This window comes from Danio rerio, chromosome 23 (assembly GCF_049306965.1).
Source record: "Danio rerio strain Tuebingen ecotype United States chromosome 23, GRCz12tu, whole genome shotgun sequence".
NCBI classification, from domain to species: Eukaryota; Metazoa; Chordata; class Actinopteri; order Cypriniformes; family Danionidae; genus Danio; species Danio rerio.
This window is the reverse complement of record NC_133198.1, coordinates 48,333,690-48,404,394: the sequence shown is the minus strand read 5'-3', so window position 1 is coordinate 48,404,394 and position 70,705 is coordinate 48,333,690. Positions and strand designations below refer to the sequence as shown.

The 70,705-nt window shown below is 42.5% G+C and overlaps 6 protein-coding genes across 10 annotated transcripts; 4 read left to right on the top strand and 2 right to left on the bottom strand.

Moving 5' to 3' along the window:
- Positions 1-3,184: 3,184 nt before the first annotated feature.
- On the top strand, positions 3,185-5,657 carry si:ch73-160p18.3. The gene is made up of 4 exons (XM_068216814.2): positions 3,185-3,282; positions 3,361-3,429; positions 3,520-3,606; positions 3,672-5,657. Exons 1-4 carry the CDS (start codon positions 3,225-3,227, stop codon positions 5,600-5,602), a joined length of 2,145 nt encoding a protein of 714 aa, XP_068072915.2. The 5' UTR covers positions 3,185-3,224; the 3' UTR covers positions 5,603-5,657.
- A 1,679-nt stretch (positions 5,658-7,336) lies between these two features.
- LOC108179134 (uncharacterized) lies at positions 7,337-14,288 on the top strand. Its single transcript, XM_073939459.1, has 4 exons — positions 7,337-7,434; positions 7,513-7,581; positions 7,666-7,752; positions 7,818-14,288. Exons 1-4 carry the CDS (start codon positions 7,377-7,379, stop codon positions 14,231-14,233), a joined length of 6,630 nt encoding a protein of 2,209 aa, XP_073795560.1. The 5' UTR covers positions 7,337-7,376; the 3' UTR covers positions 14,234-14,288.
- A 1,406-nt stretch (positions 14,289-15,694) lies between these two features.
- Positions 15,695-32,226, top strand: LOC137489063 (uncharacterized). 2 transcript variants are annotated; one of them, XM_073939458.1, is made up of 5 exons: positions 15,695-15,786; positions 15,867-15,935; positions 16,022-16,114; positions 16,186-19,382; positions 19,470-32,226. In XM_073939458.1, the coding sequence occupies exons 1-5, from the start codon at positions 15,729-15,731 to the stop codon at positions 32,190-32,192; spliced, it is 16,140 nt and encodes a 5,379-aa protein (XP_073795559.1). In that variant the 5' UTR covers positions 15,695-15,728; the 3' UTR covers positions 32,193-32,226. The 2 variants fall into 2 exon arrangements, with proteins under 2 accessions (XP_073795559.1, XP_073795558.1); XM_073939457.1 differs by having other exon boundaries at positions 16,186-32,226.
- Positions 32,227-35,345: 3,119 nt separating this feature from the next.
- Positions 35,346-42,648, bottom strand: trappc1 (trafficking protein particle complex subunit 1; the record flags this gene model as incomplete). Of its 2 annotated transcripts, none has more annotated exon segments than NM_001430947.1 (5): positions 35,346-35,607; positions 40,465-40,603; positions 40,683-40,753; positions 42,287-42,385; positions 42,606-42,648. In NM_001430947.1, coding segments are annotated over 4 exon segments (438 nt in total). In that variant the 3' UTR covers positions 35,346-35,478.
- A 246-nt stretch (positions 42,649-42,894) lies between these two features.
- psmb6 (proteasome 20S subunit beta 6) lies at positions 42,895-52,943 on the top strand. The gene is given in 6 exon segments (NM_131152.1): positions 42,895-42,963; positions 47,243-47,310; positions 47,398-47,529; positions 47,646-47,775; positions 49,176-49,320; positions 52,816-52,943. Coding segments are annotated over 6 exon segments (672 nt in total).
- Positions 52,944-55,279: 2,336 nt separating this feature from the next.
- gp1ba (glycoprotein Ib platelet subunit alpha) lies at positions 55,280-66,549 on the bottom strand. Of its 3 annotated transcripts, XM_073939443.1 has the most exons (5): positions 66,428-66,549; positions 64,006-64,173; positions 60,769-61,056; positions 57,567-59,182; positions 55,282-55,765 (listed from the first exon to the last, which is right to left on the bottom strand). In XM_073939443.1, the coding sequence occupies exons 3-5, from the start codon at positions 61,034-61,036 to the stop codon at positions 55,454-55,456; spliced, it is 2,196 nt and encodes a 731-aa protein (XP_073795544.1). In that variant the 5' UTR covers positions 61,037-61,056; positions 64,006-64,173; positions 66,428-66,549; the 3' UTR covers positions 55,282-55,453. The 3 variants fall into 3 exon arrangements, with proteins under 3 accessions (XP_073795545.1, XP_073795544.1, XP_009295421.2); XM_073939444.1 differs by lacking the exon at positions 66,428-66,549 and having other exon boundaries at positions 55,280-55,765; positions 60,769-61,053; positions 64,006-64,126; XM_009297146.5 differs by lacking the exons at positions 64,006-64,173; positions 66,428-66,549 and having other exon boundaries at positions 55,289-55,765; positions 60,769-61,087.
- Positions 66,550-70,705: the final 4,156 nt, after the last annotated feature.

Below are 70,705 nucleotides of genomic sequence, written 5' to 3'. Positions count from 1 at the left end.
CTCTCTGTTTTAATAAATGCTGTCACAGACAATTTAACGCCAACACACACACACACACACACACACACACACACACACACACACACACACACACACACACACACACACACACACACACACACACACACACACACACACACACACACACACACACACACACACACACACACACATAGCTGTGCTGACCTGTTTTGACATGCTGAGGAATTCTCAGAAGAATGCAGGTTTTGTGCTTCAGCTTTGCTGGTGTGGACAGCGCCACCCTCTGATGAGATGCACAAACTGACATCAGAGTCAGGCTGAGCACTTTTGAGGACACTTTGACTAATTTCTCTCAAATTCCTTCTCGAAACCCTCGAGCACTTTTTTGACATGTAAACAGACGTGTGTGTGTTGAGCATCAGTTAAGATAATGTTAGCTCCTGTCAGCTTTTTTTTTTGTCATGGAATTTTTATTCTTGCAAATAGCATTTTACATTTTATAACGATCCACAAAACACCCCCCCCCCCCCCAAAAAAAAAACAACATCTACAAATGAATAAATAAATAAAATAAACAAAGTAATAATAAATAAAATAAAATACAAATACAGAAAAAAATATAATAACAAACCATATACATACATACACATGTACCATCACTCAATCCACATCTAAGTGAATAAAGAATGCAATAAATTGTTGCCATTTTTCAAAAAAATGTTATTATGGAACAAAATCAATGCCAAAAGTCTTGAATTAAAAAGCTTGTTGAATAGCACAAACTGAAAAAATAATACATCGTATTAACAAGTTCTTGCATTTTAATGACTTGAATTCCAGGGTTTGTATTTTTAGATTAAATTGAATATGAATTATTGAATTTTTAAGTATGAAAACATGTTTGAAATATTTTTTCATTTAAATATTCACAGCTTAAATAAACGGCTATGTTAAATTTCAGGACCTAAAAATACAAACCCTGGATTTCAAGTCATTAAAATGCAAGAACTTGTTAATACGATGTATTATCTTTTCAGTTTGTGCTATTCAACAAGCTTTTTAATTCGAGACTTTTGGCATTGATTTTGTTCCATATGTTCTCCCCTACCTCTGATATTGTATTTAATTTTCTCAAGTTTTAAAAAGAAGAGCAAATCTTTGAGCCATAATGAAACAGAGGGGGGTTGTGGGGAGGTCCAAGACAAAAGTATTCTGCACCTAGCGAGAAGAGATGCAAAAGCCACAATGTCAGCGTGTCTGCGGTTTAAAGGTTGACACTAAGAGGGAACACCAAAGATCACAATTAAAGGGCAAACAGCTAACTTGAGCTCCTGTCAGCTTTAATTGTAGGGGAAACTGGATAATTTCGCAAAACTGCAAGTGCAAAGATGACGCATCGGTTTCTCATTATTATTCATATTGGAGGTTTCTTATCCTATAAGAAGAGCCGGCTTCTTAATTATTCATGACTGCATGTGCTTTCCAAAGGCTAGACAGACCTGCCAGTGCCAAGCTGTGAGACACGGACCCACGCCACGCAGTATTTAGCTGTTCATGAAGGGTCGTGTGTGTTTGTTTCCATGATCCACAGGGTTTGTTGCATGTTTTTCCCCACGATGCTGTCAGGGCCGATACAGCATAGCTGTTTGTGTCGTCTTTTATCAGGAGTTCGTTCACATTTAGACACATCGCCGTGCTGCTGTGTTCACCTAAATCCTCCAGATTACCAGCAGGGCTAATGGTTAAAACAGACAGGGCAAGAGACCTGCTGCACTGAGTCTGCATTCAGACCCGGGGATTGAGGGAGACGTCCTCATTTATAGTGTTTATATGAACTCGATTGTCTTTATAATGATATAGATTGTTGTTATCTGTGTATGAAATTATGAATAACAAATATAGCAGGGCATTAAATTACTGATTATTTCTTTGCATTTTAACTTTGTAAACTATAAACTCATGCGTCTCACGGTTTGAGTCTCATTTTGTGAGGCGACTGACACAGTTGTTCGCTCCCCTCATTCTCCCATGCTCTGCTGGCCACGCCCACTCCTGCCCTCTGCTCGTGGAGCTCCGCCCATTATGATGCATCTTTTGAAAAAATTCAGAGGTAGACCTGAACCGAAAGAGGGGGTGTCACGACCCTTTAAAGCAAACAAATTATGCCACTTTTGACTAGATGCCAAATGTGTCTCTTATGTGTCTTGAGTGTGTTGAGTTTCAGCTCAAAATAGCCCGTGGTGGAGGTAACGAATTACAACTACTCACATTACTGTAATTAAGTGCATTTTTGGGGGATTTCTAATTCATTTATTCATTCATTTTCTTTTTGGCTTAGTACCTTTTTTAACCTGGGATTGCCACAGCGGAATGACCCACCAACTTATCCAGCATATGAGTAATTCATAACTACGGCCCCTTTATGTCCTTTGATCCTATATTAAAAGAAAAATATGTATAATTTTGTTCAAGTTCCTTTTTTTCTGACGAACTAACAATAAAAATCTACTTTAAAAAATGTACTACCTTTCTATTATTTATTTTTCATACTATTCACCCTCCTTTTAGGTATTCTAAAGGTATATTTTAGGTAGTCTCCTTTTAAATATTTTTTATAAATGTGTGTGGTGATGGAAAGGACAGTGGTGAGATGACATTTCTACAGTTTATTGTAAAGAAATTAAAGATAGCTTCAGCGATTAGCTTTGACTTGATATTAGCCTTTCCTGTATACAAGACACTCTTATTTACCTTCATTCTGTTTGGTTTTTAAAAAAATCTTTGAAGGTACAACATGTTTGAAAATGCCTGGACCTCAGAAATAAAGGCTATATGTCATATAATGAATATTATTATATATGACGTGTTCATATATAAATCATTTTTGATAAATTTTGAAATATTTGTAGCATGTACATATTACATATTTGATTCCTCCGCGCACCACCAGAAGGAAGCTCGCGTACCACTAGTGGTACATGTACTGCAGTTTGAGAACCACTGGACTAGAGGAAAAGGAATGAGTCTCTGATCTATAACCCACAGTAGATGGCGGTAATGCTCTATTTAAGAATGTGAACCGCCAATAACACAACAGGAAGAAGAAGAGAGTTGACAAGCAGGTCACCTGACACCTTAACAAAAAACCCAGGTGGTGGAAATCTGTGTTATTTTAAAACCTTTGGTTAGCTGTCTGATCAGAGAGCAGGACTAGATTGACTGTTGCTCAAGCTGCAGTCAAGATGGGGATTTGTAAATGTTTGGTTGCAGTGTTGTTATGGTGTCAGTTGATGTTCAATGGTAAAGTTGCTTTTGCCTTTTCTACCGTTTATAGTGCATATCATTTTTTACCTGTTTAACCTGACACATTGTCTTTAGGATTCACTTCTCCAATTGGCTGTCCATTTAACCACGATGGTGTTAAACGATGTGACTCTAAGAGTGAAGGTTTGTGTGTGTATATGTATATGTGTGTGTATGTATTTCTGTGTGTGTGTATGTATATATTTATTTTTCTTTCCTCTATCCCTCCCTCAGGTGGTCAAACACATTCAATTATGGCAAAATCTAACTTAGCTCTTCTACTTGCTTTAAAGAATGCATCTGGACTAATTATCCAAAGAGGTAACTTGCGTGCTGACACTAAAACCTGAGAAATTGTTGCTGAAACTAACCAGATGTGTTAATAGGTATTAAGGGGTTGCCTCAAACCATCCCGTTCTCTGCTGAGGTGTCCCGTCCCCACATTACCAAGGAGTCTAGTGCTGCACTTGCTGAATTAACTAGAAAGTTGAGGCCATCAGGGTGTCTATCTGAGGAAATTGACCTGTCAACTAAGAATGAGAAGCAGAGTGGGTCTGGATCCCTTACGTTGGTGTCTAGTCCCCAGCCAACTGAGAAGCTCACTGAATCTGGTTCCCTCACTGTGGTGCTCACACCCCAGCCAACAGAGAAAGTCAAAGAATCTGGTTCCCTTACTGTGGTGCTTGGACCCCAGCCAACTGAGAAGCCAACAGAATCTGGTTCCCTCACTGTGTTATCCAGCCCCCAGCCAACTGAGAAGCTGATTAAATCTGGTTCCCTCACTGTTGTATCCAACCCCCAGCCAACTGAAAAGCTCACTAAATCTGGTTCCCTTACTGTGGTGCTCACACCCCAGCCAACTGAGAAAGTGAAAGAATCTGGTTCCCTCACTGTTGTGTCCAACCGCCAGCCAACTGAGAAGCTAACAGAATCTGAATCACTTACTGTGGTGCTCGGACCTCAGCCAACTGGGAAACTGACTGAATCTGGTTCCCTCACCATGGTGTCAAACTCTATGTCAGCTGCTTGTCCTCTCTCTGTGGTGTCCAGCCCTCTCCCTATAGATAAATTGACACAGTCTGGTTCCCTCACAGTTGTATCCAGCCCCCAGCCAACTAAGAAGCTGACTGAATCTGGTTCCCTCACTGTGGTCCTCAGCCCACAGCAAACTGAGAAGCTGACTGAATCTGGTTCCCTTACTGTGGTGCTCGGACCCCAGCCAACTGGGAAACTGACTGAATCTGGTTCCCTCACAGTGTTATCCAGCCCCCAGCCAACTGGGAAGCTGACTGAATCTGGTTCTCTATTTGTGGTGTCCAGCCCACTGTCTACTGGGAAGCTTGCGGAGTCTGGGTCGCTTGTGCTGTCTGGCCCTCTACCAACTGACAAGTCAACTGAAACTGCTTCCTCCTCTGTAGTGTCTAACCCACCTGCTACTGGGAAGCTGACTGAATCTGGTTCCTTTGTATTGTCTGGGCCTCTTCCAACTGAAAAGCTGACTGAATCTGGTTCTCTCTATGTGGTGTCTAGCCCACCTTCTACGGGGAACCTGACTGATTCTGGTTACTTTAAATTGTCTGGCTCTCTCCCTACTGATAAGCTTACCGAATCTGGTTCCCACTATATGGTGTCCAACCCCCTTGCTACTGGAAACCAGAATGAATCTAGTTCTCTCTCTGCGGTGTCAAGCCAACCTGCTACTGGCAAGTTGAAAGAATCTGGTTCCCTCGATGTTGTGTCCAGCCCACTTACTACTGGGAATCTCACAGAGTCTGGTTCCATTGTTTTGTCTGGCTCTCTCCCTTTTAGGAAGTTAACTGAATCTGGTTCCCTCTATGTAGTGTCCAGCCCACATACTACTGGAAAGCTGACAGAATCTGGCTCTTTTTCTGTGGTCTCCAGCCCAGTCACTACTGGGAATCTCACAGAGTCTGGTTCCATTGTTTTCTCTGGCTCTCTTCCTATTAAGAAATTAACTGAATCTGGTTCCCTCTCTGTGGTGTCCAGTCCACATACCACTGGTAAGCTGACCAAATCTGGTTCTTTCTATGTGGTGTCCAACCCACTCACCTCTGGGAAGTTGAATGAATCTGATTCCTTTGAGTTTTCCGGCCCTCTGCCTACTGAGGAGTCTGGTTTGCCTTCTGTGGTGTCTAGTCATCTCCCTATAGAGTCTGTTCCCCAGTCCAGCCATCATCTTTCCCATGCTTTTTGGAAGAAGATCAAGTCTCGTCTTCACACTAATGACAAGTCTGCTCGTCATTTAATTGCTTGCTTGCAAAAAAAAGGGTGTACTCTTAGGCATGTGCATTTCTAATTTTTTTTTACATTTTTTTTAAATTAATTGTTTTAATAAACGGCTACTTTCTGGAGTTGTTGTGTTTTGAGTTTTCTTCCCCTATTGACTTTGCTTCATGCTCTGCTAAACTAAATTTGTTGGCATGGTCTGGGTGTAAATTAAATCTGTTACTTAAGGGTCACCACTGAAATATCAAATTAAGACCAGGGAAAGTAGTACACCAACATTCATGTGAGTCAGGATAGGGATTACAGATGACAAACCTACTTTTGCATGGGCTCAAGGAAGTTAAGCTGTTGCACTAACAGTGCTAAATAAAAATACATTTACATAGTTACGTATTGGCATTAAAGATTTTTGATATAAATGATTTCACTGTTAATTAAACCGCTGATTTCTTAAAAGTATCAATAGTTTGAGCCTTAAACTAAAGGCTCTTTTCTCTCACTGAAAGTCCTGATTATATTGATGGATTTTTCACAACTTGTATTTCTGCAGATTATGTACGGTTTTATCTTCAGGGTGTGGTCACAATGTGTTGCAGTTTGAAAGATGAAGTTTAAGTATTGGTGAGACTTGCAGTGCAGTTTGGCATTTCTGTGACTATCTGTAGACCCTACTTCATGCAGTGCAATTCTGACTCATTTAATAGTAATTAAAAAATAACTTGTGTACTTCCAGTGCTGATCGACCCCTAAGCATTGTAGTAAATAATGGTGGTGGTGTTCTGCATTCAGACCCCTCTCTTCGGTCCTGTCACCACTAAAAAGATAAAAGAAACTGGCTCTGTATCTGTGGGATCCAGTCCTGTCCCCACTGAGAAGATAACAGAGTAGTTTTATATCTGTGACATGAAAGCTAATAACACATAAGAGAGATTAATTTAATGTGTGCTTTTTCTTTAATCATTCCATATTTAAATGCTGGAACTGTTGAAAGGAATAAAGCATAGGGGGGATAACTGAGAATAGAACACAACCAGGAATTATGGTTCTAACTGCAGCTCTAGAGGTGTAGTTGCAAGTGTACAAGTTTGTGAATGTTCATTAAAAAGATGGATTTGGGAGACATCAAATTAGCTGTTTGTAATGATGGAAACTACAACCTTAGATGACTAACGATGGTTTTTGGAAACGCACTGTACATGTGGTCAGATGCTTTCAAATAGTTTTTTGTATACTTATAATAATAGCCTATACTTTCACCACCCAAAGTCAATATTTACATAATAAAGTACATGTATTTTGAAATTTAAATGAATATGAGTGAACATAGCAAATGACCAACATCTGTATATTTAGCTTATTTCTGAACTACAATAAAAATGTTTTTCAAACAAGACCCACAAATCTTTTAAAGTATTGTCTGTAAAACAATTAAGACTCAATTATGTAATTAGTACAGTTTCTAATATTCCACAGACTTGTTTAAAAGTGTATTTGTTGTATTACAAGTAGCTCATTTGTGAGTAGCCCAATTTAGTATTATTGTCTATTTCCCAGTACTTTGTAAATAATAATCTAGGCAGTAAAATATAGTTGTGTAGCCTCCCAAACACTTGTCTTAATCATATTGGTAAATAATGTGGAATTTACTGGCCCCATGATCAATGTTACTGTGCTATGAGTATTTAACCAATGGTTCCATTGGAGAGTTGACAAGTAGGTCACCTGACATTAATCACCTTAACAAGAAACCCAGGTGGTGGAAATCTGTGTTATTTTAAAACCTCTGGTTAGCTGTCTGATCAGAGAGCAGGACTAGATTGACTGTTGCTCAAGCTGCAGTCAAGATGGTGATTTGTAAATGTTTGGTTGCAGTGTTGTTATGGTGTCAGTTGATGTTCAATGGTAAAGTTGCTTTTGCCTTTTCTACCGTTTATAGTGCATATCAGTTTTTACCTGTTTAACCTGACACATTGTCTTTAGGATTCACTTCTCCAATTGGCTGTCCATTTAACCACGATGGTGTTAAACGATGTGACTCTAAGAGTGAAGGTTTGTGTGTGTGTATATGTGTGTGTATGTATTTCTGTGTGTGTGTGTATATATTTATTTTTCTTTCCTCTATCCCTCCCTCAGGTGGTCAAACACATTCAATTATGGCAAAATCTAACTTGGCTCTTCTACTTGCTTTAAAGAATGCATCTGGACTAATTATCCAAAGAGGTAACTTGCGTGCTGGCACTAAAACCTGAGAAATTGTTGCTGAAACTAACCAGATGTGTTAATAGGTATTAAGGGGTTGCCTCAAACCATCCCGTTCTCTGCTGAGGTGTCCCGTCCCCACATTACCAAGGAGTCTAGTGCTGCACTTGCTGAATTAACTAGAAAGTTGAGGCCATCAGGGTGTCTATCTGAGGAAATTGACCTGTCAACTAAGAATGAGAAGCAGAGTGGGTCTGGATCCCTTACGTTGGTGTCTAGTCCCCAGCCAACTGAGAAGCTGACTGCATCTGGTTCCCTCACTGTTGTATCCAACCCCCAGCCAACTGAGAAGCTCACTGAATCTGGTTCCCTTACTGTGGTATCAAGCCCCCGGCCAACAGAGAAGCTGACTGAATCTGGTTCCCTTACTGTGGTGCTTGGACCCCAGCCAACTGAGAAGCTGACTGAATCTGGTTCCCTCACTGTGGCGCTTGGCCCCCGGCCAACTGAGAAGCTGACTGAATCTGGTTCCCTCACTGTGGCGCTTGGCCCCCGGCCAACTGAGAAGCTGACTGAATCTGGTTCCCTTACTGTGGTTTCCAACCCCCAGCCAACTGAGAAGCTGACTGAATCTGGTTCCCTCACTGTGGTATCCAGCCCCCGGCCAACTGAGAAGCTGACTGAATCTGGTTCCCTCACAGTTGTATCCAACCCCCAGCCAACTGAGAAGCTGACTGAATCTGGTCCCCTTACTGTGGTGCTTGGACCCCAGCCAACAGAGAAAGTGAAAGAATCTGGTTCCCTTACTGTGGTGCTCGGACCCCAGCCAACTGAGAAGCTAACAGAATCTGGTTCCCTCACTGTGGTATCCAGCCCCCGGCCAACTGAGAAGCTGACTGAATCTGGTTCCCTCACTGTGGCGCTTGGCCCCCGGCCAACTGAGAAGCTGACTGAATCTGGTTCCCTTACTGTGGTTTCCAACCCCCAGCCAACTGAGAAGCTGACTGAATCAGGTTCCCTCACTGTGGTATCCAGCCCCCGGCCAACTGAGAAGCTGACTGAATCTGGTTCCCTTACTGTGGTGCTCGGACCCCAGCCAACTGAGAAGCTAACAGAATCTGGTTCCCTCACTGTGGTATCCAGCCCCCGGCCAACTGAGAAGCTGACTGAATCTGGTTCCCTCACAGTTGTATCCAACCCCCAGCCAACTGAGAAGCTGACTGAATCTGGTTCCCTTACTGTGGTGCTTGGACCCCAGCCAACAGAGAAAGTGAAAGAATCTGGTTCCCTTACTGTGGTGCTCGGACCCCAGCCAACTGAGAAGCTAACAGAATCTGGTTCCCTCACTGTGGTATCCAGCCCCCGGCCAACTGAGAAGCTGACTGAATCTGGTTCCCTCACAGTTGTATCCAACCCCCAGCCAACTGAGAAGCTCACTGAATCTGGTTCTCTCACTGTGGTGCTTGGACCACAGCCAACTGAGAAGCTAACAGAATCTGGTTCCCTCACAGTTGTATCCAGCCCCCGGCCAACTGAGAAGCTGACTGAATCTGGTTCCCTCACAGTTGTATCCAACCCCCAGCCAACTGAGAAGCTCACTGAATCCGGTTCCCTTACTGTGGTGCTTGGACCCCAGCCAACAGAGAAAGTGACAGAATCTGGTTCCCTTACTGTGGTGCTTGGACCCCAGCCAACTGAGAAGCTAACAGAATCTGGTTCCCTCACTGTGGTATCAAGCCCCCGGCCAACTGAGAAGCTGACTGAATCTGGTTCCCTTACTGTGGTTTCCAACCCCCAGCCAACTGAGAAGCTAACAGAATCTGGTTCCCTCACTGTGGTATCCAGCCCCCGGCCAACTGAGAAGCTGACTGAATCTGGTTCCCTGACTGTGGTGCTCGGACCCCAGCCAACAGAGAAAGTGAAAGAATCTGGTTCCCTTACTGTGGTGCTTGGACCCCAGCCAACTGAGAAGCTGACTGAATCTGGTTCCCTCACAGTTGTATCCAACCCCCAGCCAACCGAGAAGCTGACTGAATCTGGTTCCCCCACTGTGGTGCTTGAACCCCAGCCAACTGAGAAGCTAACAGAATCTGGTTCCCTCACTGTGGTATCCAGCCCCCGGCCAACTGAGAAGCTGACTGAATCTGGTTCCCTCACAGTTGTATCCAACCCCCAGCCAACTGAGAAGCTGACTGAATCTGGTTCCCTTACTGTGGTGCTTGGACCCCAGCCAACAGAGAAAGTGAAAGAATCTGGTTCCCTTACTGTGGTGCTCGGACCCCAGCCAACTGAGAAGCTAACAGAATCTGGTTCCCTCACTGTGGTATCCAGCCCCCGGCCAACTGAGAAGCTGACTGAATCTGGTTCCCTCACAGTTGTATCCAACCCCCAGCCAACTGAGAAGCTCACTGAATCTGGTTCTCTCACTGTGGTGCTTGGACCACAGCCAACTGAGAAGCTAACAGAATCTGGTTCCCTCACAGTTGTATCCAGCCCCCGGCCAACTGAGAAGCTGACTGAATCTGGTTCCCTCACAGTTGTATCCAACCCCCAGCCAACTGAGAAGCTCACTGAATCCGGTTCCCTTACTGTGGTGCTTGGACCCCAGCCAACAGAGAAAGTGACAGAATCTGGTTCCCTTACTGTGGTGCTTGGACCCCAGCCAACTGAGAAGCTAACAGAATCTGGTTCCCTCACTGTGGAATCAAGCCCCCGGCCAACTGAGAAGCTGACTGAATCTGGTTCCCTCACTGTGGCGCTTGGGCCTCAGCCAACTGAGAAGCTGGCTGAATCTGGTTCCCTCACTGTGGTATCCAGCCCCCGGCCAACTGAGAAGCTGACTGAATCTGGTTCCCTCACAGTTGTATCCAACCCCCAGCCAACTGAGAAGCTCACTGAATCTGGTTCTCTCACTGTGGTGCTTGGACCACAGCCAACTGAGAAGCTAACAGAATCTGGTTCCCTCACAGTTGTATCCAGCCCCCGGCCAACTGAGAAGCTGACTGAATCTGGTTCCCTCACAGTTGTATCCAACCCCCAGCCAACTGAGAAGCTCACTGAATCCGGTTCCCTTACTGTGGTGCTTGGACCCCAGCCAACAGAGAAAGTGACAGAATCTGGTTCCCTTACTGTGGTGCTTGGACCCCAGCCAACTGAGAAGCTAACAGAATCTGGTTCCCTCACTGTGGAATCAAGCCCCCGGCCAACTGAGAAGCTGACTGAATCTGGTTCCCTTACTGTGGTTTCCAACCCCCAGCCAACTGAGAAGCTAACAGAATCTGGTTCCCTCACTGTGGTATCCAGCCCCCGGCCAACTGAGAAGCTGACTGAATCTGGTTCCCTGACTGTGGTGCTCGGACCCCAGCCAACAGAGAAAGTGAAAGAATCTGGTTCCCTTACTGTGGTGCTTGGACCCCAGCCAACTGAGAAGCTGACTGAATCTGGTTCCCTCACAGTTGTATCCAACCCCCAGCCAACCGAGAAGCTGACTGAATCTGGTTCCCCCACTGTGGTGCTTGAACCCCAGCCAACTGAGAAGCTAACAGAATCTGGTTCCCTCACTGTGGTATCAAGCCCCAGGCCAACTGAGAAGCTGACTGAATCTGGTTCCCTTACTGTGGTGCTTGGACCCCAACCAACTGAGAAGCTGACTGAATCTGGTTCCCTCACAGTTGTATCCAACCCCCAACCAACTGAGAAGCTGACTGAATCTGGTTCCCTCACTGTGGTGCTTGAACCCCAGCCAACTGAGAAGCTAACAGAATCTGGTTCCCTCACTGTGGTATCAAGCCCCCGGCCAACTGAGAAGCTGACTGAATCTGGTTCCCTTACTGTGGTGCTTGGACCCCAACCAACTGAGAAGCTGACTGAATCTGGTTCCCTCACAGTTGTATCCAACCCCCAACCAACTGAGAAGCTGACTGAATCTGGTTCCCTCACTGTGGTGCTTGAACCCCAGCCAACTGAGAAGCTGACAGAATCTGGTTCCCTCACTGTGGTATCAAGCCCCCGGCCAACTGAGAAGCTGACTGAATCTGGTTCCCTTACTGTGGTGCTTGGACCCCAACCAACTGAGAAGCTGACTGAATCTGGTTCCCTCACAGTTGTATCCAACCCCCAACCAACTGAGAAGCTGACTGAATCTGGTTCCCTTACTGTGAAGTCGAGCGCACTGTCTGCTGCTTGTCCTGTCTCTGTGGCATCCAGCCCTCTCCCTACAGAAAAACTGAACCACTCTGTTTCTCTCACTTTGTCTAGCCCCCAGCCAACTGAGAAGCTGACTGAATCCGGGTCCCTCACTGTGGTGCTTCAACCCCAGCAAACTGAGAAGCTGACTGAATCTGGTTCGCTCACTGTGGTGCTCGGACCCCAGCAAACTGAGAAGCTGACAGAATCTGGTTCCCTCACTGTGGTGCTCGGACCCCAGCCAACTGAGAAGCTGGCTGAATCTGGTACCCTCACTATGGCGGTTGGGCCCCAGCCAACTGAGAAGCTGACTGAATCTGGTTCCCTCACTGTGGCGCTTGGGCCTCAGCCAACTGAGAAGCTGGCTGAATCTGGTTCCCTCACTGTGGTGCTTGGCCCCCAGCCAACTGAGAAGCTGGCTGAATCTGGTTCCCTCACTGTGGTGCTTGGGCCTCAGCCAACTGAGAAGCTGGCTGAATCTGGTTCCCTCACTGTGGCGCTTGGCCCCCAGCCAACTGAGAAGCTGGCTGAATCTGGTTCCCTCACTGTGGCGCTTGGCCCCCAGCCAACTGAGAAGCTGGCTGAATCTGGTTCCCTCACTGTGGCGCTTGAACCCCAGCCAACTGAGAAGCTAACAGAATCTGGTTCCCTCACTGTGGTATCAAGCCCCCGGCCAACTGAGAAGCTGGCTGAATCTGGTTCCCTCACGGTGGCGCTTGGCCCCCAGCCAACTGAGAAGCTGGCTGAATCAGGTTCCCTCACTGTGGTGCTTGGGCCTCAGCCAACTGAGAAGCTGGCTGAATCAGGTTCCCTCACTGTGGCGCTTGGGCCTCAGCCAACTGAGAAGCTGGCTGAATCTGGTTCCCTCACGGTGGCGCTTGGGCCTCAGCCAACTGAGAAGCTGGCTGAATCAGGTTCCCTGACTGTGGCTCTTGGCCCCCAGCCAACTGAGAAGCTGACTGAATCTGGTTCCCCCACTGTGGCGCTTGGCCCCCAGCCAACTGAGAAGCTGACTGAATCTGGTTCCCCCACTGTGGCGCTTGGCCCCCAGCCAACTGAGAAGCTGGCTGAATCTGGTTCCCTCACTGTGGCGCTTGGCCCCCAGCCAACTGAGAAGCTGACTGAATCTGGTTCCCTCACTGTGGCGCTTGGGCCTCAGCCAACTGAGAAGCTGACTGAATCTGGTTCCCTCACTGTGGCGCTTGGGCCCCAGCCAACTGACAAGCTGACTGAATCTGGTTCCCTCACTGTGGCGCTTAGCCCCCAGCCAACTGAGAAGCTGGCTGAATCTGGTTCCCTCACTGTGGCGCTTGGCCCTCAGCCAACTGAGAAGCTGACTGAATCTGGTTCCCTCACTGTGGCGCTTGGCCCTCAGCCAACTGGGAAGCTGACTGAATCTGGTACCCTCACTGTTGTGCTTGGCCCCCAGCCAACTGAGAAGCTGGCTGAATCTGGTTCCCTCACTGTGGCGCTTGGCCCCCAGCCAACTGAGAAGCTGACTGAATCTGGTTCCCTCACTGTGGCGCTTGGCCCTCAGCCAACTGGGAAGCTGACTGAATCTGGTACCCTCACTGTTGTGCTTGGCCCCCAGCCAACTGAGAAGCTGGCTGAATCTGGTTCCCTCACTGTGGCGCTTGGCCCCCAGCCAACTGAGAAGCTGACTGAATCTGGTTCCCTCACTGTGGCGCTTGGCCCTCAGCCAACTGAGAAGCTGACTGAATCTGGTTCCTTGTTTGTGGTGTCCAGCCCACTGTCTACTGGGAAGCTTGCGGAGTCTGGGTCACTTGTGCTGTCTGGCCCTCTACCAACTGACAAGTCAACTGAAACTGCTTCCTCGGTGTCTAGCCCACCTGCTACTGGGAAGCTGACTGAATCTGGTTCTCTTTCTGTGGTGTCTAGTCCACTTGCTACTGGAAAGCTGACTGAATCTGGTTCCTTCTATGTGGTTTCTAGCCCACTCACTACTGGGAAGCTCACAGAGTCTAGTTCCTTTGTATTGTCTGGCTCTCTCCCTGCTGAGAAACTAACTGAATCTGGGTCTTTCTCTGTGGTGTCCAGCCCACCTACTACCGGAGAACTGACTGAATCTGGCTCTCTGTATTTGGTATCCAACCCACTCACTACTGGAAAGATGACTGAATCTGGTTCATTTGAAATTTCTGGCCATTTTCCTGTCAAGTCCAAGTCTGGCTCTCACCATCCTCATGCATTTTGGAAGAAGGTAAAGTCTAGATTTCACCCCAATGACAAGTCAGCTCAGCGTTTAATTGCTTGCTTGAAGAAAAAAGGGTGTGCTTTTAAACGTGTGCATTTCTAAATTTTGTTTCTCTAAATGTATATTTTTAATAAACTTGGCTACTTGCTGGAACTGAGTTTGGTTGTGTTTTGTTTTATTTTTTCTCTTCTCTCTCCCCTCAATCCTTTGACTTGTTCCTCATGCTTTGCAAAGCACATTTAAGATATGATCTGTGTAAGTTTCAGTTTGCTTCTAAAGTGTCACCTAATAAATATCAAATTAAGAAAGGAACTTAGTATGCTAACAGTTGTGTAAATCAGTATACAAATTACAGTTGACAAGCCTACCTTTTTGGTTGGGCTGTAAGTAAAGCAGTCGAACTTGCAGTGTTAAATAAAATTATATATATTTTTTTTATTATTAAAAGAAATTCTAATTAAGGTTTTATACAAACCTCAAAGTAAAGTTTCTAGTCTCACTAAATGTCTTTTTTTTTTCTTTTTTTTTTTTCAAAATGTATTTCTGTAGATTGACTAACTACACCAATGTGTTGTATGAAAGATAAAGTTAGTAAGACTTATGAATTAAATTGTGATATATTGTTTGACATTATCTGACTTACATAAAGACTTTTCCATGTACAAAAGTGACTTATTTAATAGTTATTGAATTGTGTACCTTAAGTGCTGAAAGTGTCTGAACTATTCTATTAAGTAAATGTGGTATTTTTAATAAGTTTTCCAGAAATGGGTTAAATATGTCTGTCTCTTAAAAATAACCAGTTATTGATATTTCCTTCTGTCTAAGAACTGTCTATACTAAATAACTATAATAATGTCTTGGACCAGGGGTCACCAATCCAGTTCCTGGAGGGCTGGTGCCATGCAAGGTTTAGCTCCAATTTGAATCAACAAAACTTCTTGGGTGTTTCAAGTATACTTAGTAAGACCTTGATTAGCTTTAGTTTAATTAGAGTTGGAGCTAGAATTTGCAGACTGGCTCTCTAGGAATAAATTTGGTGACCCCTGGTTTAGACTATGGCTCACCAAACTTTTTCCTGGAGTACTAGTGTCCCAGCAGAGTTTAGCTCCAACTTGCCTCAACAAACCTTCTTGGAAGTTTCAAAAAAAGAACTTGATTAGTTTGTTCAGTTATGTTTGATTTGGGCTGGAGCTAAACTTACCAGAAACACGTTAGCAAATAACATGCAGAGAAGCTACTGATTTTTCTTGAAACTAGAAATATAATGAAGTTGCTTATAAGTTCAAAGATTCTTATTATTTTAGGTAGAAAAAAAATTGTGTGGCCTCCCAAACACTGGTCTTCAAATTGAAAAATAAGCTTGACTTCTCTGGCCCTATGAATAGGCATGTTTCTTGCATTGGAGATCAATTATACTGTGCTTTAAAGAGTTTTTATCCAACCAATGGGTTCATTAGAGAGTTAACAAGTAGGTCACCTGACATTAATTTCACCTTAACAAGAAACCCAGGTGGTGGAAATTTGGAATATTTTAAATCCCTTGGTTAGCTGTCTGAAAGCAGGACTGGGTTGACTTGTTCAATCTGCAGTCAAGATGGTGATTTGTAAATATGTGGTTGGGGCGATTCTTTGGTACACGTTAGTGCTTAATGGTAAAATTGCTTATACTTTTTCATTTATCAAAATGCGTACACATGCAGTATTCCTGTTTAACCTGACACTTTGTCTTCAGGATGTACTTCTCCAATCGGTTGTCCTTTCCACCGAAGTGGTGTTAAACAAGTTGACTTGGAGGGCAAAGGTTTGCAACTATGATAATGATGGTATTGCACACAATATGTAGTTACCTTGATGAGAAATTAACTTTTTTGTTTTTCCCTACTACAGACTCTGAAAATCCATCACAGCCAGTGGTAGGAAAGTGTAACTTGGCGGTTTTGCTTTCTTTAAAGAATACGACTGGGATAGTTATCCAAAGAGGTAAATTATTACACTTAATACTAGACCATGGGGGAAAAAAATTGCAACTTATTTAAGTCTCTTTGTTCTAGGCGTTGTTGGGAAGTTAAATGGCTCTATCCCTTACCCACTTGAAGTTTCTAGCCCCCATATCACCAAGGAGTCTAGTCCTGTGCTGGCTAAGGCTGATACAAAGTTGAGATTGTCCAGTTGTCTCTCTGCTCAGGAGACTGTTCTCCCAATTTCTAAGATTGAGAAACAGACTGAGTCTATCCCCACTTTTGTAAAGTCCAACTCTTTGTCTGCTGCATCTAGTCCTATCCCTGTGGTGTCCAGCCCTCTACCTGCTCCATCTAAGAATCTGACTGAATCCAGTCCCCCTTTTGATGAGTCCACCTCCCTGCCTGCTGCATCTAGTCCCCCTTCTATGGCATCCAGCACTCTTCGTACTGAGAAGCTGATTGATTCTAGACCCCTTTTTGTGGAGACTGGTTCCATAATTGTAGCATCCAGTCCTATACCCACTGAGAAGCACACGGAGACTGGTTCTCTATCTGTGGAGATTGGTCCTGTACCCACTGCGAAGCTTAGTGAGACTGGTTCTGTATCTGTGGAGATTGGTCCTGTACCTACTGAGAAGCTAACTGAGACTATATCTGTGGAGATTGGTCCTGTCCCTGCTCAGAAGGTGACTGAAACTGGTTCTGTGGAGATTGGTCCTTTCCCCACTGAGAAGATGACTGAAACTGGTTCTATATCTATTGCATCCAGTCCTGTACCCACTCAGAAGATAACAGAGACTGGTTCTGTATCTGTGGAGATTGGTCCTCTCCCCACTCAGAAGCTGACTGAGACTGGTTCTGTATCTGTGGAGATTGGTCCTCTCCCCACTCAGAAGCTGACTGAGACTGGTTCTGTATCTGTGGAGATTGTTCCTGTACCCACTCAGAAGCTGACTGAGACTGGTTCTTTATCTGTGGAGATTGGTCCTTTCCCCACTCAGAAGGTGACTGAAACTGGTTCTATATCTGTGGAGATTGGTCCTGCACCCACTCAGAAGCTGACTGAGACTGGTTCTGTATCTGTGGAGGTTGGTCCTGTACCCACTCAGAAGATAACCGAGACTGGTTCTGTATCTGTGGAGATTGGTCCTTTCCCCACTCAGAAGGTGACTGAAACTGGTTCTATATCTGTGGAGATTGTTCCTGCACCCACTCAGAAGCTGACTGAGACTGGTTCTGTATCTGTGGAGGTTGTTCCTGTAACCACTCAGAAGCTGACTGAAACTGGTTCTATATCTATTGCATCCAGTCCTGTCCCCACAGAGAGGATAACCGAGACTGGTTCTGGATCTGTGGAGGTTGGTCCTGTACCCACTCAGAAGATGACAGAAACTGGTTCCTTATCTGTGGAGGTTGTTCCTGTACCCACTCAGAAGATAACCGAGACTGGTTCTGGATCTGTGGAGGTTGGTCCTGTACCCACTCAGAAGATAACAAACACTGGTTCTGTATTAGTGGAGATTGGTTCTCTCCCCACTCAGAAGGTGACTGAAACTGGTTCTGTATCTGTGGAGGTTGTTCCTGTACCCACTCAGAAGGTGACTGAAACTGGTTCCTTATCTGTGGAGATTGGTCCTGTCCCCACTCAGAAGCTGACTGAGACTGGTTCTGTATCTGTGGAGGTTGGTTCTTTCCCCACGCAGAAGGTGACTGGTTCTGTATCTGTGGAGGTTGGTCCTATCCCCACTCAGAAGCTGACTGGTTCTGTATCTGTAGAGGTTGGTCCTTTCCCCACTCAGAATGTGACAGAAACTGGTTCCTTATCTGTGGAGGTTGGTCCTGTCCCCACAGAGAAGATGACTGAAACTGGTTCTGTATCTGTGGAGGTTGGTCCTGTCCCCACAGAGAAGATGACTGAAACTGGTTCTGTATCTGTGGAGGTTGGTCCTGTCCCCACAGAGAAGATGACTGAAACTGGTTCTGTATCTGTGGAGGTTGTTCCTGTACCCACTCAGAAGATAACCGAGACTGGTTCTGTATCTGTGGAGATTGGTCCTTTCCCCACTCAGAAGGTGACTGAAACTGGTTCTCTATCTGTGGAGATTGTTCCTGCACCCACTCAGAAGCTGACTGAGACTGGTTCTGTATCTGTGGAGGTTGGTCCTGTACCCACTCAGAAGGTGACTGAAACTGGTTCTATATCTGTGGAGATTGGTCCTGCACCCACTCAGAAGCTGACTGAAACTGGTTCTATATCTGTGGAGATTGGTCCTGCACCCACTCAGAAGCTGACTGAGACTGGTTCTGTATCTGTGGAGGTTGGTCCTGTACCCACTCAGAAGATAACCGAGACTGGTTCTGTATCTGTGGAGATTGGTCCTTTCCCCACTCAGAAGGTGACTGAAACTGGTTCTATATCTGTGGAGATTGTTCCTGCACCCACTCAGAAGCTGACTGAGACTGGTTCTGTATCTGTGGAGGTTGTTCCTGTACCCACTCAGAAGGTGACTGAAACTGGTTCTGTATCTGTGGAGGTTGTTCCTGTACCCACTCAGAAGGTGACTGAAACTGGTTCCTTATCTGTGGAGGTTGGTCCTGTCCCCACTCAGAAGATGACTGAAACTGGTTCTGTATCTGTGGAGGTTGGTCCTGTACCCACTCAGAAGATAACAGACACTGGTTCTGTATCTGTAGAGGTTGGTCCTTTCCCGACTCAGAAGGTGACAGAAACTGGCTCCTTATCTGTGGAGATTGGTCCTGTCCCCACTCAGAAGCTGACTGAGACTGGTTCTGTATCTGTGGAGGTTGGTCCTGTACCAACTCAGAAGATAACAGACACTGGTTCTGTATCTGTGGAGATTGGTCCTGTACCCACTCAGAAGATAACCGAGACTGGTTCTGTATCTGTGGAGGTTGTTCCTGTACCCACTCAGAAGATAACCGAGACTGGTTCTGTATCTGTGGAGGTTGTTCCTGTACCCACTCAGAAGATAACAGACACTGGTTCTGTATCTGTGGAGGTTGGTCCTTTCCCCACTCAGAAGCTGACTGAGACTGGTTCTGTATCTGTGGAGGTTGGTCCTTTCCCCACTCAGCTGACTGAGACTGGTTCTGTATCTGTGGAGGTTGGTTCTTTCCCCACGCAGAAGGTGACAGAAACTGGTTCCTTATCTGTGGAGATTGGTCCTGTCCCCACTCAGAAGCTGACTGAGACTGGTTCTGTATCTGTGGAGGTTGGTTCTTTCCCCACGCAGAAGGTGACTGAAACTGGTTCTGTATCTGTGGAGGTTCTTCCTGTACCCACTCAGAAGATAACCGAGACTGGTCCTGTACCCACTCAGAAGCTGACTGAGACTGGTTCTGTATCTGTGGAGGTTGGTTCTTTCCCCACTCAGAAGGTGACTAAAACTGGTTCTGTATCTGTGGAGGTTGTTCCTGTACCCACTCAGAAGCTGACTGAAACTGGTTCTATATCTATTGCATCCAGTCCTGTCCCCACAGAGAGGATAACCGAGACTGGTTCTGGATCTGTGGAGGTTGGTCCTGTACCCACTCAGAAGATGACAGAAACTGGTTCCTTATCTGTGGAGGTTGGTCCTGTACCCACTCAGAAGATAACCGAGACTGGTTCTGTATCTGTGGAGGTTGGTTCTTTCCCCACGCAGAAGGTGACTGAAACTGGTTCTGTATCTGTGGAGGTTGTTCCTGCACCCACTCAGAAGATAACCGAGACTGGTTCTGTATCTGTGGAGGTTGGTTCTTTCCCCACGCAGAAGGTGACTGAAACTGGTTCTGTATCTGTGGAGGTTGTTCCTTTACCCACTCAGAAGCTGACTGAAACTGGTTCTATATCTATTGCATCCAGTCCTGTCCCCACAGAGAAGATGACTGAAACTGGTTCTGTATCTGTGGAGGTTGTTCCTGTACCCACTCAGAAGATAACCGAGACTGGTTCTGTATCTGTGGAGATTGGTCCTGTACCCACTCAGAAGATAACCGAGACTGGTTCTGTATCTGTGGAGGTTGTTCCTGTACCCACTCAGAAGATAACCGAGACTGGTTCTGTATCTGTGGAGGTTGTTCCTGTACCCACTCAGAAGATAACAGACACTGGTTCTGTATCTGTGGAGGTTGGTCCTTTCCCCACTCAGAAGCTGACTGAGACTGGTTCTGTATCTGTGGAGGTTGGTCCTTTCCCCACTCAGAAGCTGACTGAGACTGGTTCTGAATCTGTGGAGGTTGGTTCTTTCCCCACGCAGAAGGTGACTGAAACTGGTTCTGTATCTGTGGAGGTTGTTCCTGTACCCACTCAAAAGATAACCGAGACTGGTTCTGTATCTGTGGAGGTTGGTCCTTTCCCGACTCAGAAGGTGACAGAAACTGGTTCCTTATCTGTGGAGGTTGTTCCTGTACCCACTCAGAAGCTGACTGAAACTGGTTCTATATCTATTGCATCCAGTCCTGTCCCCACAGAGAGGATAACCGAGACTGGTTCTGTATCTGTGGAGGTTGGTCCTGTACCCACTCAGAAGATAACCGAGACTGGTTCTGTATCTGTGGAGGTTGGTCCTTTCCCCACTACGAAGATAACAGAGACTGGTTCTGGATCTGTGGAGGTTGGTCCTGTACCCACTCAGAAGATAACCGAGACTGGTTCTGTATCTGTGGAGGTTGGTTCTTTCCCCACGCAGAAGGTGACTGAAACTGGTTCTGTATCTGTGGAAGTTGTTCCTGCACCCACTCAGAAGATAACCGAGACTGGTTCTGTATCTGTGGAGGTTGGTCCTTTCTCCACTCAGAAGGTGACTGAAACTGGTTCTATATCTGTGGAGATTGTTCCTGCACCCACTCAGAAGCTGACTGAGACTGGTTCTGTATCTGTGGAGGTTGTTCCTGTAACCACTCAGAAGCTGACTGAAACTGGTTCTATATCTATTGCATCCAGTCCTGTCCCCACAGAGAGGATAACCGAGACTGGTTCTGGATCTGTGGAGGTTGGTCCTGTACCCACTCAGAAGATGACAGAAACTGGTTCCTTATCTGTGGAGGTTGTTCCTGTACCCACTCAGAAGATAACCGAGACTGGTTCTGGATCTGTGGAGGTTGGTCCTGTACCCACTCAGAAGATAACAAACACTGGTTCTGTATTAGTGGAGATTGGTTCTCTCCCCACTCAGAAGGTGACTGAAACTGGTTCTGTATCTGTGGAGGTTGTTCCTGTACCCACTCAGAAGGTGACTGAAACTGGTTCCTTATCTGTGGAGATTGGTCCTGTCCCCACTCAGAAGCTGACTGAGACTGGTTCTGTATCTGTGGAGGTTGGTTCTTTCCCCACGCAGAAGGTGACTGAAACTGGTTCTGTATCTGTGGAGGTTGGTCCTATCCCCACTCAGAAGCTGACTGGTTCTGTATCTGTAGAGGTTGGTCCTTTCCCCACTCAGAATGTGACAGAAACTGGTTCCTTATCTGTGGAGGTTGGTCCTGTCCCCACAGAGAAGATGACTGAAACTGGTTCTGTATCTGTGGAGGTTGGTCCTGTCCCCACAGAGAAGATGACTGAAACTGGTTCTGTATCTGTGGAGGTTGGTCCTGTCCCCACAGAGAAGATGACTGAAACTGGTTCTGTATCTGTGGAGGTTGGTCCTGTCCCCACAGAGAAGATGACTGAAACTGGTTCTGTATCTGTGGAGGTTGGTCCTGTCCCCACAGAGAAGATGACTGAAACTGGTTCTGTATCTGTGGAGGTTGGTCCTGTCCCCACAGAGAAGATGACTGAAACTGGTTCTGTATCTGTGGAGGTTGTTCCTGTACCCACTCAGAAGATAACCGAGACTGGTTCTGTATCTGTGGAGATTGGTCCTTTCCCCACTCAGAAGGTGACTGAAACTGGTTCTCTATCTGTGGAGATTGTTCCTGCACCCACTCAGAAGCTGACTGAGACTGGTTCTGTATCTGTGGAGGTTGGTCCTGTACCCACTCAGAAGGTGACTGAAACTGGTTCTATATCTGTGGAGATTGGTCCTGCACCCACTCAGAAGCTGACTGAAACTGGTTCTATATCTGTGGAGATTGGTCCTGCACCCACTCAGAAGCTGACTGAGACTGGTTCTGTATCTGTGGAGGTTGGTCCTGTACCCACTCAGAAGATAACCGAGACTGGTTCTGTATCTGTGGAGATTGGTCCTTTCCCCACTCAGAAGGTGACTGAAACTGGTTCTATATCTGTGGAGATTGTTCCTGCACCCACTCAGAAGCTGACTGAGACTGGTTCTGTATCTGTGGAGGTTGTTCCTGTACCCACTCAGAAAGTGACTGAAACTGGTTCTGTATCTGTGGAGTTTGTTCCTGTACCCACTCAGAAGGTGACTGAAACTGGTTCCTTATCTGTGGAGGTTGGTCCTGTCCCCACTCAGAAGATGACTGAAACTGGTTCTGTATCTGTGGAGGTTGGTCCTGTACCCACTCAGAAGATAACAGACACTGGTTCTGTATCTGTAGAGGTTGGTCCTTTCCCGACTCAGAAGGTGACAGAAACTGGCTCCTTATCTGTGGAGATTGGTCCTGTCCCCACTCAGAAGCTGACTGAGACTGGTTCTGTATCTGTGGAGGTTGTTCCTGTACCCACTCAGAAGATAACCGAGACTGGTTCTGTATCTGTGGAGGTTGGTCCTGTACCCACTCAGAAGATAACAGACACTGGTTCTGTATCTGTAGAGGTTGGTCCTTTCCCGACTCAGAAGGTGACAGAAACTGGTTCCTTATCTGTGGAGATTGGTCCTTTCCCCACTCAGAAGCTGACCGAGACTGGTTCTGTATCTGTGGAGATTGGTCCTTTCCCCACTCAGAAGGTGACTGAAACTGGTTCTCTATCTGTGGAGATTGTTCCTGCACCCACTCAGAAGCTGACTGAGACTGGTTCTGTATCTGTGGAGGTTGGTCCTGTACCCACTCAGAAGGTGACTGAAACTGGTTCTATATCTGTGGAGATTGGTCCTGCACCCACTCAGAAGCTGACTGAAACTGGTTCTATATCTGTGGAGATTGGTCCTGCACCCACTCAGAAGCTGACTGAGACTGGTTCTGTATCTGTGGAGATTGGTCCTTTCCCCACTCAGAAGGTGACTGAAACTGGTTCTATATCTGTGGAGATTGTTCCTGCACCCACTCAGAAGCTGACTGAGACTGGTTCTGTATCTGTGGAGGTTGTTCCTGTACCCACTCAGAAGGTGACTGAAACTGGTTCCTTATCTGTGGAGGTTGGTCCTGTCCCCACTCAGAAGATGACTGAAACTGGTTCTGTATCTGTGGAGGTTGGTCCTGTACCCACTCAGAAGATAACAGACACTGGTTCTGTATCTGTAGAGGTTGGTCCTTTCCCGACTCAGAAGGTGACAGAAACTGGCTCCTTATCTGTGGAGATTGGTCCTGTCCCCACTCAGAAGCTGACTGAGACTGGTTCTGTATCTGTGGAGGTTGTTCCTGTACCCACTCAGAAGATAACCGAGACTGGTTCTGTATCTGTGGAGGTTGGTTCTTTCCCCACGCAGAAGGTGACTGAAACTGGTTCTGTATCTGTGGAGGTTGTTCCTGTACCCACTCAGAAGATAACCGAGACTGGTCCTGTACCCACTCAGAAGCTGACTGAGACTGGTTCTGTATCTGTGGAGGTTGGTTCTTTCCCCACTCAGAAGGTGACTGAAACTGGTTCTGTATCTGTGGAGGTTGTTCCTGTACCCACTCAGAAGATAACAGACACTGATTCTGTATCTGTGGAGGTTGGTCCTTTCCCCACTCAGAAGCTGACTGAGACTGGTTCTGTATCTGTGGAGGTTGTTCCTGTACCCACTCAGAAGCTGACTGAAACTGGTTCTATATCTATTGCATCCAGTCCTGTCCCCACAGAGAGGATAACCGAGACTGGTTCTGGATCTGTGGAGGTTGGTCCTGTACCCACTCAGAAGATGACAGAAACTGGTTCCTTCTCTGTGGGGACAGGACCAACCTCCACAGATAAGCTGACTGAAACTGGTTCTGTATCTGTGGAGATTGGTCCTGTACCCACTCAGAAGATAACCGAGACTGGTTCTGTATCTGTGGAGGTTGGTTCTTTCCCCACGCAGAAGGTGACTGAAACTGGTTCTGTATCTGTGGAGGTTGTTCCTGCACCCACTCAGAAGATAACCGAGACTGGTTCTGGATCTGTGGAGGTTGTTCCTGTACCCACTCAGAAGATAACCGAGACTGGTTCTGTATCTGTAGAGGTTGGTCCTTTCCCGACTCAGAAGGTGACAGAAACTGGTTCCTTATCTGTGGAGGTTGGTCCTGTCCCCACTCAGAAGGTGACTGAAACTGGTTCTGTATCTGTGGAGGTTGGTCCTGTACCCACTCAGAAGATAACCGAGACTGGTTCTGTATCTGTAGAGGTTGGTCCTTTCCCGACTCAGAAGGTGACAGAAACTGGTTCTGTATCTGTGGAGGTTGTTCCTGTACCCACTCAGAAGCTGACTGAAACTGGTTCTATATCTATTGCATCCAGTCCTGTCCCCACAGAGAGGATAACCGAGACTGGTTCTGTATCTGTGGAGGTTGGTCCTGTACCCACTCAGAAGATAACCGAGACTGGTTCTGTATCTGTGGAGGTTGGTCCTTTCCCCACTACGAAGATAACCGAGACTGGTTCTGGATCTGTGGAGGTTGGTCCTGTACCCACTCAGAAGATAACCGAGACTGGTTCTGTATCTGTGGAGGTTGGTTCTTTCCCCACGCAGAAGGTGACTGAAACTGGTTCTGTATCTGTGGAAGTTGTTCCTGCACCCACTCAGAAGATAACCGAGACTGGTTCTGTATCTGTGGAGGTGGGTTCTTTCCCCACGCAGAAGGTGACTGAAACTGGTTTCTTATCTGTGGAGGTTGGTCCTGTCCCCACAGAGAAGATGACTGAAACTGGTTCTGTATCTGTGGAGGTTGGTCCTGTCCCCACAGAGATGACTGAAACTGGTTCTGTATCTGTGGAGATTGGTCCTGTACCCACTCAGAAGCTGACTGAAACTGGTTCTATATCTATTGCATCCAGTCCTCTCCCCACAGAGAAGATGACTGAAACTGGTTCTGTATCTGTGGAGGTTGGTCCTGTCCCCACTCAGAAGCTGACTGAAACTGGTTCTATATCTTTTGCATCCAGTCCTCTCCCCACAGAGAAGATGACTGAAACTGGTTCTGTATCTGAGGTTGTTCCTGTACCCACTCAGAAGATAACAGACACTGGTTCTGTATCTGTGGAGGTTGGTCTTTTCCCCACTCAGAAGGTGACCGAGACTGGTTCTGTGTCTGTGGAGGTTGGTCTTGTACCCACTCAGAAGATAACCGAGACTGGTTCTGTATCTGTGGAGATTGGTCCTGTACCCACTCAGAAGCTGACTGAAACTGGTTCTATATCTATTGCATCCAGTCCTGTCCCCACAGAGAGGATAACCGAGACTGGTTCTGGATCTGTGGAGGTTGGTCTTGTACCCACAGAGAAGATGACTGAAACTGGTTCCTTATCTGTGGAGGTTGGTCCTGTCCCCACAGAGAAGATGACTGAAACTGGTTCTGTATCTGTGGAGGTTGGTCCTGTCCCCACAGAGAAGATGACTGAAACTGGTTCTGTATCTGTGGAGGTTGTTCCTGTACCCACTCAGAAGATAACCGAGACTGGTTCTGTATCTATGGAGATTGGTCCTTTCCCCACTCAGAAGGTGACTGAAACTGGTTCTGTATCTGTGGAGGTTGTTCCTGTACCCACTCAGAAGATAACCGAGACTGGTTCTGTATCTGTGGAGGTTGGTCCTTTCCCCACTACGAAGATAACCGAGACTGGTTCTGGATCTGTGGAGGTTGGTCCTGTACCCACTACGAAGATAACCGAGACTGGTTCTGTATCTGTAGAGGTTGGTTCTTTCCCCACTCAGAAGGTGACTGAAACTGGTTCTGTATCTGTGGAGATTGTTCCTGCACCCACTCAGAAGGTGACTGAAACTGGTTCCTTATCTGTGGAGGTTGGTCCTGTCCCCACTCAGAAGATGACCGAGACTGGTTCTGTTTCTTTGGAGATTGGTCCTGTCCCCACTGAGAAGATAACAGAAACTGGTTCTGTATCTGTGGAGGTTGGTCCCGTACCCACTCAGAAGATAACCGACACTAGTTCTGTATCTGTGGAGATTGGTCCTTTCCCCACTGAGAAGATAACTGAGAGTGGTTCTGTTTCTTTGGAGATTGGTACTTTCCCCACTCAGAAGGTGACAGAAACTGGTTCTGTATCTGTGGAGGTTGGTCCTGTACCCACTCAGAAGATAACCGACACTAGTTCTGTATCTGTGGAGATTGGTCCTTTCCCCACTGAGAAGATAACTGAGAGTGGTTCTGTTTCTTTGGAGATTGGTACTTTCCCCACTCAGAAGGTGACAGAAACTGGTTCTGTATCTGTGGATATTGTTCCTGTACCCACTCAAAAGCTGGCTGAGACTGGTTCTGTATATTTGGAGGTTGGTCCCGTCCCCACTAAGAAGTTGACTGAAACTGGTTCTCTATCTGTGGAGATTGGTCCTGTCCCCACTCAGAAGCTGACTGAGACTGGTTCTTTATCTGTGGAGGTTGGTTCTTTCCCCACACAGAAGGTGACTGAAACTGGTTCTGTATCTGTGGAGGTTGTTCCTGTACCCACTCAGAAGATAACTGAGACTGGTTCTGTATCTGTGGAGGTTGGTCCTGTCCCCACTCAGAAGGTGACTGAAACTGGTTCTGTATCTGTGGAGGTTGGTCCTGTCCCCACTCAGAAGGTGACTGAAACTGGTTCCTTATCTGTGGAGGTTGGTCCTGTACCCACTCAGAAGATAACCGACACTGGTTCTGTATCTGTGGAGATTGGTCCTTTCCCTACTGAGAAGATAACTGAGAGTGGTTCTGTTTCTTTGGAGATTGGTACTTTCCCCACTCAGAAGGTGACTGAAACTGGTTCTGTATCTGTGGATATTGTTCCTGTACCCACTCAAAAGCTGGCTGAGACTGGTTCTGTATATTTGGAGGTTGGTCCTGTCCCCACTAAGAAGTTGACTGAAACTGGTTCTCTATCTGTGGAGGTTGTTCCTGTACCCACTCAGAAGATAACTGAAACTGCTTCTATAATTGCATCCAGTTCTGTACCCACTGAAAAGCTAACTGGGACTGGTTCTTTATCTGTGGAGATTGGTCCTGTCCCCACTGAGAAGATAAAAGAGACTGGTTCTATATCTGTGCCATCCAGTCCTGTACCCCCTGAGAAAATAAACTCTACTGGTGCACTATTTGTCATATCCAGCCTCCTCCCTACTGCGAGGGTAACTGAATCTGGTTCTGTACCTTTGGCATTCAGTCCTGTCCCCACTGAGAAGCAACATGAGGCTGGTTCTGTATATTTGGAGATTGGTCCTGTCCCCACTGAGAAGATGACAGAAACTGGTTCTATATCTGTGGAGGTTGGTCCTGTCCCCACTCAGAAGATAACTGAGACTGGTCCTTTCCCCACTCAGAAGCTGACTGAAACTGGTTCTATATCTACTGCATCCAGTCCTGTCCCCACTCAGAAGTTGACCGAAACTGGTTCTCTATCTGTGGAGATTGTTCCTGCACCCACTCAGAAGATAACCGAGACTGGTTCTCTATCTGTGGAGATTGTTCCTGCACCCACTCAGAAGATAACCGAGACTGGTTCTGTATCTGTGGAGATTGGTCCTGTACCCACTCAGAAGATAACCGAGACTGGTTCTGGATCTGTGGAGATTGGTCCTGTACCCACTGAGAAAGTAACTGAAACTGGTTCTGTATCTGTGGAGGTTGGTCCTGTCCCCACTCAGAAGGTGACTGAAACTGGTTCTGTATCTGTGGAGGTTGGTCCTTTCCCCACTCAGAAGGTGACTGAAACTGGTTCTCTATCTGTGGAGGTTGGTCCTGTACCCACTCAGAAGCTGACTGAAACTGGTTCTATATCTACTGCATCCAGTCCTGTCCCCACTCAGAAGTTGACCGAAACTGGTTCCTTATCTGTGGAGGTTGGTCCTGTCCCCACTGAGAAGATAACCGAGACTGGTTCTGTATCTGTGGAGGTTGGTCCTGTCCCCACTCAGAAGGTAACCCAGACTGGTTCTGTATCTGTGGAGGTTGGTCCTTTCCCCACTACGAAGATAACCGAGACTGGTTCTGTATCTGTGGAGATTGGTCCTGTACCCACTCAGAAGTTGACCGAAACTGGTTCCTTATCTGTGGAGGTTGGTCCTGTCCCCACTGAGAAGATAACCGAGACTGGTTCTGTATCTGTGGAGGTTGTTCCTGTACCCACTCAGAAGATAACCCAGACTGGTTCTGTATCTGTGGAGGTTGGTCCTTTCCCCACTACGAAGATAACCGAGACTGGTTCTGTATCTGTGGAGATTGGTCCTGTACCCACTCAGAAGCTGACTGAAACTGGTTCTACATCTTTTGCATCCAGTCCTCTCCCCACAGAGAAGATGACTGAAACTGGTTCTGTATCTGTGGAGGTTGGTCCTGTCCCCACTCAGAAGGTGACTGAAACTGGTTCTCTATCTGTGGAGGTTGGTCCTGTACCCACTCAGAAGATAACCGAGACTGGTTCTCTATCTGTGGAGATTGTTCCTGCACCCACTCAGAAGATAACCGAGACTGGTTCTGTATCTGTGGAGATTGGTCCTGTACCCACTCAGAAGATAACCGAGACTGGTTCTGGATCTGTGGAGATTGGTCCTGTACCCACTGAGAAAGTAACTGAAACTGGTTCTGTATCTGTGGAGGTTGGTCCTGTCCCCACTCAGAAGGTGACTGAAACTGGTTCTGTATCTGTGGAGGTTGGTCCTTTCCCCACTCAGAAGGTGACTGAAACTGGTTCTCTATCTGTGGAGGTTGGTCCTGTACCCACTCAGAAGCTGACTGAAACTGGTTCTATATCTACTGCATCCAGTCCTGTCCCCACTCAGAAGTTGACCGAAACTGGTTCCTTATCTGTGGAGGTTGGTCCTGTCCCCACTGAGAAGATAACCGAGACTGGTTCTGTATCTGTGGAGGTTGGTCCTGTCCCCACTCAGAAGGTAACCCAGACTGGTTCTGTATCTGTGGAGGTTGGTCCTTTCCCCACTACGAAGATAACCGAGACTGGTTCTGTATCTGTGGAGATTGGTCCTGTACCCACTCAGAAGCTGACTGAAACTGGTTCTACATCTTTTGCATCCAGTCCTCTCCCCACAGAGAAGATGACTGAAACTGGTTCTGTATCTGTGGAGGTTGGTCCTGTCCCCACTCAGAAGGTGACTGAAACTGGTTCTGTATCTGTGGAGGTTGGTCCTTTCCCCACTCAGAAGGTGACTGAAACTGGTTCTCTATCTGTGGAGGTTGGTCCTGTACCCACTCAGAAGCTGACTGAAACTGGTTCTATATCTACTGCATCCAGTCCTGTCCCCACTCAGAAGTTGACCGAAACTGGTTCCTTATCTGTGGAGGTTGGTCCTGTCCCCACTCAGAAGCTGACTGAAACTGGTTCTACATCTTTTGCATCCAGTCCTCTCCCCACAAAGAAGGTGACTGACACTGGTTCTATATCTGTGGAGGTTGGTGCCATCCCCACTCAGAAGGTGACTGAAACTGGTTCTCTATCTGTGGAGATTGGTCCCGTCCCTACTCAGAAGGTGACTGAAACTGGTTCTCTATCTGTGGAGATTGGTCCCGTCCCTACTCAGAAGGTGACTGAAACTGGTTCTCTATCTGTGGAGATTGGTACCGTCCCTACTCAGGTGACTGAAACTGGTTCTCTATCTGTGGAGATTGGTACCGTCCCTACTCAGAAGGTGACTGAAACTGGTTCTCTATCTGTGGAGATTGGTACCGTCCCTACACAGAAGGTGACTGACACTGGTTCTGTATCTGTGGAGGTTGGTCCCGTCCCTACTCAGAAGGTGACTGAAACTGGTTCTCTATCTGTGGAGATTGGTACCGTCCCTACTCGGAAGGTGACTGAAACTGGTTCTCTATCTGTGGAGATTGGTACCGTCCCTACACAGAAGGTGACTGACACTGGTTCTGTATCTGTGGAGGTTGGTCCCGTCCCTACTCAGAAGGTGACTGAAACTGGTTCTCTATCTGTGGAGATTGGTACCGTCCCTACTCAGAAGGTGACTGAAACTGGTTCTCTATCTGTGGAGATTGGTCCCGTCCCTACTCAGAAGGTGACTGAAACTGGTTCTCTATCTGTGGAGGTTGGTGCCGTCCCCACTCAGAAGGTAACTGAAACTGGTTCTGTATCTGTGGAGGTTGGTCCTGTCCCCACTCAGAAGGTGACTGAAACTGGTTCTCTATCTGTGGAGGTTGGTCCCGTCCCTACTCAGAAGGTGACTGACACTGGTTCTGTATCTGTGGAGGTTGGTCCTGTCCCCACTCAGAAGGTGACTGAAACTGGTTCTCTATCTGTGGAGGTTGGTCCTGTCCCCACTCAGAAGGTGACTGACACTGGTTCTGTATCTGTGGAGGTTGGTCCCGTCCCTACTCAGAAGGTGACTGACACTGGTTCTCTATCTGTGGAGGTTGGTGCCGTCCCTACTCAGAAGGTGACTGAAACTGGTTCTGTATCTGTGGAGGTTGGTCCTGTACCCACTCAGAAGGTGACTGACACTGGTTCTGTATCTGTGGAGGTTGGTCCTGTACCCACTCAGAAGGTGACTGACACTGGTTCTGTATCTGTGGAGGTTGGTCCTGTCCCCACTCAGAAGGTGACTGACACTGGTTCTATATCTGTGGAGGTTGGTGCTGTCCCCACTCAGAAGGTGACTGACACTGGTTCTATATCTGTGGAGGTTGGTCCTGTCCCCACTGAGAAGATAACCGAGACTGGTTCTGTATCTGTGGAGGTTGGTCCTGTCCCCACTCAGAAGGTGACTGACACTAGTTCTATATCTGTGGAGGTTGGTGCTGTCCCCACTCAGAAGGGGACTGACACTGGTTCTATATCTTTGGCATCCAGTCCTGTCCCCACTGAGAAGCCACATGAGACTGGTTCTGTATCTGTGGAGTTTGGAACTGAGGTGATGAAAACTGGTTCTGTATCTTTGGAGATTGGTCCTGTCCCCACTGAGAAGATAGAGACTGGTTCTGAATCTGTGGCATCCAGTCCTGTCCCCACTGAGAAAAACTCTTCTGGTGCACTGTTTGTCATATCCAGCCTTCTCCCTACTGCAAAGATAACTGAATCTGTACCTGTGGAGGTTGGTCCTGTCCCCACTCAGAAGGTGACTGAAACTGGTCCTTCCCCCACTCAGAAGGTGACTGAAACTGGTTCTGTATCTGTGGAGATTGGTCCTTCCCCCACTCAGAAGGTGACTGAAACTGGTTCTGTATCTGTGGAGATTGGTCCTTCCCCCACTCAGAAGGTGACTGAAACTGGTTCTGTATCTGTGGAGATTGGTCCTTCCCCCACTCAGAAGGTGACGGAAACTGGTTCTCTTTTTGTGGAGGTTGGTCCCATCCCCGCTCAGAAGGTGACTAAAACTGGTTCTGCATCTGTGGAGGTTGGTCCCGTCCCCACTCAGAAGGTGACTGAAACTGGTTCTGCATCTGTGGAGGTTGGTCCCGTCCCCACTCAGAAGGTGACTGAAACTGGTTCTTTATCTGTGGAGGTTGGTCCCGTCCCCACTCAGAAGGTGACTGAAACTGGTTCTTTATCTATGGAGGTTGGTCCTGTCCCCACTCAGAAGGTGACTGTAACTTATTCTACATCTGTTGGATCCAGGCATCCACATGCTCAGGCTAAGAAAGTGACTGTATCTAGTCCTCTCGTGTTGAGCTCTGTCACAGCTGAGAAACTTCCTCTCCCTAGTCCCTTGTCTTTATCGAGCATTCAGCCTTCTCTCCGTACGGATGTCAGGCCTATGTCAGTTTCCCGTCCGGGTCAGATTAGCTCTCAACATTCCAATATGGTTTTGAAGAGGTTGAAGTCACGTCTTTACCCTGGTGAACAATCCACTCAGAAGTTAATTGCATGTTTGCGTAAACCAGGCTGTGCGTTTAAGGGTGTACGTTTCTAAACATTTTGTTTTTAATAAACCAGTCTACTTTCTGGATTTGTTTGGAACTTTATTTATTTTAATTGGTTTATATAAATAGGTTTGGATGTGTGCCTTGTTTACTTTTGCTCTCTGAACTCTTGCTAAAGCAAATTTCTGGAACTACAACTTAATGTTTTAAGCACCTGTTTGAGATGTAATAGAGAACTTTAAAAGTAAAGCTTTTTGCAAGCAAAATCGCAATTACAGCATTAATAAAATGGGTTTTCAGCTCAAATGAGGTGTGCTCAGAACCTGACTTGGCTGTAGGGTCGTTGCTCAAGTTGCGTGTGTGCAAAGTCGGATGTTTCACTGGCTAGTATTGCCTTGTTCAAAGTCAGACTGATGACTTGTGTGTTATACTGACTACTGTCTGGAGAAATCAAAATACAAATTTTATCCTTGACTAAATCTATCTGTACAGCAAATTTAAAAAAACAAAACACACCTTAGTTTTTCTTCAATTTGGCATTGACATGGTCAATTATACTGAAAGATTAATAAAATAATCTCTGAACAAAAGGCTCAATTTTGATGTTACACTAATTCGAGTCATAATACATTTAAAATCAGTGTGCACTTTTGGTCTCATGCTGTGTGATTTATCATGTGTTGCAATTTGAAACCAGTTTAAATATTGTCTATGACAAATAGGATTAATTGGTGCTGTTTTCACGTTGCTCCATGTTAAATTTCTGTCCAAAAACGCATGTTTTGATCCTCGATTGGTCTCACGCAGGTCATAGTTCACCAAGCTTGAAACTTGATGCATGACCTTGTTTCCGAGCTGACGCATTTGTGTGCCTACAGGAAGACAAGTCCAGTGTGACCTGTAGCTTTATCTGAATTTTTTTTGATGCAGCATGTTCATGAGTAATGCATTATATTCATTAAACAAAATTGTGTTCTTGCAGTGCCAATGTAACACAATGAGTAAATGTATTGCATCACAAAGGAAATGTGAATAAGGATTTAGCACCAGATTGCTTCTGACTAGATATTGTGATAAAGTGAGCGCAGTTTTAGATTAAGCCAGCAGGTGGCGGTAGAGTAGTGTGGTGAGGTGCAAAACGGAACTCACTAAATCTCGAGAATAAGATAGTGAGAGTCGATGCATGCAAAACACAAGGGCTGTTACTAAAATAATTAATTCAGGTTTTTTCAGGTAAGCTGGTGGGAAACAAGAAAGAATTGTGTTGAAGTGTGTTAATGTTTTGTATGGTTATGCATGTGTGAAGTGAGTGAAGCATGTGTTTTTTTTAAATTCACCATGCTATGCATTGATTTAGAAGTTTGCACGTGTAACGTGTCCACATGAAACCATATGTTGTTTATTAAGTCGTTGTTCAAAGTAATATAGTAATAGTGTAAAAAGTAATAGTGTACTGAATACATGATACTGATGCAATGTTAAAAATACTACTGTTTCATGCATAAAAATCTCGAGAGAATAAGATAGTGAGAATTAATGCATGCATAGCACAAGTGCAGCTACTGAAACAATTCATTCATACTTTTCAGGATAAAACAATCATCTTAAATGTGCAACTGCCCACTGTGAGTTCATTACTGCACTCTGGGTGGGAAGTGTTACACTAACAGCATCATAAACTCTTATCTCCAGCCTGTTAGATCACCATCTCTATGCCAGATCTTGGCAGAAAATGTCAGTTCCTCCAGGTATCTGGACAAATCAGCAAACTTTCCAAAACCCAAACCTGTTAAGCAGTATGCAGCTGAATAAACAGTGTCCTATCAATATAGAATTGACTGAGAAAACCAGAGCAGCAGAAGCAGGAGGTGAAGTATTGATGATAAAGAGCAGAGTTCATAATCATAGTTGCGTAGTGGGTAGCACAATCGCCTCAGCGAGAAGGTCGCTGGTTTGAGTCCCAGCTGGGTCAGTCGGCATTTCTTTGTGGAGTTTGCATGTTCTCCCCTTGTTGGTGTGGGTTTCCTCCAGGTGTTCTGGTTTCCCCCACAGTCCGACGACATGCACTGTAGGGGGCTTGAATAAGCTCAATGGCCGTAGTGTGTGTGCAAGACTGTGTGGGTGTTTCCTTGTGTTGGGCTGTGGCTGGAAGGGCATCCGCTGTGTAAAATGTGCTGGATAAGTTGGCGGTTCATTCCTCTGTGGCACCCCCTAATAAATAAAGGGACTAAGCCGAAAAGAAAATGAATGATAATTATAAATGACTAATGATCACATAATTCAATAAAATAACTAAATGAAGATTAAATAAATAAAAACCACTGAAAATGAAACACAACCCAAATGAATGGTTGCTTTCTTGAAACAACACAGATGAGTTTGCTTCAAGGACTCTCAGATCCTTAGTTAGATTCTTCAAACCCAATCTCTGCTTTCTGTCCTAATCCCAGTCCAGCAATTGCCCCACTAATGTTGTTTGGATTTTGGATTTTTTTGGATTTTTTTTGTTGGATATGCTTTATTTTTAGGTGTTGTTGTTACAGTGTGACTAATATAACTAGTGAGTAATAATAACTAATGTAATTAGTATATGGTTGAGGTTATAATGTGGTTTATTATTAGGGCCAGACGGAATCTGTGGACATTTTGTGATATTTCTGCTGAGAATTTTGTTAAAAATCTGCAGATTTATGCAGAATGATTACTGTAACAAAGTTTTATTCATTCATTTTCTTTTCGGCTTAGTCCCTTTAATAATCCGGGCTCGCCACAGCAGAATGAACCACCAACTTATCCAGCATGTTTTTTTTTACGCAGCGGATGCCCTTTCAGCTGCAATCCATCACTGGGAAACATCCATACACACTCATTCACTACTGTTAATTCAGTTCATCAATTCCCCTATAGCATATGTGTTTGGACTGTGGGGAAAACCGGAGCACCCAGAAGAAACCTACGTCAACACAGGGAGAACATGCAAACTCCACACAGAAACACCAACTGACCCACCTGGGACTTGAACTAGCAACCTTCTTGCTGTGAGGCCACAGTGCTAACCACTGAGCCACCGAGTCACCCCGGACATAAATTATACAGCATAAACTACATACTTTTACACTGATCTTGCTTCATACTCATATTGTGCATGAGCACTGACTCAACCACACACACACACACACACAGAGACACACAAAAAAGGAAAGTAACGTCATAAAAAGAGTTATTTATTTATATTCAACACAAGTACGAACTGAGCAGTGATTGGGGAACAGAGTGAATGCGAACAGAAGCTGGTGGTGTTTTATTGTGATGATGAAGGGATAAAGGGATGTGGGCTCATGCTGCGCGCACACTGAAGAACGGTAGCGCTCGGATGAAGGAGTCCAGCTTAGAGTTGAAGAGTTCACTCTGCAGAGACTCACCCAGAACACACAGCGGGTTCTTCACGATCAAATCCACATACAACTACAGCAGACAGAAAAGGGGGAACAGTTACTATAGTAGAGTGCCAGAGTACAGCATCACAGTTACTGTAGTACAAGAGCAGAATACCTGAGTACTAAACTACACTGAGTACTAGACTACACTATCAGTTACTAGTTACTATACAATAAAGAGTACTAGAGTACAGTACACTATCATTTACCATAGTTACTATACAAGACCAGAGTACTAGACTACACCAAGTACACAATAATTTACCATGGTTACTATACAAGACCAGAGTACTAAACTACAGCAAGTACACTATCATTTACCATAGTTACTATACAAGACCAGAGTACTAGACTACACCAAGTACACTATCATTTACCATAGTTACTATACAAGACCAGAGTACTAATTTACCATAGTTACTATACAAGACCAGAGTACTAAACTACACCAAGTACACTATCATTTACCATAGTTACTATACAAGACCAGAGTACTAAACTACAGCAAGTACACTATCATTTACCATAGTTACTATACAAGACTAGAGTACTAAACTACACCAAGTACACTATCATTTACCATAGTTACTAGGGATGTAACGGTATTGTAAATACCGTCATACCGCAATATTAATTTTTTTCGATATTACCGAAGTCGCATGACTCGGTAAAACTATAGGTCTTCTGAGAAAATTTGCTCAGGCGAATGAAGCGAACGGGAGGTAGCGAAAACTACAATCCCCATCATCCCTTGCGGTCTGTTGTCGCTACAGATCCAGTAATGCGGAAATGGAGTGTGCTGCTAGAAGCGGGGATCAAAAAGAGCTGTAAAACTCTAAGGCCCCTTTTACAAGAGTGCATTTTAGTTTTAAAACGGCGTTGTAGAATGAAAACGATCCGCGTCCAAACTCGCGTTTTACCCAGCGTTTCTGAACAGCTCTCCGTCCACACCAAAACGCTGAAAACGCACATCACGTGACCACACACACACTCTCGGGCAAGCGCTCCAGCATTTCTACCCAGATGAGAGCTCTGCTTGTCGGACTGCTCATCAAGCATCTCCCGCTGGATCTGATCTCGCTATATTTGCTAAGCGTGATATTTCATTCATGTTGTTGTCTTTATCTAACGACATAGGCCAATTCCCTGACTTTGGTCATTGGAATCTATTAAGTTACTTGTTCACGGGTAACATGTTTTGGTTAAGCGCAAAGATAAGTTAATGATTAATCCAGGTACATTGACTGATCGCTTGCCTTTATTTCCTACAATGTATAAACTTATTGTATGTTATACTTTTATAATTATCGATTATTAAAACTGATATTCAGCAAAAGAGAGGGTGTGTTTCGTATTTTCACTGAAATTGAAAGGAGGCAGTTGTTATCGGCTCCGTTTTGTTATAAATATCCACACAGTGAAGATGACGCTCATATATGCAGCACGACGCCTCAACATTTCTGCTGTCTGTTAAGTTGCTAATATTAAAAAGAAAATAGGCAGTTCCTTATATCATGTTTACATTTTATTGATGAGAAAGTGAAACAACGTAGCCAAGGTGATGTGAATGAATTTATAAAGTACACTGTTCCCTTTGAAGATTTACCCGTGTCCTCGGTATGTTTTCCATATCAAACTGAGAAGGGGGAGACTGCAGCCTTGATCAAACTTGCGAAGTCTTAACTTACAAGAAGAGGATGCAAGACTGAACTGTGTGTGGGCTACTTAATATTGAGGAAAAGCCCCAATCAGATAGGCGAACGTTTGCAGCCCCGCCTCCGTTTTCAGATGTCTCCGTCTTTCCCCATCCACACTGAGACGGAGCAGCAGCGTTTTAGAATGAAAACGGCCTCTCCAGCGTTTCCAAAAAGCTCCGTTTTCGGCGCTCAAGAAATAAGTCATATAAGTCATATCTCTCTTGTCCCAGAAACCTCAGTACCAAATGAGAGGTTTTTTTTTCTGTTGCAGGGGACATTGTAAATGCCCAGAGATACCAGCTTTTACCAGATTATATTTATATGATAATTTTCCTTTAAACCCATCTCTATCTAAGTGAGTGAGTGATTAAATGTTGAATGTGATGAGTTTTCAACAATACTAAATTAAAAACTTACATTTTTTTTTACATGGTTTAATATTTTTTTTGTTATTAAAATTGAAGTTCCTGTTTCAAAGCTTACAGATAGATGGCTAATTTGTATGTCATTGACACTTTTGGCACTTTTTTGGAGTATTTTCATAAGTTTTGTTTTTTCCTGTAAATGATTCAATAAATACCGTACCGTGACATTGATACCGAGGTATTACCGTACCGTGAAATTCTGATACCGTTACATCCCTAATAGTTACTATACAAGACCAGAGTACTAAACTACACCAAGTACACTATCATTTACCTTAGTTACTATACAAGACCAGAGTACTAAACTACACCATGTACACTATTATTTACCATAGTTACTATACAAGACCAGAGTACTAATTTACCATAGTTACTATACAAGACCAGAGTACTAAACTACACCAAGTACACTATCATTTACCATAGTTACTATACAAGACCAGAGTACTAAACTACACCAAGTACACTATCATTTACCATAGTTACTATACAAGACCAGAGTACTAATTTACCATAGTTACTATACAAGACCAGAGTACTAATTTAGCATAGTTACTATACAAGACCAGAGTACTAAACTACACCAAGTACACTATCATTTACCATAGTTACTATACAAGACCAGAGTACTAAACTACACCAAGTACACTATCATTTACCATAGTTACTATACAAGACCAGAGTACTAAACTACACCAAGTACACTATCATTTACCTTAGTTACTATACAAGACCAGAGTACTAAACTACACCAAGTACACTATCATTTACCATAGTTACTATACAAGACCAGAGTACTAGACTACACCAAGTACACTATCATTTACCATAGTTACTATACAAGACCAGAGTACTAAACTACACCAAGTACACTATCATTTACCATAGTTACTATACAAGACCAGAGTACTAAACTACACCAAGTACACTATCATTTACCATAGTTACTATACAAGACCAGAGTACTAGACTACACCAAGTACACTATCATTTACCATAGTTACTATACAAGACCAGAGTACTAAACTACACCAAGTACACTATCATTTACCATAGTTACTATACAAGACCAGAGTACTAGACTACACCATGTACACTATTATTTACCATAGTTACTATACAAGACCAGAGTACTAATTTACCATAGTTACTATACAAGACCAGAGTACTAAACTACACCAAGTACACTATCATTTACCATAGTTACTATACAAGACCAGAGTACTAAACTACACCAAGTACACTATCATTTACCATAGTTACTATACAAGACCAGAGTACTAAACTACACCAAGTACACTATCATTTACCATAGTTACTATACAAGACCAGAGTACTAATTTACCATAGTTACTATACAAGACCAGAGTACTAAACTACACCAAGTACACTATCATTTACCATAGTTACTATACAAGACCAGAGTACTAAACTACACCAAGTACACTATCATTTACCATAGTTACTATACAAGACCAGAGTACTAAACTACACCAAGTACACTATCATTTACCATAGTTACTATACAAGACCAGAGTACTAATTTACCATAGTTACTATACAAGACCAGAGTACTAAACTACACCAAGTACACTATCATTTACCATAGTTACTATACAAGACCAGAGTACTAAACTACACCAAGTACACTATCATTTACCATAGTTACTATACAAGACCAGAGTACTAATTTACCATAGTTACTATACAAGACCAGAGTACTAAACTACACCATGTACACTATTATTTACCATAGTTACTATACAAGACCAGAGTACTAATTTACCATAGTTACTATACAAGACCAGATTACTAAACTACACCAAGTACACTATCATTTACCATAGTTACTATACAAGACCAGAGTACTAAACTACACCAAGTACACTATCATTTACCATAGTTACTATACAAGACCAGAGTACTAATTTACCATAGTTACTATACAAGACCAGAGTACTAAACTACACCAAGTACACTATCATTTACCATAGTTACTATACAAGAACAGAGTACTACACTACACCAAGTACACTATCATTTACCATAGTTACTATACAAGACCAGAGTACTAATTTACCATAGTTACTATACAAGACCAGAGTACTAAACTACACCAAGTACACTATCATTTACCATAGTTATTATACAAGACCAGAGTACTAAACTACAGCAAGTACACTATCATTTACCATAGTTACTATACAAGACCAGAGTACTAAACTACACCAAGTACACTATCATTTACCATAGTTATTATACAAGACCAGAGTACTAAACTACACCAAGTACACTATCATTTACCATAGTTACTATACAAGACCAGAGTACTAATTTACCATAGTTACTATACAAGACCAGAGTACTAAACTACACCAAGTACACTATCATTTACCATAGTTACTATACAAGACCAGAGTACTAAACTACACCAAGTACACTATCATTTACCATAGTTACTATACAAGACCAGAGTACTAAACTACACCAAGTACACTATCATTTACCATAGTTACTATACAAGACCAGAGTACTAAACTACACCAAGTACACTATCATTTACCATAGTTATTATACAAGACCAGAGTACTAAACTACACCAAGTACACTATCATTTACCATAGTTACTATACAAGACCAGAGTACACTGAATACTAATGTACAGTAAATATTACAGTACAAGACAAGCGTACTAGAGTATAGTAATAGGTTGCTACAGTAGAAGACCATGACTACGATCATTAGAGTAGAGCGGAGTCTTACAGTGCTGTAGATCTGCTGCAGGGTTTCTCTGCAGTTCGGCACACTGAGGTCTGTGTTCATCACCAGCCTGATTCCTGTGGGAGTTTCATAATAATGCAGTTTATAGCGGCTGGTCTGGAACGACAGGAATCCGTCTTTCCTGATACGCTGAGTGAAGGAATTACACAGATCCTGACGGACAAACATGCATGTTGACTGGTTAACGAGAGGAAGGATACATGTCCAGTGGACTCATCTTACTGACGAAAGAGCGGATGGAGAACAGCATCCCGTACATCAGCTTAAACTCCTGACAAAACACACATCATCACCATGATCATCATCAACAATGTCTATAGAAATGTTGTTTTAAAATAAATCAACTGTGCTCTGATGAACAACTAATGAAGCACAACAATCTGAATATTCTTAAAAAAAACACTCTAAATGTTTCAATAATAAAGAATTATTCACAGTATTTTGCATGATCATTATTAAAGTCTACACTAAATCAGGGGTTTTCAAACTGGTTGCAAGAGAGTGCTAGGGGGCCTGCGAAAAACTTGAAAATGATTTTTATGAGATATTTTTTCCAATCCTAAATTTATTAATGACTATAAATTATTAATCTATATATAGTTTTTTGATTTATATAAGTAGATACTTAATAGTAATGTTTTTATCCCAAAATCCTTTGCCCTCTTTAAGGCTTTGCATACAATTAGCGGCTATAAGTGCGGTACAGATGATGGAAAGATTTTTAAAGAATCCAGCTCCCGCAAGCAGTTCATGCAAATCTGACTTGGCGAGGGTTAGGGCAAAAACCAGAAAATATAACAACTCTTCCATTGCGCTTGGTTTTACCTGCATGTTAAAGCAGGGAGTCGATATACCTCAGTGTGTTCTTTGTCAAGCGATTCTCTTCAATGAATGCATGAAACCATCCAAGCTCAAGCGCCATCTACAGCAGAAACATCCCAATGAGGCAGACAAATCGACAATTTCAAACAGCAGGAGCTGTGTTTGGCCTGGCAGGCTAGCATTTTTCAGCAGCAAGCATTAACCCCAGTGAGGTGTTTAAAATGTTATATTTGGCATCACTCCACATGGCGCGTGCTAAAAAGCCGCACACAGTTGGCGAAGCATTGTTATTACCAGCTACCAAAGACATCGTCAAAGAGTTATTTGGAGAGGAAGCGGCACGAAAGGTAGATTGTGTGCCTTTGTCAGACAACACAGTAAGCAGACGCATACGTTCAACTTAAACATTTAGCAGTTTTCCATAAAAACAAGACTACAGAAACTACAAATGTTACAAATATCAAGGTTTAACTTTTCATCTACCACTGCCTCATTTAGAAAAGCTATCTTTTTCATTTAATTTAAATATTTCATTGTATTTAATGAAAAAAAAAATTGAGAATACTTTTTGGCTATAGTGAGTTGCCAGCTAATAAAATAAATAAATTTAAAAACAATACCATTTTGCATGCCTGTGAAATACGAACTGGTGTCTTTAAGTTAAACAGAATTTTAGTTGACATATTTATACTTGAAATGTATAAGTGCTTTTAAACTTTAGGCAAAGGGGTCCCCTGCAAGAAATCATCTTATTTGGGGGTCCCTGAGATTAAAAAGTTTGAAAACCCCTGCACTAAATTACTGAAGATCAGCATGTGTCTACCGAAGGGGTTATTATTATTACAATGATTTCACATCATGCATGAAATCAAACAGGAAAAACACCACAATTAAATACGTGGATTACAGAAACTATTCCAGAAAGACTGGAAAAAGAAGATGAAACATTAACAAACATCTATTATCTGTAATCATTCAGTACCTCTTCTTTGGAGATTCCGGCCTGTTTCTTGCGGTTCCACTCGCTGTAGTGAAGGCAGGTGCCATTGCGATCAAATATATACAAGTTATGAACAGTCATCTGAGAGAAATGACAGATCAGTTCATGTCAATAATAATAAATGATGATAAAATACATCAGCAACATCTAGCAGAAACAACACACACACACACACACACACACACACACTTAGATCATCAGGATAACACACCATCCGTGAACTACACCCAACACGGTTTCGAATATGTGTGTTATGCGAATATTGACATTAAAGGGAATGTTAAAAGATTTTATTATTTACCTTCCGCAGGGCTGTCTGCCTGAGACTGACGGGTCAGCTGCCTGATGCGAGCTAAAAAAAAAATCCCAGGAGACAATAAACCCATGTAATGTGCTTCAAATGAACATGAATGCATAAAAATCCGCGTATTTCATTGCTTTAAAATTTCGACTGTAATTCTTTAGTCCTGGGTTTTATTGTCTGTCAGGCGGCTGTGGATGCTTAACACAGGCACATATGCGGACTTCTACAGTGGGGTCCTTCAGTGAGTAGTTTATGCAAGATGGCCGCGACGTTGCAGTTTCCAGCTATGGCTTCAACTTTAAATAATTATAATGATTTATGTCCGGATTGGACGCAGAGAGAAGTCAGCACAGGGGTGAGAAGTATTCATAATCATATTAATAATGTCATAATGCTAATTTATGGTGTGGAATAACGCGTTTATCAGGCCGTAGACGAATAAAAGTCGGCGAATGATGCAGCAGATCGTGACACAACAGAAGTGGAGGATGAGCGCCTTCATCTTTCTTCTTTTATACCGTATATTCACATCAAATTTATGCTATAAACATATGAATTTGTCTTTGCAACATGTGCTGTTATTTTCCTGTGTATTATTGTGAAGCTGCTTAAGTCAGTCTGTGCTGTAGAGCGTAATAAAGCCTATTTAACGTAAATGACGCTACATTTAAAAGTAACATGTTGTAATTACACGTTAACTCCATAATAAAGCATTTAATATGATACAAGTCATACGAGGTAATAATGGAGAAGAAACTGAACATCAAACTGAATGTTTATCTATTTAAAATGACCAAATTTTACCCTAATGGTGTAATTGATAGTAAAATGAGCTTGAATTATTAGCTGATGATTTGTAAAAAAAAAAAAAAAACTATGTAAACGCTCTTTTTGTATTTAAATACTACATTTTTATAACAAGAAGTTATATTATTCTATTTTATATAACTATTAAATTATAGTAATATAATTGATTGTGTATTTTTTTTAGGAAGGAAAAAAATCTCTCTCTCTCTCTCTCTCTCTCTCTCTCTCTCTCTCTCTCTCTCTCTCTCTCTCTCTCTATATATATATATATATATATATATATATATATATATATATATATATATATAAATGAGCAATTCCAGCAATATGGATGTGACATTTGCAGTAAAAATTAAAAACATACATTTACATAAAAAGTATATGTTAACATTATATGGAATCATCTGTTTATATTTTTCAAAACAGCTAACCACAGAGTTATAGAAGCAAAAAAATATCAATCTGTAAACATTTTTATATTTTAAATGAGGAAAATAAATGTGTTATGGAGTTTACAGTACACAACATACTTTGTAGTAATTCTGTAAATTAAACTGCTCAATCAAAAAAAATATCAATCAAAAGGACATGAGTCACTTACTATAGAACAAAAACGATTGTTTTTATTTTATTTGACATTTTTTGCATTTATGAGGATACAGCTCTGTTACAGATGTGACGTCTCTCTGTCATGGATGTGACGAATGTGAAATTGCCACTTGTGTGAATTTGGTAAACCAAATATAAAAGTTTAAACATTAACAGAGACAATTTTGAGTATTTTTAAAGCACTGTTAAATACTTGCTCACACAACACAGAAATGGTTTTGCTATTTTGGCCAAAACTTTATTTTTATGGCAAGGTTGACATTTGCATGGAATTGTTCATATATATAATAAAATGTGTGTCAGTCAGTCAAATTATTTATATCCCTTACATTTGAAGCTAATAGTTAGATTGATGTCTAGGGCCAGGTTTTTCAAAAGGTTTAATCCAGATAAAATTGATCCGGATTTAGTAATCCTGTTTTTGCGATCCATGATCACGTAATCCAGCTTACGTTTTGAGTCAGTTTTTTAAAGCAACATCGGATTGGATCAATCTGATCCGGATAGGAACTTTTCAGGATCACTAAATCTGGATAACCAGTGCTCAAACAGGGTAAAAAAATCACAATGTAGAACTATAGATATGTAAAGAGCGACAAGTAGAATAGCCAGTGTGGGAAAAAAATATAACTTTATTTCTGTTTGAAATGAAATCTGACAACACAAACACGTTACATTGAGGATATTTGTAACAGGTTTGAAATTTAGATGTATTAAATAACAAATAAAAGACTTAATCAAAACCTCCACAATAATTTCAGACTTCCTCATCTGATGTGGAGGGAGCAGCTTGCCTGAGCTTAGCCTTTAGGAGCCAGATCTCAAGTCTGGCTCTGGTTTGCTGCAGTTGGGTCAGAGTCAGTTGTTCCTCTGCCAGATGAAGCTGTGCTTCTGCCCTTTCAGTCTCTTTTTGCAATTGTTGAAAGCGATTTCAAAAATCAGTCATTGCCATTCTTTGCATTTTTTTTTTTGTTATTCTCTAATCATTGCATGCATCACTGATAAATATTCAAACAATACATATTTTCCATTGGGATGAATATATATCAATTAGTGACAGAATAAGATGTTTTGTTTTTGGTCAATGACAGCTGTTTGGGGGATTATTTTATGAAGCCAAAATCTTTCTACTTTGCTGTAGGCTTATACTGAAAGGCTGAATACGTTAAAGCCACTCACTGTAGCCTGACGGATGAACAATTAAACGTTAAATAGGACATCCTGTAAGATACTGCATGATCAAAATATAGTATTATTTGATAATTTTATTAAGTTTTCATTACATTTTGGGCATGAAATCCACACTGAATGAATCCACCCTTCTGATGAGATCAGTTTAATCCTGTTTTTTGGATCAAAGTGATCCAGATCCTACAAAAAAACAGTTCTGAAAAACCCAAACTAAAGGTTTGATCCAGATCAAAACCAAGATTGGATTACGTGATCTAATCCGATTATGTAATCTGTTTTTTCTTTTGAAAAACTTATTTTCAAGATTTGATCTAATCCCTTATCCAAAATCCTAGTGGATTACTTTTGAAAAACCGGGCCTAGGAGTATGACATTAAGGCCGTACTCACACTAGGTACAGTTGCCTCAAACCGGGCCAAAGCACGCTTGTCCCCCCTCCCGTCTCCCCCGACGGCCCGCGCTCACACCATATCGGGCCTCGGCACGCTTACGTCATCGCTGCTGCGCTGTTCAGAAGCGCTCTCTATGGCAAGCCTTTTTAGCATTTAAATCTTTGTTCTTACTCCATAAATATATTAGTGATATCTCTAATTATATTTTGACTAGTCATAATTATATTTCCACTACTCAGAATAACAATTAGAGATATCTGCAATTGTACTAGTACGAAATCAGATTTGAGATATCTGCAAATATATTATGACTAGTCATATTCCTCCATTGACTTCCATTGAAAAATATTTGCAGATATCTCTAAATGAGTTTTGACTAGTCACAATTGTAATTAGAGATATCTCTAACTGAGTTTTTACCAGACATAATACATTTGGAGAAATCTTTAATTCGTCCTATTTAGATATATTTACAAATATATTTGAAGATATCTCTAATTAATTTACTAATAGTCGAATTACAGTTGTAGATATCTTGAATTGGATTTTTGACGAGTCAAAACTCATTTAGAGATATCTGCAAATATTTTTCAATGGAAGTCAATAGAGGAATATGACTAGTCATAATATATTTGCAGATATCTCCAATCTGATTTCGTACTTGTACAATTGTAATTGCAGATATCTCTAATTGTCATTCTGACTAGTTGAATTATAATTATGACTAGTCAAAATATAATTATATCTCTAAATATATTTATGGATAGTCAGAACAAGGTTTAAATGCTAAAACGGCTTGCCATACGCTCTCACCCAGTAGCACAGTGGAGAGTTCTCTAGTTATTTCCTTTCAGTCGTTTGTTACGCAGTGACATGCAGTCAAATATTTCGCCAAACAGTCCTTAGGGATGCGGGGACACGCAGTCAGATATTTCGCCGAACAGATCCGCCACTTTTGCCACTCATAAACAATCATAAAGCTCTCGTGCTGCAGGAATGAGGAGGTCTGCTGAAGGTGCAGCTGGCGTGCTGTGAGGAGTTCTCGTCTTTAATAAACTACGGCAGTTTGCGTTCACTGAACAGTAAGAATGATTAATAAATCCATATGAAACAGCCCCTTAAAGTCACGTCTCGCTTTCGGTTTCGGGCTTTGGCGCGTTTTGCACTCACACACAAGCGTACCGTGCCAAAGCTCAAGTGTACCGCGCTCCGGCACACCTCTTCCAACCGGGCCAAGTGAACCGTGCTTGAGCCCGATTCAGCGCACTCACACTTCTCAAACGATCCGGGAAACGGGCCTGGGCACGGTACGGATGGCATAGTGTGAGTAGGCCCTAACACACACGTAAAAGGTCCACTTAATCCACTAGGAAACCTAAATTATTTATAACAATTTTTACAAATAGTTTTCATATTTTAAGCTAGGATAATTTGATGATGCAATAATAGCCTTAAAACTGGCCCTAACAATACTCAATTGTCACCTGAAATCTTTATTCTTTGCCATTACTCTTTAAATATTTGACTGTTTTTTTATCATTTCAAACAGAATCCCGTTTAGTATCATCATTTATTTGTTTTGTAATTCACTTATATTTCATAATAGTGCTGTAACTGTGGTTGTCTTGTGTTCAGACCACCATCATGGCGGTGGAGTTTGACGGTGGAGTTGTGATGGGCGCAGACTCCCGTACCACCACTGGGTGAGTTCAGCAGAGGGATTCTTACAGGGTTTGAGTGTGTTCATGAGTGTGTTTGTGTGTAACAGATGGCTGATGTGATCTGTGCAGGGCTTATATCGCCAACCGGGTGACTGATAAACTCACACCAATCCACGACCGCATCTTCTGCTGCCGCTCTGGCTCAGCGGCCGACACACAGGCCATCGCTGACGCTGTCACCTATCAGCTGGGCTTCCACAGGTACGGTGCAACACACACACACCTAGTCACACAGTTCACAGTCAGATGATCAGCGCAGTAGAGACGTCTGGTGTTGTTTTGGTGTGGATGTAGACTCTGTCTCTGTGTGTTCTCAGCATTGAGCTGGATGAAGCTCCTCTGGTCCAGACCGCAGCCAGTCTGTTTCGGGACATGTGTTACCGCTACAGGGAGGAGCTGATGGCCGGCATCATCGTGGCCGGGTGGGACAGACGAAGAGGAGGACAGGTATGGCTTAAGCAGGAAGAGTATATCTGAATGAGCAAGGGCGAGAGTATGTATGTGCACGTGCACGTGTGTGTTTGTTTATATATGTGCATGAGTGTATATGTGCGTGTGTCTGTATGGGTGCGCTCATATCAGGCACATGCACACATAGTCAATGATAGCATGTGCCCATCCAGAATCGGTCTTTTCCCTGCACATGCCTTTCGGAAAATCTCTGCACGGTGCTGGCTCGCACTATGCTATCTAAAACGTGCCCAGGTGTGTTTTTCGCTTCGTTCAATAAATGTGAGGGTCTGAATTGGGCCCAGGCATGGTCGGAAGAGGTGTGCCAGAGCGCTGTTCGGTTGGGCTTTGGTGCGATACGCTTGCAGTGTGAGTGCCTGAGCCTGAAACTGAAGACGCAACGTCACTTTCAAGGGACTGTTAATATGGATTTATTAATCATTCTTACTGTTCAATGAACTCGAACTGTCATCGTTTATTAAAGATCACTGCAGGACAGCTGCACCTTCAGCAAACCTCCTAATACCTGCAGCACGAGGACTTTATGAACATATATGAGCGTCAACAGTGCTGAATCTGTTCAGCAGAAGATTTGACTGTGTCACTGCATCACAAATGACCAAAAATAATACAAAACCATGGAACTAAAGCAATGTCCACTGTGCTGAGCGAGAGCGACTCTTCTGTTTAACTGAAGTCGCATCATCGATAATGTAAGTGTGCTCTGGTTCAGAAGGTGAAGATGCAGTGTGAGTGCAGGCTGTCAGGGAAGAGGGGCGGGGGACGGGGACAAGTGCGCTTCGGCAACTGTACATAGTGTGAGCATGCCCTAAATGCATGTATGTGTAAATATATACAGTTGAAGTTACAATTATTATACCCACTGTTTATTTTTTTCCCCAATTTCTGTTTAATGGAGAGCAGATTTCTTCAACACATTTCTAAGCATAATAGTGTGAATAACTCATCTCTAATAACTGATTTATTTTCTCTGTGTCATGATGACAGTAGACTAGATATTCTTCAAGACACTTCTATACAGCTTAAAGTGACATTTAAAGGCTTCACTAGGGTAATTAGGTTATCCAGGCAGGTTAGGGTAATTAGGCAAGTTAATGTATAATGATGGTTTGTTCTGTAGACTATCAAAAATAAATATAGCTTAAAGGGGCTAATAATAACTTTAAAAAGGTTTTTAAAACATTAAAAACTGCTTTTATTCTAGCCGAAATAAAACAAATAAGACTTTCTCTAGAAGAAAAAATATTATCAGACATACTGTGAACATTTCCTTGCTCTGTTAAACATCATGGGAAAATGTTTAAAAAAGAAAAAAAATTAAAGGGGGCTAATAAATCTGGCTTCAACTGTATGTGTGTGTGTGTGTGTATGTTCAGGTGTACACGGTGCCAGTGGGAGGGATGTTGACCAGGCAGCCGGTGTCGGTCGGTGGATCCGGCAGCAGCTACATCTATGGATATGTGGATTCAAACTACAGAAGCGGAATGAGCAAAGAAGAGTGTCTGAAATTCACTGCAGGAGGTCAGACCAACAAAACACACACAAACACACAAGTTGTGCCTTATTTCCACTGATCAGAACAGTATGCGTTCAGTATGAGTTCCACTTTCACAAATCAGGGTCTCATTTATAAAACTGTTGAAACCATCCTAAAATTGAACGTACTCCAAAATAAATGATGGCATATTAACTAATGATTGACTCGTATGATGATTAAATGGGGTTTAAGTCAGTATTTAAAGCTCTTGTTAAATAAAAATAGTTTTCTAGATGTTAGTATCAGTATGTTAGTTTTAAGGAAAAGCTAGTGTGCTACAAAACAGTGACAAAATTAGCATTTCGAGGATATCATTAGGTAAGTTATTGTATAACGATGGTTTGTTCTGTAGACTATACGTGGACAGCACATTTTAGCTCTTAAGGGGCTATTTAAGGCTGCTTTCACACCTGTGAATCGATTCAGTTGTTCCGAAACAGAGATTACAGTTGTTACATTGTTGCTCTTTGCTCTTGGAGCGGTTCGCTTTCACACTGCAAAGTTTCTAATCGGACCAAAAGAGCTAAAACAAGTCACGTGCGAGTAAACTCTCCTCACATTGGTCAGAGTGTCAGGGTTTATTTTGCAGCGTCCCGCTCAGCTGTCAGGAGAGGTGGTGGTTTGGTGGTGATTGACAGGGTGCGCGCGCGACATGTCTGAGGAGAGACGTGGTGGGGAGGGGTGAGAAGTGTGCGCGACGATGCCTATTTGAGGACCGGGAGGGAGACACGAGATTACCGGGAGATCATCACTCGTTTGCGGGCATCCGGAGACTCGCGAAACTTCCCGCCCTACTCATAACTCTCTCTTCATATAGCCTTAAGCCTATTACATTTCCATAAAACACTGTGATATAACCGCGCTCGGATCGGATCGCTTTCTCACTGCAATCGAACCGCTCCAGGGTTCGTTTCAATCGAGCCGAGACCACCTCATTCAAGCGATCTCGGAGCGATTACTTTGGCGCGGAACAGAGCGCGATTGCCCTGTTGACATATGCCAATTGAACCGCACTAACTAGGCAAACGAGATACGTTCCGAAACAAAAGTGTAGGTGTGAAAGCACCCTAAAATACTTTGAATGTTTTAAATTTAGTTACAGACACAGTGTCATCCTGCAACTGTTTTGCAGCATATGAAATGTCCCAAACACTACTTTAACTGTCCCAATTGGGCAAAGAATTTTGTTTTTAATCTCTGATACACAGTAATGCAGAGTTCCACACAATTCATTCATGTTGTCCCAACACAAATCAATTAAGCCAAGCTAACACTTTTAACAAATTTAGGTGGATTGAACATAAACAAATTAAGTTGTCCCAATGAAGTCTCAAGAATTGTTTTGTTTCAGCTTATTTTAATTAAGTAGTTTGAACAAGTAACAAAAGATATTTGTTTGAGTGTAGTCAAGGAAGTCAGGAAAGAGTGTTTTATGTAAATTGGGACCATGAGTCCACATATATGGACATCAATTTTCTCTAAAAGGACATCATATCAAAAGATGATACTAGGGGTGTCACGATTTAGGCTTTTAATCGAAATCGATCGAATTTTATGCTCAATTTCGATTATCGAATCAAAAAATAGAATCGTCGATGCTGCCACGCCCCCATGTTACGTCAGCTTTGCTTGCCAGGCGGGAAAAAACAGGCTTGTTGAAGTGCTTGTTAAACTGCAGAAGCAGGAGACCCGTCGACAGAGCTTAAACTCTCTCCTCTTTCAATGAAGTCGCCGGTGTGGAAGCATTTTGGATTTCCAGTGAGTTATGTTGACAACGTTCGTGTTGTCGACAAAAAAAAAAGCACAGTTTTGCAAGCTCTGCTATGTACACATTACGTACGGTTCGTCCGATAGACAACACCGGCATCGCGATCCTCCACCCGCCCCCGTTGCAAATCCGCTCGCGAAAAGTACACACTCAGGCCCTGTTTACACTGTCTTTGTTTTTAAATGGCATTTTAGAACGACAACGATTTGACATCCACAGTGGCGTGTAGCATTTCTGATCAGCCCTCCTTCCTCTCTACCTCTGACACACACACAGACACAGACGCACACACACAGCCATGGGCTCGAGACAGCGGGTTCAGGCAGTCAGAGGACTGCTTTAATCTTTCACTCACTTGTACTTCGTCATTTTAGCGAACACCTCAGATACTGTTGGCTGGTTCCTGTTGGTTGTGCGTCTTTTTTACAGACGCCATTATAACGACACATCACTGCCTATTCACGAGTCCCGCAGAAAAAGTGATTGACAGGTGGTAATTATGTGTGTAACTTGCCTTTATTCATTTACTGTATGATTTGTTTATGGGTAAAACAAAGACCATGCAGGTCAGGTAGTTTAAACGGTAGGCTACAAATAATTAATTCGTCATTAATTAATTAATCATAATCGAAAATCGAATCGAATCCTGCCTTTAGAATCGAAAATGTAATCGAATCGAGGATTTAGAGGATCGTGAGACCCTTAGTTGATACTTATATTTTATTCTAAATAGGTTCCAATAAGCCCAAATAGCAAAGAGAAATAAAAAATGCATGTAAAAAAAACACCTCGGGCCTTAAAACTAACACATTTTAAGTGGATTAACTTGCACAAATGAATTACTCACCTTAAGATTAACAATGCGAGTTCGCAAAATAAACACTGTACATTTTGATTTTGAGTGGACTTTACCTCTTTTGTGCTCTTGGGGACGTCTTCATCCACTCCTGGCTGATTTTGAGTCTTTATTTGGCCACAAGTTTCTCTGTGTTTCAGCAAATGGGATGATTTTTGCTGAGGAATCTTATTTTGACAGATTTTGGGGAAACGTTCTGACATTTTTTTAAAAACACAATGAATTCTTGAGCCAATTTATTCTCTTTTGGTTATGTTGGTGCTGGTTTTGCCTCATTGACTTCCATTGTAATCACATTTACTGATTGCAAAGCCATGACAGCAGATGATCATGCATTCTTGACTGTTGCTGGTTTTCCCTGTTGGGAAGAGGTAAAGTGTGTAAATATTACTGTTGATCATCAGTTGCAGTGCAAACAACCTTTGTTTCTGACTATTATATGGAGTATAGTGTGTCTGTCTGTCTGTCTGTCTGTCTGTCTGTCTGTGAGACCTCTACGCAATTACCTCGATATGTGAGGAAATCAAAATAAGCAGCTTAGCTCTCAGCACATATGGTAAACACAGTAAGTGTATTTGTGTGTACACTAAAGTCTGCTGTATTACTCTGTATGAAAGCCAGAAACCCTTCAGCACAGGCCAATCTAAAGGGTTAATGCTGATAACTGATGATCAACAGTAAAATGACTAATTCATGCATGATTATATGCTGCTATGGCTTTGCAGTAAAATAAGATTATCAGGGAAATCAGTGGGGTACAAACAGCACCAACAAAACCGAAAGGGAGTCCATTTGAAGAATAGGGTTAATAAGCATCACTGTGCTTTTCTAATATGTCTGTGTCTCTGTGTGTAGCTCTGACTCTGGCCATGGAGCGGGACGGCTCCAGCGGTGGAGTGGTCCGACTGGCGGTGATCTCTGAACAGGGGGTGGAGAGGCAGGCCATCCTCGGGAACCAGTTACCACAGTTCTCCACCGTCTGAATCTTTACTGTCCAAACTCATAACCTGACCACGTTTGTCATACACCGTTTCAATAAACCTGACTTCAGTCTTCTCACTGGGAGTCTTGCTGCTTTATTCAAACAGTGTTTAGCTTTACAATTAATTCAATGAGATGAAAACTGTCTGAGAAATAGGAGATGGATGCTTTGTCAATAGGATGAATTGTGCATTAAAACACATTTAGCTCAATAGACTACTAATTAGCTGATTATTAATATTAAGAAGTTGTTGGGTTTAGATATTGGGCAGGATTGGGATTTGGCTAGTAGTTACCAGTGGGAATTGTTACTTAAATAATGTTAGTGATAACAACATTTACATTTAGACCTACGTGGAATTAGGAAAAAGTAGAGCCACTTAATAAGCTAGTTAGGTTTGTCTATAATTGATTTACACTTAATTGACCATTTAATACTAATAAAGTGGCTTTGAAAATATATAGGCGATGTAAAAGTTCCTATAAATGTGACATTATTAAAATGACATTGATTAATTTATGGGTGAATTCAAATTCATTTTGACTAAAGTCTAAATATTAACTAAGATTTTTAGCACAATAGACTATAGAACAATACTAATTAGCTCAGTGGTTCTCAAACTGTGGTACGTGTACCACTAGTGGTACGCGGAGGAATCAAATATGTCATGTACATGCTACACACATTTCAAAATAGATAAAAAATGATGTATATAATATGTCATATATGACATATAGCCTATATTTATGATGTAATCTGCCACGTTTTTTAACTGTGCAGAGTTGTAGCTGCTTTACTGGGCCTACTGCGCTACTGTATTTCAATACTGCTCATTTTGGTGGTACTTGGAGAAACAATTTTTTTTTTACTGAGGGGGTACTTGATGAAAAACGTTTGAGAACCACTGAATTAGCTGATGTTCATATTAAAGAGGTTGCTGGGCTGAGGTGTTCGGGAGAATTAAGGATGTAGAATAAGATCGTAATTTATAAGTGCTAATAAACAGTTCACATGTTATTAGTAGACGATCGGCCGTCCATTGGATCTCATTACTGTCGCGATGGCAAGCAGCTGCTTTGTTTTTTATTTATTTATTTAATTAAAACTGAGATACAACCTGAAAGACAACAATACAACACTTGCTATCACAATCATCAACACTTTATTTTACAGACATAATATGCTGTTGTTCTATTAGAGTTTTCATTCCAAAATGGCTGCCCTCTAGTGGCTGTTTCCCACATTACACTAGAGTGTCGCCTCTTGGCCATTCTAAGCTCTTTGATATAATATATATATATATATATATATATATATATATATATATATATATTGCAATCATGATTTTCGAAAGTATTACAGCGCTTAGTAAACATTTATTATTACCATTTCGTGAGTCTCCCCTTAAGCCTGGTTTATACTTCTGCGTCAAGTGACCGGCGTAACCCACGGCTCAAGGCTGATTTATACTTCTGCGTCAAATGCCGGCGTATGCCACGGCGCTGACGCATAGCCCTTCACCTTCACTGACGTGCACCTCTCAAAAAAAATGTAACTACACGTCGCAACGACACGTAGCGCAAGCTCTGAGATTGGTCGGCTTGGTATCGCTGACGAGTCTGGGCGGGACCGAGAGCCGCGTGAATGGTGCGAGCCTGATGGAGCGTTTTTTTTTTTACAAGTGTGGAGTCCCGTGAAGGAGCTCCGGATGGAAAGTTTTGTTTTGTGTTTTCCTCATAGTTAAAGTTGTTGCACGTCCGCCGGTTCCTGCCTCAAAATGAGCGAGTTTGAGCCACTTGTACATCCCGGAAGTGTCCAGGAAAAGCAAAACAGCAGCGAAGAAACTCGACACAGAGGAACATTTACACCTCACTGCCTACTAGCGTTTGGAAAGTGTTAATGCAGACCAACAGAGACAGCGCGCAGAAGTATAAATGCACAGCTAGACGCGTTGCATGCACCGTGAGTTACGCCGGTCACCTGACGCAGAAGTATAAACCAGGCTTCATCCGGAGCTCCTTCACGGGACTCCACACTTGTAAACAATCGCTCCATCAGGCTCGAATCATTCACGTGGCTCTCGGTCCCGCCCAGACTCGTTAGCGCTACCAAGCCGACCAATCACAGAGCTTGCGCTATGCGTCGTTGCAACGTTTAATTACAATTTTTGAGAGGTGCACGACAGCGACGGCCAAGGCGAAGGGCTATGCGTCAGCGGCGTAGCATACGCCGGCGTTTGACGCAGAAGTATAAATCAGCCTTTACAGTTTGATATAGCACTGGCTTGGACCAGAGGTGTTTCTGCAGCTTTTGAGTGATTCAAACATTTAGAAATGAAACCAAAGAGACAGCTGTTGTTTAATTTTATTGGTGATTCCGAATACGAAATGTAATCATAAGCTTGGGAAACAGTTTTGGAGAATTTGATGTTTCCCCTTTTAAACAGAATAGCCGAGCATACTGATGAGATGTGCTTCAAAGATGGTCGCCGAGTGAAATGACTAGCGCGGTTCACTCCAGAGTGCCGTTTGTGGGCTGGCCAATCAGAGTGCTTGACCTCTCATAGGCCACGCCCCCTCTCTCTAGCTCCCACTCCCCAATGAGCCACTGCATCAGTGGGCGTCTCCCTGTGTCCTCTCGCAGGATCAGACTGTAGTGCGCAGATGTTCCCTCGCTAGTGTGCTCGCAGTGTTCCTCCATCCATGCGCTTGCTTCCTGTTCACGGCTAATCACTCTGTACAGCGTCTTCCTGAACACTTGCCCACTCATCCTCGCCGCTTCCTCCTGATCACTCGGCCCGTCCGCAACAGACACCAGCTGTATCTGGGAAAAACCATCAAAGATTATTTTAGTGAATGAAAACTGAAACGTAAGAATAAAACTATTGGTTTTCTAACATTTCTACATTTAACAGAGAATAAAAAAAATAAATGGATTTTAAAACAGCCACTGAGAAACATTTAAATATAAAACAATAATTAGCAGAAATATTAATCATCATTTTCAGAATTAACAAAGCACTTATTCTGTGGCTGAAAATCTGACCTTAGTCTGTTTAGACAAACACACTAGTAGATGCACCAGACACATCAGACAAGCATATATATATATACACACAGTGCATCCGGAAAGTATTGATAGCGCTTTACTTTTTCCACATTTGTTTGTTACAGTCTTATTCCAAAAATGAATTGATTTCCTCAACATTCTACACACAATCCCCCATAATGACAATGTGGAAAAGAGTTTTTAAAATTATTGCAAATTTATTAAAAATAAAAAACTGTAAAATCACATGTACATCAGTATTCTCAGCCTTTGGCATGAAGCTCTACATTGAGCTCAGGTACATTCTGTCTCCACTGATCCTTCTGGAGATGTTTCAGCAGCTTCATTAGAGTCACCTGTGCTCAATTCAGCTGATGAACATGATCTGAAAAGGCTACACCTGTCAATATAAGGGCCCAGGGTTGACAGTGCATGTCAAAGCACAAACCAAGCATGAAGACAAAGGAATTGTCTGCAGCCTTCCGAGACAAGATTGTCTCGAGGCACAAGGCTGGGGAAGCTTACAGAAACATTTCTGCTGCTCTGAAAGTTCCATTGAGCACAGCGGCCTCCATCATCCATAAGTGGAAGATGATTTACCACCAGGACTCTTCCTAGAGCTGGCCGGCCATCTAAGCTGAGTGATCAGGGGAAAAGGGCTTTAGTCAGGGAGGTGATCAATAACCCGATGGTCACTCTGTCAGAGGTCCAGCGTTCTTCTGTGGAGAGAGGAGAACCTTACAGAAGGACAACCATCTGTGCAGCAATCCACCAATCAGATCTGTATGGTAGAGCGGCCTAGACGGAAGACACTCCCCGCCTGGAATTTGCCAAAAGGCATCTGAAGGACTCTCAGAGCATCAGAAACTAAACTCTCTGCTCTGATGAGACTCAAATTGAACTCAGTGGAGTGGACGCCAGGCGTTATGCTTGGAGAACAGCAGGCAGCGCTCATCACCAGGCTAACAGCATTCCTACAGTGAATCTGTAAGGCTGTGAATACTGTGAATACTGATGTACATGTGATTCTTCAGCTTTTTTAATTTCAATAAATGTGCAACAATTTCTAAAACTCTTTTTCCACATTGTCATTATGGGGGATTGTGTGTAGAATGTTGAGGAAATCAATGAATTTAATCCATTTTGAAATGAGACTGTAACATAAAACTATGTGGAAAAAGTGAAGCGCCATCAATACTTTCCGGATGCACTGCTGGTGTCAAACTGGATTCCTGGAGGGCCGCAGCTCTGCACAGTTTCCAACACTAATCAAACACAGCTGATATCCAACTAATCAAGGTGTTCAAGACTACTATAGACTATTAAGCAGGTGTGAGTTGGAGGTGGTTGGAGCTAAACTAGGCAGAGCTGCGGCCCTCAGGAGATTGGGTTTGAGAGCATTGGGTTAAAGATTATGAGGGCAAAATAGTTTTTACAAAATAATGAAGTGCACAGATACACTGTTTACAGCAAGCACTGATATATGCATATAAAAATAAGAGTCCATTTAGATTTATCCCGACTGTAAAAACAGTATTGAAATAAAAACTTATTTATAATGCAAAACTATAATAACCTTGGAAGCATCTCCGTCTGCAGTCATTCGTTGAGGTTCATCGATGAAGAGAACGCTCCGGAAAACAGCTTGAACATCTTTGATCTGTTCTAGAGCTAAAAAGCTGACTCTGTCAGTCTCCCTCAGCGGTGTGTTTTCAGTGCGTCTGTACCCCCGTAGGGTCACCCCACAGTCCGACCGCCTCCAGGACCGACTCTTAAGCCGTCGGTGGACAATCAAGTAGTTTCTGAGGAGCCAAACGAATAGGAAACAGGACACTAGCGCTGACAAAACGCACAATAAGACGAAGCCAGCAAACAACCACAAGCACCATGGGAGAGTCCTGCTACCTTCATTAAGAGCATCCGCCCAGTAGGGACCAGTTGGTGGATTAGGAATATATTCAGTTTTGAAAGTGTGTGGATTGGGTCGGGATTGGCCAATAGTGTTGTGTGGATTGGGAGTGGATTGGCCAATGGTGTTGTGTGGATTGGGTGTGGATTGGTCAATAGTGGTGCGTGGATTTGGTCGATATTGTCCGACAGTGGTGTGCAGATTTGGTCGATATTGGCCGACAGTGGTGTGTGGATTGGGTCGATATTGGCCAGCAGTTGTGTGTGGATTATCTCGGGATTGGCCAACAGTAGTGTATGGTTTAGGTCTGGATTGGCCAGTAGTGGGCCCAGATGTCGGATAAGTGGTCTGAATCACCAAAGGTCTGCTAGTGGTGAGGACAGGGCGAAGACTTTGGGATCCAGTAGTTGTTGGGAGCATGCTAGTTTCAGGTTGTTTTGATTTGGCTGGTGATTCAGTGGTGCCTCTAGTTGGAATATCTGGTTTTGGAGAGCTGGCAGGAATTGGCTTTGGAATTGAGATGTTGTACTCAGTCAATGTCCAGAATTCAAACCATATTTCAGTCCAGGATTGAGTAACCCAAGATTTTCCAGTAGGCATCCAGGAATTGGTGGAAGCAAGTGGGAGGGAGACCGTAGTGGCGTCGTGAGGAGCATCTGACATCTGAGGGTCTGATAGGGGTTTGTCTGTAACTGCGGGAAGAATATAAGCTCGATCAACTTCAACATCTCCTCGAGGATAGGATTGAGGTGCTGTATCTGGTGGGCAGAAGTCATTCTCCTCCAGCTCCATAATGGGCCGATTGAGCAGGTGAAAAGGTCCAGAACACACCACTGTTTCGGCGGCAGGAATGATGTCATTGGGCCCGTCGTGTTTATAGACGTTGTGCTCTTGGTCATTCAGATAGGCATGGAGGTAACCAACCGCACAGCTGCATATCCAGGGATTAAACGACAGGTAAACATAAGGTAACTCGGGTTTGGACAAGAAGAATCCGTCGGGCATGATGGAGACACTGTTATTCTCCAGATCGAATGTCTTCAAGGCGCTGGAAGAGACTCGCTGTAGGAGCCGAGGTGGCAGGGCTGGAAGCTTATTATGGGATAGATTAATGACCTCCAGACGTGGTAGTTCACTGAAGGTGGCGTCATGAAGGGAACGAATCTGGTTTCTGTCCAGGTAGACCTCCATCAGATTGGGAGCGCAGCGGAAAACCAGTCCCCCCAAACCAGTTAACCTGTTTCCAGACAAGCGTAGCACGCTCAGCTTCTCCAGCACTGGACCTGAAGGAAACACACAGACACTCTCATCACAATTACAGCGGAAGCTTGTGTGTCTGTACCCACATGTAAATACCATAGTAATTTGTAGTAGAAGCTGTGGAGTTTTTGAACTACAGTAAAGTATCTGAATTAATCTGCTGTGGTGATTCTATAGTTGGTAACACAAAAACTACAGTTATATAAACAAAGATTAATTAATACTGTAACAAAATGTTTTACTAATTGTTCATGTTAGTAAATACACTCACCGGCCACTTTATTAGGTACACCTTACTAGTACTGGGTTGGACCCCTTTTTCCTTCAAAACTGCCTTAATCTTTCGTGGCGTAGATTGAACAAGCTACTGGAAATATTCCTCAGAGATTTTGCTCCATATTGACATGATAGCATCACACAGTTGCTGCAGATTTGTCGGCTGCACATCCATGATGCCAATCTCCCGTTCCACCACATCCCAAAGCTGCTCTATTGGATTGAGCTCTGGTGACTGTGGAGGCCATTTGAGTACAGTGAACTCATCGCCCTGTTCAAGAAACCAGTCTGAGATGATTGAGCTTTATGACATGCTGCGTTATCCTGCTGGAAGTAGCCATCAGAAGATGGAGACACTGTGCTCATAAAGGGATGGACATGGTCAGCAGCAATACTCAGGTAGGCTGTGGCGTTGATGCTCAATTGGTACTAATGAACCCAAAGAAAATCTCCCCCACACCATTACACCACCACCACCAGCCTGAACCGCTGATACAAGGCAGGATGATCCATGCTTTCATGTTGTTGAGGCCAAATTTTGACCCGATCATCCGAATGTGTCAGCAGAAATGGAGACTCATCAGAGCAGCAACGTTTCTCCAATCTTCTATTGTCCAGTTTTGGTGAGTCTGTGTGAATTGTAGCCTCAGTTTCCTGTTCTTAGCTGACAGGAGCGGCACCCGGTGTGCTCTTCTGCTGCTGTAGCCCATCCGCCTCAAGGTTAGACGTGTTGTGTGTTCAGAGATGCTCTTCTGCAGAGCTCGGTTGTAACGAGTGCTTATTTGAGTTACTGTTGCCTTTCTATCAGCTGGAACCAGTCTGGCCATTCTCCTCTGACCTCTGGCATCGACAAGGCATTTGCGTCCACAGAACTGCCGCTCACTGGATATTTCCTCTTTGTCGGAGCATTCTCTGTAAACCCTAGAGATGGTTGTGCGTGAAAATCCCAGTAGATCAGCAGTTTCTGAAATACTCAGAGTTCAAAGTCACTTAAATCCTCTTTCTTCCCCATTCTGATGCTTGCTTTTAACTGCAGCAGGTCGTCTTGACCATGTCTACATGCCTAAATGAGTTGAGTTGGTGCCATGTGATTTGCTGATTGGAAATTTGCGTTAATGAGCAGCTGGACAGGTGTACCTAATAAAGTGGCTGGTGAGGGTGCATTAACATTAACTAATGGACCATTATTTTAAAGTATTACCCATTATAAAGAAAGACGAATACAGGTTATATTAACTGCATGTGTACTTACAGAGAGAAACACAAGAAAACAACAGTATAGAAGTGCATGATAAATAAATACATGAATGAAAAGCATTGTATGAGGGTTGACCTGGCGGCTCCAGGGCGGTGATGTGGTTGTGGCTTAGGTCCAGCTCATGCAGATCCGTGAACACAGAATATGCGGCCCAGGACAGAGAGCTGAAGAGGTTTTCAGACAGAACTAGAACCTCTGTATTGGAGCTGATGGCATCAGGAGGAGCCGTCAGTCTCTGGTTCACACAGCTCACACGCACACGATGATCCTGATTCCTGTCCGTCTGACAGCCGTCCGTCCACACCAAACACCATCGCAGACCCAGGAGCAGCAGGAGGAACATGATGGAGAAAACACAATCTGCTGTGGAGATATGAGCAGTAAAACAACATTAAAGCATTTGGTGCTTAACATTAACCCTTTACGTTTACATTCAGTCTAGGGCTGAACGATATTGAAAAATCTGATATTTAACTTTCACAATGTGTGATTTATTTATAAACTAATTTCGAGAGGATCACGTGCTTATGATTAACACGGCTGGCTCCTCTTTAGCTCTGTAATCTGCTCTATTATTTGATTATGGAAGCAGTATAAATCACCAGAGTTTTTCACTCCAGTTATCTTCGCCTTGAAGTTTCCCCTCCTTCCTCCCCCACCTCCACCTCCTTTTTTCCAATAGGGCGACAGGGTGGCCCGGTGGCTAGCACTGTTGCCTCACAGCAAGAAAACCACTGGTCCAACCTCCCATCCGGTTGGCGTTTCTGTGTGGAGTTTCTATGTTCTATGAGGAGTTCTCAAGACCCACCTGAGCTTAAACTACCCCTCTCGCCCTTCTAACGGGAGGGAGTCCTGGGCTCGAGGATATTACGAGCTCAGCGCTCTCTCCCGGGACAGCATGCCAATTACGCTCTATTGATTATCAGCTAAGTGTAAACTCTTGAAATGGTTTAAAGTGAAATGAACATCAATGATGCTTTTCCACAGGCAGAAACTGCAAGAGCAACTACGTAAACAATACTCTTGGGAACGGATTATGCCAAGATGGTCAAATCAATGATGCTATTGGGAATCCCTCTGCATCTTCAGCAGGTACCACAGGATCATGAGCATTTCGCCTCTGAATTGTAGCTCGATTTGTGGAGTCTAAGTACCTTTGTTTCAGGTACAGAAGTAGAATAATCACAATGCAAAAAGTACACTACCTGACGAAAGTCTTGTCGTGGATACTAGTTGTAAGAGCAGCACATAATAACTTGACTTCTAGTTGATGATGTGTAAAAGTGTCAGAAGGTGGATTTCTCTATTGGATCATCTGTTGATCTGCATCCCAATCATCACCAATACTGCAGAAGACCTACTAGAACCAGCATGGACCAAGATTCACACAGAAATCAGTCAAGTTTGGTGAAGGAGAAATCATGGTTTGGGGTTACATTCAGTATGGACGTGTGCAAAAGATCTGCAACATCAACAGCCTGAGATATCAAGACAATTGTGCTGCCCATTACATTACAAACCACAGGAGAGGGACAATTCTCCAGCAGGATAGCGCTCCTGCTCATACTCCAGCCTCCACATCAAAGCTCCTGAAAGCAAACAGGTCAAGCTGCTTCAGGATTGGCCAGCCCAGTCACCAGGCTTGAACATTATTGAGCATGTCTGATGGTAAGATGGAGGAGGAGGCGTTGAAGAGAATCTTGATGAACTCTGGGAGTCCTGCTGAAGGCTTTCTTCTTCATTCCAGATGACTTTATTAATCAGTGATTTGAGTCATGTCAGAGATGTATGGATGCAGTCCTCCAAGCTCATGATGGAGTCAGACACAATATTCATTCTGTCTCCACTGCAGCAGGACTTTATATTCTATACTGGACATTATTTCTGTTCAGTGATGAGACTTTAGTCTAAGCAGAGTCAGACCGCACTGTCCTCATCAAATCAGTCAACATCAAGACATGATCAGATTTTATTGTGCTCAGATAAGCGTCATCTAGTGGGCTTTGCCTTTCATATAAGCCACTTCTGACACCAAATTATCAACTAGAAGTCCCCTTATTATTTGCTGTTCCTAAAACTTGGATAGGCCACAAGATAAGATGAAAATTATATTCACACCTCCAAACATAATCTTTTTTGGTGTCTAAATGTTTTAAACTCCAAAATTGAAATGCCCTTCCACTACCCCTGTATATATATATATATATATATATATATATATATATATATATATATATATATATATATATATATATATATATATATATATATATATATATATATATATTATATATATATATATATATATATATATATATATATATATATATATATATATATATATATCACTGTTTACATTTTAACCATACCCCTAATATATATATATATATATATATATATATATATATATATATATATATATATATATATATATATATATATATATATATATATATATATTAGGGGTATGGTTAAAATGCAAACAGTGATTTTTGCACTATTTTGACAAATTATTGACAGTATGTGGAATCCAATTATAATTTGCATATGTTGCCATATATCATGCCGTATATCAGCTTTCTATTGAAACATGCAGTGAGAAAAAATTGACAGTAAACCTACATTATGATGGAGTGAATAAAACACTTTGATGGAATGAATAAATACACTTCTGTATAAACCACAATGAAAGCTGTGTCATATATTTTAAACAACAATATTGAATGATTGTTAAAGACAATGTGCATCTTGTGTGCTGGTGATCTAAAGTTGTGTTCCTGCAGTATTTGTATGATAAAAGGATTATGTGAATCAATGATCCAGCAAATGCAAGACGTCTTTAAGGAAATGAGCGCAGCATGCTGAGTTACGAGGAGAGTCTGTGTTAAAAGTAGTCACCGTTTACAGTTTTGAAAATCGACATCCGGGTTCTGAAATTAGTGGCAAAACAATTGAAAAAAAACTGTGAATGATCTTGATCCTGAGCAACATTTTATATGCATAATATTAAATAATAAATGGGAAATGCTTTAGTTTAAGTCCCCATTTCCACTATTAATTACTGCCTCATTACCTGCTTATTGTTAGGATATTGAATGTCCATTAGTACTTATTTTACATCTTTAGCCCAACTACTACCTTATTGACTATGTAGCAAATTAGTAGTTTTATTTTTTGCTAAATCTCTTGATTAAGGAACAGGAATTGCACATTAAAACTCAATAAATAATATAAATTAGCCATAATAGTAAACGACAAAAGAGTTTACCATTTAGAAATGAGTGAAAGGTGTAAAAAGTAAATGAACGATACCTCAGAGCGCAGCGTCTCTCTCTCTCTCTCTCTGTGTTCAGCTCATGTAGTTTTATCTCTTTTCCTCAAACACAATCGCTTCTCCATATATGAGCAGAAACAGCTTTCACATCTCTTCCTTTAGCAGAAAAAAAGCAGTTTCCTGGAAGACCATCACTTCTGCGACAGCTGAAAATCCTCATCATTATTAAAATAAAACACACCAAGCAATAAGAGTAGTGAAGTTAAGTGTTTACAAGAGTGAGACACCAATACTGATAAAACATGAAGTCAGATATTCTCCAATTACAAAATACAACAAAACCAAACATAAAAAACTATAGTAATTTACTGTAAATACTGTAGTGCTTGTAGTTAATTGATCTGTTGTGGTAACACAACAACTACAGTAATATAGGCAAGGCAAGTTTATTTATACAGCACATTTCATACACAGTGGCAATTCAAAGTGCTTTACATAAACAAGAATAAAAGAAACAAGTATAAGAAAAATAAAAACAAATAATAAAAATAAAAACTAATAATAAGAATGATAAAAATAAGAATATAAAATAGACAAAACAGTTAAAACATGTTATAAGATAATAAAAAAGAAAAGAAAAACAAAAGCAAATGAGCCAGTTCTGTTTTCTACAACTGTATGTTGTTTTATATGAGCAATATCACACAAGTAGCAGTGCGATATAGCTGTATATAGGCACTGGTGGCACTGGTATATATAGTCATATTGCACTGCTCCTTGTGTCATATCCACTTGTTAAGTGTGACGTTACGCGGAGCAGCTTCCGGGTCTAATCGCTCTATTCAACTGAATGGGGAGACTCATGAAGTGGTAATAATAAACGTTTACAAAGCGATTTAATATTTTCGAAAGTCACGATCGCAATATATATGTCCATGCCTAATATCTGATGGCAAGAAAGTCAAACTTTGGTGTTTGTTATGCAGCAAGCCCAGAGATTGTTGTGTACACTATGACTTTATATAACATTACTTTAATGTGTGATATGAATTAAAAGTGATCATAATTTATTTAAGATATTTAGATATTTAAATATGCAGATGATATGGCACTTGTTGGACGGTTGAATAAAATAGGAACAGAAGGAGATACCTCGTACTATAATTATATAAATATGCTCCAAAACTGGTGTAAAAAGAGTTCACTGGAGATCAATTTTAATAAAACCAAAGAGATGATAATTAGCAGAAATAAACTAGTGCTTAGTCAAGGGTTGAAACCTCTGGTCCTTGAGGGACATGAAATAGAGACAGCTGACTGTTTAAAATATTTAGGAACACTTATTGATAGTGGATTAACATTTGCTGCAAATGCAGAGTGCATTTTTAAAAAAGCAATGCAGAGATTATACCTCATTAGGAGGTCACAACAATTTGGTGTGAGTCAAGATGGCCTTGAGATGGTATACAAGAACTTGGTTGAAAGTGTTGTGAGTTTTAACATGATAGCATGACTGTTGCCAATTAAGGAAAAGCAAAAACTGTGTTGAGTAGTAAAAATTGGCAGTACAATTGTAGTTAAAGCACAAAAACAACTAAATGAAATTTATTCAATGAGAATTAGACAAAGCACACATCATTGTTGAAGATTGTTCCCATCCCTTAAATATCAAATTTCAGCTCTTGCCATCAAAAAGACGTTTTAGGCAACCTCAAGTAAAGAAAAATGTGTATCAAATGTCCTTTGTGCCAAGTGCCATTAGAATTTTAATTACTGGGTTTTAATTATGTGTAGGGTTTTAAATTGTGTTTTTTAATGTGATATATGTGATGACGTTGAATGTATTTGTGTTGAATGTTTTTTCTGTGCTGTGTGTAATGTGAACGCTGAAGTGGTTGTGTGGTGAAGCCAAAGATAAATTTCCACTTGTGGACAATAAAGAAAGTAGGAAGTAGGAGGAGGATAAACAAATGATTTCTACACTCAAATGAGTTTGGACCCGCAAACAGTATTACATACGTCACCAACACGTCACCACTTAACAAGCGGATTGTGTTTATACAACAGTTTGATGGTATGATTGTGTATATGAAATAAGAAAATCAAACATGGAGTCTCAAAAATCCTTTTGTATGAGAAACTTTCTTCCGCCATTCATTCACATCTGCAGCTGACGACAGAGCAGCAGAAACCGTTGCTTAAAAACACGTCTCTGTAGAGCTAGTGTTTGAATGATTCTCTAGCGTAATGTCTAAAGTGAAGAAAAAACAGCTGATTTAGCTCACATTTTAAGATTTTAAGGCTGAACGACATGAAATGCCATCAGTCTACAGAGATGTCCCAGTATTGCTCTGTTGCAATCGCAAAATCAAAATATTTAAACCCAAAAAAGCCAAAGCAAAGCAAACTAACAGATTACTGTGGTATAAATACAGCACTACAACTTAGAAAGTCACTTACCTGATGTATAATGATTTGATCAGCTATAGATTGAAATACGAAAAGAAAAAGCTGAGTTTTTCACCTCTATGGGTTTATTATGTGGTCTCTGTCGCCATCTGTGGCGCAATCATCTTTGTTCTGCTCAGTATGACCGGCCGAAATTATAAATATTTAAAATAGGCACTATCTTACAAATAAACTACATAGCTGTAATCTAAATAACTACATTATTGCCTAAAAAAGCCATTATGTTGTCCAACAGCTGCAATATTTGTCAAACTGTAGTAAGGTTATTGATCTGCTGTCACTCTAATAGTGACACAGTAATACCAACACAATCTCACGGCAATTCGTAACTTTTTCATTTAGTGGCTAATTCGTATGAATTCGTACGATCTAATTCGTACAATTTAGTACGATTTGCTTATCCCCCAATGACGGTTGGGGTTAGGGGTGGGGTCAGGTGCCACGCCTCCTTTTTAAAATCGTACCATTTCGTACGACTGAACTCGTACGAATTAGCCACTAAACTGGCAAAACGTAAAATACTTACGTTTTCTCGTGAGATCAGGCTGGTAATACACAAGAGTGATGAGGCTGTACGAGTACTGATATCGCACGGCTTTCAGCCAATCAGCTTCAAGAACTACACAGAACTGTTGTATAAACTACTACACTAGAGTATATTACAGTATTTATTACAGTTGATCAGTTCACTAGAGTTACTATTACCGTATGCTGGAGTATTCATTAACAAAGAAGGGAAGATACTATAATATATACAGTATAATACACTATATTATGGTTCAAAACACTACAGTATTTCTACGAATTACTATAGTATTTGTTATGGGTATGTGCTGAAATCATCAAATGTGACATTGCAGACGTTTATAATTATACAAACACACACATATATTTCAAAATTAACTTCACCAAACTGTTTGAATTGCAATTAAGAAATCATCAAATGGAGCATCATTATGGCTCAGTGGTTAGCACTGTGGCCTCACAACAAGAAGGTCGTTGGTTTGAGTCCTAGCTGGGTAAGTTGGCGTTTCTGTATGGAGTTTGCATGTTCTCTCCGTGTTTTTGTGGGTTTCTTCCAGGTGCTCTGGTTTCCCCCACAGTCCAAACACATGCACTATAGGGAAACTGATGAGCTAAATTGGCCGTGGTGTAGGAGTGTGTATGGGTGTTTGCGGCTGGAAGGGCTGAGTAAAACATATGCTGGAGTATTTAACTGTTCATTCCACTTTGTTCCCTGAAATAGAGACTAGGCAGAAGGAAAATGAATGAATGAATTCATAGAATAATAATAGATCATAATAACATGATTCCTGAAAGATCATAAAAGTCACTAAAGACTGAAGGAATCACAGCAATAAATGAAGTTTAATATTAAACTAATTTCGACAGAAGCACATGCTCATGATTGACCCAGCTGGCCCACATTAGCGAATCATGATGCTCCAATCAAAGGATCCCAAGTCACTATATATACAGTTGAAGTCAGAATTATAAGCCCCCCTTTGAGATTTTATTTTTAATATTTCCCAAATGATGTTTAATAGACTAGAGCAAGGAAATGTTTACAGCATGTCTGATAATATTTTTTCTTCTGAAGAAAGTCTTATTTGTTTCATTTCGGCTAGAATAAAAGCAGTTTTTAATTTTTTAAACGCCATTTTAAGGACAAAATTATTAGCCCCTTATTAGCCAAAATTTTTTTTCCTAGTCTACAGAAGAAAAAAATAATTCATGCAGGAGGGCTAATAATTTAGGGGGGCTAATAATTCTGACTTCAACTGTACATCCCCATTTCCTTTTTAAATTTATCTTCGTCAGGAAGAAATCCCCCCCCCCTCCCCTTCTTCCACCTTTATCCAGAATGGGCTGCACGGTGGCCCAGTGACTAGCACTGTTGCCTCACAGATAGAATAGCAATGACGTTGGGTCCTCGCTGGGCCATCTGGTATTTCTGTGTGGAGTTTGCATATTCTCCCCGTGTCAGTGTGGGTTTCCTCCAGGTTCCCCGGTTTCCTCCCACCATCCAAATGTGCTCTATACCATAGACCACAGGTGTCAAACTCAGTTCCAAAAGGGCCGCAGCTCTGCACAGTTTAGTTCCAACCCTAATTAAACACACCTGATCAAACTATTTGAGTCCTTCAGGCTTGTTTGAAACCTACAGGTAAGTGTGTTGGAGCAGGGTTGGAACTGCAGGGCTTCGGCCCTCCAGGAATTGAGTTTGACACCCCTGCCATAGACAAAATAAGGCTAAATCTTATTTCTAATGTCTTGCTCTCATCTTGGCCTCAGCAGCAGGGGAGTTTGAAATTAACCTGAGCTCAATTTCCCCTCGCCCTATGAAAGGAGGGAGCCCTGGGCCCGAGGATCCCTTGAGCTCAGGGCTCTCTCCTGGAACAGCATGCCGAACAAGCTATGTATAAATCATGAGCTAAGTGTGAACTCTGAAAACTCCATTTTAAAATGACAGATATTGTTTTAGATTTTAATAACATGCACAAGATAAAGAGACTAGTTTAAAAAACATCAGATCTTTAGGAGGAACAGACGTCGGCTTGTGTTAACAAAAACATCAGAAGCATAAGATTTCATATATTGTCCTTTATTGACGTTTTGCGGTTTTTAACCAGACATTTTTAAAACTTAAAAGTAACTTAAAATCCAGAATAAAAGAGCAACAGAAGAGCAGAAACAGAAGCGGCAGCTCGTGTCCAATCAGACACAAGAGGCTCAAACGTCAAAATCAAACAAAACACACACACACACACACAAAGTCAAGCATGAATGTGTGTGTGTGTTTGTGCAAATGAACAGCGAATTCCTCATACACACGTGACCACGCAAACAGATTAATCAATTAAATTATAATCCAATAAAGCAAGAAGCAGCTACACAAGTGTCGTATTAAAGAAGGAAGCGAGTGTAAACGAGAGACATCGTCATCAAAACACACACGACACAATCAGTAGATTGTCCTGAAGTGTTAAAGGTCTTGTTCAGAAAGCTCCTGTGCTGGTTGAGTGATGTCATGTCTAATCTCGCATAACTCCGCCCTCCCGCATCTAAACACACACACACACAAAAAGCCTCCGCAGGTCTCATTAGCTATCAGATGGGATACAGTGGAAATCTGAAGAACACTGGGAATATCGAGTGGAAATCTCCTGCAGAAATCCAAACCAAACGTGGGGATCTCCAGTGGAAATCTGTTGAAAATCTAAACATAACAGAAAATCTCATATGAAATCTATACAAATCTGGGAATATCTAGTAAAGATTTTCAGTGTAACTCCACATGTAAATGTAAATCTCCAGGGGAAATTCAAATAAAAGTGGGAGTCTCCAGTTAGGATCTCTAAATGAGAAACTGAACATAAGTGAGAATTTGCAGTGAAAATCAAAACTAAAGTAGGAATAAAAAATGTCTTTCTGAAAGAAAAGTTAAAATCACCAGTGGAAACTGAAACAAAAGTGGGAATATCCAGAGGTAATTCAAACAAAAGTGGGAATATCCAGAGGTAATTCAAACTTAAAGTGGGAATATCCAATCATAAATGTAAACCAAATTGGGAATCTTCAATGGAAATCTAAACAAAAGTGGGAATATCCAGTGGTTATTCAAGTTAAAGTGGGAATATCCAATGGTAATCAAAAAAATGGAAAAATTCAATGGAAATCCAAACAAAAGTGGGAATCTCCAATAGAAATTCAAACAAAAGTGGGAATATCCAGTGGAAATTCAAACAAAAGTGGGAATATGCATTAGAAATTAAATCAAAAGTGGGAATATTCAGTGGGAATATCCAGTGGAAATTCAAACAAAAGTGGGAATATCCAGTGGTAATTCAACTAAAAGTGGGAATATCCAATGTAAATCCAAACAAAAGTGGGAATATCCAGTGGAAATTCAAACAAAAGTGGGAATATCCAGAGGAAATCCAAACAAAAGTGGGAATATCCAGTGGAAATTCAACTAAAAGAGGGAATATCCAGTGGAAATTCAACAAAAAGTGGGAATATCCAGTGGAAATTCAACTAAAAGTGGGAATATCCAGTGGAAATTCAAAAAAAGTGGGAATATCCAGTGGTAATTCAACTAAAAGTGGGAATATCCAGTGGAAATTCAAACAAAAGTGGGAATATCCAGTGGATATTCAAACAAAAGTGGGAATATCCAGTGGAAATTCAACTAAAAGTGGCAATATCCAGTGGAAATTCAACTAAAAGTGGGAATATTCAGTGAAAATTCAAACAAAAGTGGGAATA

Excerpts from the sequence above, each read along its gene's own strand:
- LOC108179134 (XM_073939459.1), top strand. The coding sequence starts at position 7,377 with ATGGTGATTTGTAAATGTTTGGTTGCAGTGTTGTTATGGTGTCAGTTG. Across the intron at positions 7,435-7,512 it reads GTGTCAGTTGATGTTCAATG|GATTCACTTCTCCAATTGGC; the intron begins GTAAAGTTGCTT and ends CATTGTCTTTAG. Across the intron at positions 7,753-7,817 it reads TGGACTAATTATCCAAAGAG|GTATTAAGGGGTTGCCTCAA; the intron begins GTAACTTGCGTG and ends ATGTGTTAATAG.
- gp1ba (XM_073939443.1), bottom strand. The coding sequence starts at position 61,036 with ATGTTCCTCCTGCTGCTCCTGGGTCTGCGATGGTGTTTGGTGTGGACG. Across the intron at positions 59,183-60,768 it reads CACCGCCCTGGAGCCGCCAG|GTCCAGTGCTGGAGAAGCTG; the intron begins GTCAACCCTCAT and ends TGTTTCCTTCAG. Across the intron at positions 55,766-57,566 it reads CAGACGGAGATGCTTCCAAG|ATACAGCTGGTGTCTGTTGC; the intron begins GTTATTATAGTT and ends GGTTTTTCCCAG.
- LOC137489063 (XM_073939457.1), top strand. The coding sequence starts at position 15,729 with ATGGTGATTTGTAAATATGTGGTTGGGGCGATTCTTTGGTACACGTTA. Across the intron at positions 15,936-16,021 it reads AGTTGACTTGGAGGGCAAAG|ACTCTGAAAATCCATCACAG; the intron begins GTTTGCAACTAT and ends TCCCTACTACAG. Across the intron at positions 16,115-16,185 it reads TGGGATAGTTATCCAAAGAG|GCGTTGTTGGGAAGTTAAAT; the intron begins GTAAATTATTAC and ends TCTTTGTTCTAG.
- si:ch73-160p18.3 (XM_068216814.2), top strand. The coding sequence starts at position 3,225 with ATGGGGATTTGTAAATGTTTGGTTGCAGTGTTGTTATGGTGTCAGTTG. Across the intron at positions 3,283-3,360 it reads GTGTCAGTTGATGTTCAATG|GATTCACTTCTCCAATTGGC; the intron begins GTAAAGTTGCTT and ends CATTGTCTTTAG. Across the intron at positions 3,430-3,519 it reads ATGTGACTCTAAGAGTGAAG|GTGGTCAAACACATTCAATT; the intron begins GTTTGTGTGTGT and ends TCCCTCCCTCAG.